This window comes from Lathyrus oleraceus, chromosome 6 (genome assembly GCF_024323335.1).
Source record: "Lathyrus oleraceus cultivar Zhongwan6 chromosome 6, CAAS_Psat_ZW6_1.0, whole genome shotgun sequence".
In the NCBI taxonomy this organism is placed as follows: Eukaryota; Viridiplantae; Streptophyta; class Magnoliopsida; order Fabales; family Fabaceae; genus Lathyrus; species Lathyrus oleraceus.
In genome coordinates this window covers 19469858-19541946 of record NC_066584.1, presented here as the reverse complement: position 1 = coordinate 19541946, position 72089 = coordinate 19469858, and the positions used below count along the sequence as shown (strand labels likewise).

The 72089-nt window shown below is 38.2% G+C and overlaps 2 protein-coding genes and 1 non-coding gene across 3 annotated transcripts; 2 read left to right on the top strand and 1 right to left on the bottom strand.

The window, feature by feature from the left end:
- Nucleotides 1-45833: 45833 nt before the first annotated feature.
- Nucleotides 45834-45905, bottom strand: TRNAM-CAU (transfer RNA methionine (anticodon CAU)). The gene has a single exon. It is a non-coding gene; the product is annotated as a tRNA-Met (tRNA).
- Nucleotides 45906-45981: 76 nt separating this feature from the next.
- Nucleotides 45982-49420, top strand: LOC127091172 (26S proteasome non-ATPase regulatory subunit 8 homolog A). Its single transcript, XM_051029730.1, has 6 exons — nucleotides 45982-46198; nucleotides 47496-47574; nucleotides 48132-48234; nucleotides 48449-48712; nucleotides 48834-48945; nucleotides 49140-49420. The coding sequence occupies exons 1-6, from the start codon at nucleotides 46094-46096 to the stop codon at nucleotides 49278-49280; spliced, it is 804 nt and encodes a 267-aa protein (XP_050885687.1). The 5' UTR covers nucleotides 45982-46093; the 3' UTR covers nucleotides 49281-49420.
- A 4158-nt stretch (nucleotides 49421-53578) lies between these two features.
- Nucleotides 53579-58877, top strand: LOC127091171 (uncharacterized). The gene is made up of 6 exons (XM_051029729.1): nucleotides 53579-53977; nucleotides 54107-54381; nucleotides 54492-54581; nucleotides 54657-54728; nucleotides 54930-55049; nucleotides 57428-58877. Exons 1-6 carry the CDS (start codon nucleotides 53716-53718, stop codon nucleotides 58517-58519), a joined length of 1911 nt encoding a protein of 636 aa, XP_050885686.1. The 5' UTR covers nucleotides 53579-53715; the 3' UTR covers nucleotides 58520-58877.
- The last annotated feature ends 13212 nt before the right edge of the window (nucleotides 58878-72089 follow it).

Here is a 72089-nt window from a genome sequence, read left to right as displayed (position 1 = left end):
TTGTATCATATTAAATGTGCAAAAACTTATTATTGAATGCATACGAATATTACCTGATACATTTTTATTAGGTGGTTAGTACGATATAGGAGATCCAATAATACAATATCAAGAATGTGAAGCAAATATGTGGTATCACGAAAGGACGAGAAATAACCAAAACGCGATAAATCCTAAATTTTACATGTGTTGTGGCGATGGTAGAGTTCAACTGCCCTTGTTAAAGCAACCACCCCAAGTTTTGCAACATCTTTTGTTTGACAATGAAAGTAACGAGTCAACAAAATTTCAATAAAAAGTTTGAATGTAGATCATGATGTTTGCGTTTACATCTCCCGTTGCCAAAATGGATAATCATTTAAACTACGGTAGAGGTCGTCCCAATTTTAGTATTCAAGGACAAACATATCACTGGATTTGTAGCATGTTACCAATGCCAGGACACAGTCTAAAGTTTAAGCAACTAGGGGTGTACGCAGGTTGGGTTGGACTGGGTTTGGCCTAATCCGTTACCCAACCCGTTCAAACATCAATGGGTTAGGTATGTCGTCCAACCCGCAATTTCATTGTCAAAACCGACTCGAACCGAACCGTTCATTAATGGGGTTAGGTTGGGTTGGGTTGGGTTCGCGAGTTGTGTTTTAAATAAAATATATATTTGTTATGATTTTTTTGTTGGTTTTAAAAAAACATAACTCAATACAATCGTACTCATTTATAACACTCAAATTCAATGAAACACATCATATAATATCTAATAGAGTTCATCAACGCGACATAACACTTTATAATATTATAAAATTCAACAAAATACATTATTTCCATAAAATACATAAGTTGAAAATGATACAAAAGAAAATAAGAAACAATATTTAATCTTAGAATTACGTAAACTAATTGGTCTAGTAGTATTATTGGTGGAGAATATTTTTTTCTGAAAAATTATGATTATTAGTGAGATATTAATTTTATATTTTTATTTAAAATAATAATAATAAAAATAATTACTAAAGCCACATCAATGGATTGGGTCAACAGGTCTGCGGGTTGCGAAACTCAAACCCGATACCCGAACCAAATCTATACGAGTTGTTATGGGTTGTGTTGGGTATACCCGTAAATGACTGGGTTCAAGTAAATTATGGGTTAGGTTGGTTTGGGTCAGTGGGTTCGTGGGTCGACCCACACCCATGAACACTCTTATGCGTAACTGTGTATATATGATACAGAGCATGAAATCGAAAATAGAATTGACGAAATCATGTATGTTTTAGGTGATTTCTTGTTGTTCTGTCCAATATATATATTTCTAATATATATTATTTATCCATGTTTTCCATAAATGTGGGACCAAAAATGGTGTCGACATTGAGATTGTAAGAAAATTATCTGAGATGTTGTATGAAAATAATGTTCATGCTCAGTCATTCAGAATGGCCAGGGATATATTGAAAGAAGACAATGTTTCTAATTTGAAATTTTGTCTTATTTCTGATCGTAGTATGGATGGAAGGATATATAACCAACCAACAATTTCAGAAGTAACTTCTCTGATTGTGGGGGATGTTGATACCGCAGAAAAAAGAGATATTATACTGCAAAGACGGTCTGGTCAAATTCGAAGGATAGATGAGTACCATACCAACTATTTAGGGTATCAGTATCCATTGCTTTTCCAATATGGCGAAGATGGATATAAACCAAATGTCAAGCATCGAGATAAATGTTCTAACCTTCATATTGATCCAGATGCCCAACATGAACAATTTCAGCATGAAGATGTTCCGTTGGAAGAAGCAATAGAGAGAAATCGCCTAACAACCAGGGAGTGTTTGGCATTTAGAATAAAATCTAGACATAATGAGCATGCTATAATATTGAGATTAAGAAGACTGTACCAACGATATTTGGTCGATGGTTTTACAATGATGGAGTCAAAAAGACTTATGTGGCTTAGAAACACCAATCAAAACTAAGAGTTTGAAAGTATCAGAATTTGAGTGAATCAATTTCTAACAGTGACACGAAAGGATCAAGTTTGGGAAATAGTGTTGTATTGCCTACGTCTTACGTTAGAAGTCACAAATATATGGAACAACTATATTTCGACAGAATGGAAATATGCATCCATGTTGGATTTCCAAATCTTTTCATTACATTCATATGTAATCCAAATTGGCTTGAGATTCAAAGGTTGTTTCAGTCATCTCATTTAAAGTCGTGTGAGAGGCCTGAGATTATTACCAGGGTGTTTAAAATAAAGTTTGACGAGTTGTTGTCTGATATGACAAAAAAAGGTGTCATGAGCAAGGTCCTTGCATGTAAGTCTGTTAATATTTGAAAAAAATACTTGATTTTATTCCTCATAGATTTGTTACATAATGAAATTGTATCACTTACTTCATCGACATATTGTTTTTCCCCTCACAAATTTATATACCATTGAATTTCAAAGAAGAGGTTTACCTCATGCCTATATTCTAATTTCCCTTCACCCATCATACAAGTATCCGACTCCAAATGATATTGATCGCATCATCTCAATCGAAATTCCCAATCAGGAGTCAGATCCAGAGTTGTATAATTTGGTAAAATCCCATATGATACACGACCCATGTGGAAGTGGTAACATATACAATTGTTGATCATAATGGTTTCCCCGTTTATAGAAGAAGAAACAATGGAAACAATGTTCTTAAGAATGAAATTCATCCAGATAATATGCATGTTGTTCCATGCAATCTCAAACCGTTGAAGAAGTTTCAAGCTCACATAAATATGGAGTGGTGTTGTGATACGGTGAACTGACTTTGTGTTTTTGCTTTGAAAAGCTATGTTGCGGATAGCAAGAGTCGCCACCGACTTTTCTTTTATCCAATAAGGAAAGGCGGAAAAGAACAGGAAATACCTTGATTAGATTTTGAGTTCGGGAGGTACATTATACAAAGGGAAGGTGTTAGCACCCTTTGTATCCATGGTTATCCACGGGCTCTTAATTGCTTAACTCACTTACGTTTTCCTTGTTTGAGAAAGTGTTTGAGAAATGTGGTGTGTTTAGAAAATATTTTGAAATGAGAGTTTAACTTTGTAATGATTCTTGTACGAATGTATACAAAGTGTTTATCTCGTTTGATTTTGAAAGATGTTTAGAAAAATATAACGCGACGATGATTCTGGTGCGAATGTATACCAAGTGGTGATTTTCTAAAAGATGTTTTGAAAAGTGTGAGGTGTGAAAAGTATTTTAAGCTGTGAGCGAGCATTTAAGAGTTATACCAAGGTCTTTATAGGTATTTCCTATCCTTAGGAGGGTAAAACTGTCCTTACTATTGAGAAGTAAGTAGTCTTATCCTTTGGATGTAAATGGACATCGTGGGGTCGTCGATTGGTCATTGAAGGCAACATTTGTAAGGATACCTTAGCATTCGAAGGGACGATCATCATTTAATCGTAGGCTACAACGAAGGGTCATCGAGGGACAAAGTCATATATTCGAAGGCAACGTTCGAGGGACAAGGTCTATCTCGTAGGGACATTGACCTTTTGATCGAAGGGACTATGACTTATCTATTTAGGGATGACGATGATTTAATCGAAAGGGTCTTTGCTAAGGGTATCCCCACATTCGCGGGACATGACCGTAATATCGTAAGGCAACAAAAGAGGGATAAGATCACGTATTCGAAGGCAACGTAATTAGCAAAATAATCAGAAGAAATCTCCACGATGATATCCACATATAAAGTGGAATGCCAAGCAAGTTATCTGTTCAGGAGTCACGGGAGCCCTTACAAAAAACTCAGCAAACATGTTAGAATAACGGGATGGGATGCAATCAAGAATTGCACCGAACAAAAGAATCATAGCAATAATAGTATCAGACAAACAGCGTGCAAATGCAATAGAAAACATGTCAAACAAATACAGAACAGATCAGAATGCAAACAGGAGAAATCAATTACTGTCATGTTCGCTACTGCCTCGCCTAGCGAGGGCCTGGCGAACCCTCGCTACATGTTCGCTTAGCGAGGTGCTAGCGAACGGCTGCGGGTTTTGGGTTCTTCTTTGATAACAGTACGATTTTCAGAAACCCCAAACCCTATGGCATCGATTACAGAAATTACGTGATTGAACATTCAAAGTATGGTTTTACACATTCATGCACATCTAAAACCACATGCAAAACCTAACGATATCCGCCTTTCCAAATTCAATCATAATGCCTCATACATTTAGCAATTTCAAATTGGGATCATATAGTAGTGGAAATATGGCAAACCTGATTGGAGGGATAAAATGAAATTGAGTTGTGTCGTTGGGTTTGCAGAGCAATCTTAGGGTTTATGCCTGATAGGGTTGGTGAAGGTAACCCTTGTGCAGATGAGTTCTCTTCAGGGTATGTGGAGGCTGCTCTGAATTAGCTTCTAGGGTTTTTCTCCGTTGTTTTTCTGATCCCTTGGGTTTTCTCCTCTGTTGGTTCGTTCCCCCTTTTTCAAACGAAGTCTTGGAATTTATAGCTGGTTTTGTGTCTTGGTGGGCTCAGACTTAAGGTGATTTAGGCCCAGAATTTTTTGTATATCCGCAAGCTTCGCTAGGCGAATGAGCTAGCGAAGGATTCGCTAGGCGAGCAGCTAGCGAAGGGTTCGCTGGGTGAACACTCAGCGAGTGCTCCAGCGAATACTCCCAGACTTGGATAAAAGTACAACTAGTATGGTATGTACGCCATTCGTGATCTGGAGGTGGAAGATTATTGAACACTTAGAATGCCCTGAAAATTTGCACTTGTTAGTTAAAAGATAGTCTTGATGGAGATGGGCTTAAAGATACCATCCAAAAAGTTTGATGATGAGGGTATCAGAGTGCGTCGTATATTAGACCATATCTGGAGACATGCACACTGAGTCGTACGCTAGATAGTATAATGAGTCATCCATTAGGTGATATTAGGGTGAGATGAACCTGATGAGATAAGGATCAAAATGGGTCATACGCTAGACCGTATCTGAGTAGCGGAGTGAGCCGTCTGTTAGGCTGTATTTGGAGAAATAAAGATCAGAATGGATCGTACGCAAGATCGTATCTGAGTAGCAGAATGAGCCATCCATTAGGCTGTATCTGACGATAAGAAGTAGTCGTATGCTAGACTACCTTTCAGAATGTACCGTACGCTAGGTAGTATCTGATGAGAAGAGCCAGACTGGGTCATACACTAGACCGTATTTGAGTTGCAGAATGAGTCGTCCATTAGGCTGGCGACTTCACTGGGGATGAAAGATCAGAATGGATCATACGCTAGATCGTATCTGAGTTGCAGAATGAGTCGTCCGTTAGGTTGTATCTGAGGATGAAAGGTCAGAATGGATCATACGTTAGATCGTATCTGAGTCGCAGAATGAGCCATCCGTTAGGCTGTATCTGAGGATGAAAGGTCAGAATGGATCATACGCTAGATCGTATCTGAATAGCAGAATGAGCCGTCCATTAGGCTGTATCTGAGATAAAAAAGTAGTCGTACGCTAGACTACATTTCAGAATGTACCGTACGCTACGTAGTATCTGAGTAGCAGAATGAGCCTTCCATTAGGCTGTATCTGAGATAACAAAGTAGTCGTACGCTAGACTATATTTCAGAATGTACCGTATGCTAGGTAGTATCTGAGTAGCAGAATGAGCCGTCCGTTAGGCTGTATCTGGAGCGATAAAGATCAGAATGGATCGTACGCTAGATCGTATCTGAATAGCAGAATGAGCCGTCCGTTAGGCTGTATCTGAGATAAAAGAGTAATTGTATGCTAGACTACGTTTCAGAATATACCGCACGCTAGGTAGTATCTGAGTAGTAAAATGAGCCGTCCATTAGGCTGTATCTGGAGAAATAAAGATCAGAGTGGATCGTACGCTAGATCGTATCTGAGTAGCAGAATTAGCCGTCTGTTAGGTTGTATCCGATGATAAAGGGGTAGTCATACGCTAGACTATATTTCAGAATGTATCGTACGCTAGGTAGTATCTGAGGGGATGAATATCCAAATGGGTCGTACGCTAGACCGTATTGGAACAGTTGAAGGAACCATACGTTAGGCTGAATCAGAATGAGCCGTACGTTAGGCTATATCTGATAATATTTGTATATGTTGTATTTGCAATAAATGTCTGGGATGGGCTTAAAGATGCCATCATTAGGAGGATATCAGGCTACTTGTCAGAATGAATATTCATATGCATTATATCTGAAAAATGTATCTGAATCTTGAATGTAATTGATAAAGATATCCGTCTGAATGAATCTTTATTTTGGCTGTATCAGGAGGATAATTAACCTGAAAAAAAAAAGTTAGCCTCATGTCATGTTATGATGCATGAGATGTTTTATGCTCTTGAAAATAAATGCGAACATTGCATGCATGCATATGCTGTGTGTCATACGGTGAACTGGACTTTTTGGATTTTTTAATCGCAATGTCGCGGTTAGCAAGAGTCGCCACCGACTTTTCTTTTATCCCATAAGGAAAGGTGGAAAAGAACAGGAAAGACCTTAATTCAGATTCTTAGGTTCGGGAGGTACGTTATACAAAGGGAAGGGGTTAGCACCCTTTGTATCCATGGTTATCCATGGGCTCTTAATTGCTCAATCATTTATGTTTTCCTAGTTTGAAAAGTGTTTGTGAAATGTGTGAAAGACGTTTTGAAAAGGGAGAATTTAACTTTGTAATGATTCTAGCATGAATGTATACAAAGTGGTTATCTCGTTTAATTTTGAAATAGTTTAGAAAAATATAACTCGGCAATGATCCTAGTGCGGATGTATGCTAAGTGGTGATTTTCTAAAAAAGGGATGTTTGGAAATGTGTGAGGTGTGAAAAGCGTTTTAGGTTATGAATGAGCAATTAAGGGTATACCTGTCCGAGGTCTTTCCGGGCATTTCCTATCCTTATGAGGGTAAAACTGTCCTTACTATTGTGAAGTAAGTAGTTTTATCCTGGGGATGTAGGAGGGTCATCGTAGGGTCATCGATAGGTCATTGAAGGCAACAGTTGTGAGGATACCTTAGCATTCGAAGGGACTATCATCATTTAACCGTAGGCTACACCGAAGGGTCATCGAGGGGCAAAATCGTATTTTTGAAGGCAACATCCGAGGGACTATGATGATTTAACCGAAGGGTCTTTGCTAAGGACATCCCCATATTCGCGGGACATGACCGTAATACCGTAATCGTGGGGTAACGAAGAGAGGTCCGATATCATTTATTTAAAGTCCATATTTTAATGTTTGATTAAATAGCCGTAATCAGTTAGGTAATTAGGTCCACAGTAAATCAATGAAATCAATACATTAAAAATCAAGCTTGGTGATTCAAGATGAATCTCCACATTAAACTTAGGTCATCCCAAAAGCCATCTTCTCAAGAATGTCCACACCTAAAGCGGCATGCCTAGCCGGCTATTCCTTTGGAGGTATGCTAGCCTTTACACCATGCAACACACGGATTAGAGCATTGAGGTAAAATACAATTGGAGATTGCACCATAAAATAAATATAACAGTCAGGAATTTAAGCCAAATAATGCAGAATCATGATTAGATAAACATAAAATGGACAGCAAAGAGACAAAGCAGCCACTGTCCCGTTCGCCTCTGCTTCGCCTAGCGAAGGCTCAGCGAAGGCTCGCTGCAGGCTCGCTTAGCGATGAGCTAGCGAGCGGCCACGGGTTTGGAATTTGGCAGCAGCACGACTTCCGAAAACCTGCACTCTTATTGCATTTGATCACAGGCATAGCATAGACAATTATATAGGATATTCATACTTGGATTCACATGCGAAATCAACTTGCATATCAAAACTTTAATCAGAATGTATCATGTATGTAAAGAAGATCAATTGGAACGTAAAACAGCGGTGATACGCAAACCTGTGTGCAATTGCGATAGTGAAAGGGATTGATTGCTTGGAGGCCGGATTGAGTTGGGCGGCGGTAGCTTCGGCGCGGATGGGCTGCCTTCAGGTTAGCAGGGTTTTTGCACCAGGGTTTCCGTCCTTCGTCCGTCTGTTTGTGTGTTTCTCCCTCTGGGTCTGTGTGTTTTTCCGTGGTTGAGGAGCTGGTATTTATAGTAGTAGTGGTGGTGACCTAATGGGCTTAAGATGAGGTCCAAAACTTCAGATTTTCGCAAGCTTCGCTAGGCGAAGGAATTGCTCGCCTAGCGAGCAAGCTAGTTCTGGGCTTTTTCTGGATCTGATGCTTCGCTGGGCGAGTGTCATGATGAAATGTTCGCTAGGCGAAGGGACTGCTCGCCTAGCGAGCAAGCTATTTTGGGCCGCCTTTGGATTGGGCCTGTTGTGAGCTGGGCTTTTGTCCATTTGATGTCAGTGCCTTGCAGAACAAGTCGGAATGCCTCGAAAGATGCCTTGTAATATCAACGGGCAAATTTTGGGGTATGACAGCTGCCCCTGTTCAATACTCTTGAACCGAGAGAGTAGAATGGTATGTGTCGTTCGTGGTCTGGAGGTGAAAGATTATTGAACACTAGAATGCCCCAACAATTTGCGCTTGTCAATTAGTCTTGACGGAGATGGGCTTAAAGATGCCATCCAGGAAGTTCGATGACGAGCTTCCGATTGTGTCGTACGTTAGACGATGTCTGAAGACATGGATGTCATACCGGGTCATACGCTAGACCTTATAGTGAATCGTCCATCATGCTGTTGACTTCGCTGGGGGAATCAGAGTATGCTATATACTGCTGGGGACAAGGGATCAGAATGGATCACGCTAGATCGTATCTGAGTACCAGAGTGAGCTGTTCGTTAGGTGGATGACTTTGATGGGGATGAAAGATCAGAATAGATCGTACGCTAGATCGTCTTTGAGTTGCAGAATGAGCCGTCCGTTAGGCTGAATCTGCTGAAAAGGGAGTAGTCGTGTACTAGACTACCATTCAGAAATGTACCTGTCCGAAGGTAGCATCTGAGTAACAGAATGAGCCGTCCGTTAGGCTGAATCTGCTTTAAAGGGAGTAGTCGTATACTAGACTACCATTCAGAAATGTACCTGTCCGAAGGTAGCATCTGAGTAACAGAATGAGCCGTCCGTTAGGCTGAATCTGCTTTAAAGGGAGTAGTCGTATACTAGACTACCATTCAGAAATGTACTTGTCCGAAGGTAGCATCTGAGTAACAGAATGAGCCGTCCGTTAGGCTGAATCTGCTTTAAAGGGAGTAGTCGTATACTAGACTACCCTTCAGAAATGTACATGTCCAAAGGTAGCATCTGATTAAGGGAGTAGCCGTATACTAGACTACCCTTCAGAAATGTACCTGTCCGAAGGTAGCATCTGAGTAAGGGAGTAGCCGTATACTAGACTACCATTCAGAAATGTACCTGTCCGAAGGTAGCATCTGAGTAAGGGAGTAGCCGTATACTAGACTACCATTCAGAAATGTACCTGTCCGAAGGTAGCATCTGAGTAAGGGAGTAGCCGTATACTAGACTACCATTCAGAAATGTACCTGTCCGAAGGTAGCATCTGAGTAAGGGAGTAGCCGTATACTAGACTACCATTCAGAAATGTACCTGTCCGAAGGTAGCATCTGAGTAAGGGAGTAGCCGTATACTAGACTACCATTCAGAAATGTACCTGTCCGAAGGTAGCATCTGAGTAAGGGAGTAGCCGTATACTAGACTACCATTCAGAAATGTACCTGTCCGAAGGTAGCATCTGAGTAAGGGAGTAGCCGTATACTAGACTACCATTCAGAAATGTACCTGTCCGAAGGTAGCATCTGAGGATTTGAAGGTCCAAATGGGTCGTACGTTAGACCGTATTGGAGTTGGTTGAAAGTCAGAATGGATCGTACGTTAGACCGCATCTGAGCTAAAAGAGTCATACGTTGGGCTGAATCAGAATGAACCGTACGTTAGGCTGTATCTGATAATATTTGTTGTATTTGCAGTGAATATCTGGGATGGGCTTATAGATGCCATCGTTGGGAGGATATCAGAATGAATGTTGACATGGAGTATATCTGAAAAGTGTAGTTGAATCCTGAATGTAATTGATACAGATGTCCGCCTGAATGGACCTTTGTGTTGATTGTATCAAGAGGATAATTAACCTGAAAAATAAAGTTAGCTTCATGCCATGTCATGATGCATGATATGCAAATGTTGTATGCATGCGTGTGCTGTGAAGTGATGTAATGAGTGAATTATGCGTCTGGAATGAATGCGAGCTTTATATGCATGTATATGTTATGAAATGATGTAATGTATATGATGCGGAATGAAAATTGTATGTAGGTACGTGATGTGAAATGATGTAATGAATGCATTAGGCGTCTGAAACATTCTTCCAGGGGACTATACTGGGGAATAAATCTCAGTCTTCTGGTCGGAGATATTTGTATTGATGACTCTTTCTTAGCTGAGGATACTTGATTTCTGTCTGATGGTGGAAATATCCAACAGAGCCTGGCTGGGGGTGGAAGAGATGACCCATTTGTCTAGTAATGCCAATTTCTTCTGGGGGAATAACTGGCGTTGCCAGGGAATCGAATTAGCAACGGATTCATTGGAAAGCATGGTTAGATCTTCTCCTTGGTCCTGAAGTCTCGTAGTAATTGCAATTTCCATTTTAGGCAGGTATTTTTGATAAACATTAGCCATATTCAAATGCATAAATCAATTCAAATTAAATCAATGGACGTTTACGCAAACAAAACAGAGGAAATAAAAGTGAAATAAAATTGCATTGATTTTTTGAAAGAGGGCCTATGAACAGGCAACTTGAATACAAGGAGACAGAAATCCTAGTAAGAGGAAATTGTCAAGAAAACAAAGAGAAAGCTATGCAGAAAAAGTCCTATTGATTTTAATTCCACTACTGTCATCATGTCTTCAAGCATCTCATCTCCTGCTGTCGGATAGAGGTGATTGGCTTGTTCAGTCCCTTGAACTTGGTTGAAGCTGACAGAAAACGGGACATAGTCATACGCTTTAATCCCTAATTTTTGCCTGGACCGCCTTTTTAGGTTTTCAGTCCACCGGGATACCCCTTTTTGCCCAAGCCGCCTTTTCAGGTTTTCGACTTGCCGGGTATACGTCTTTATATATTTATCCCTAATTTTTGCCCGAACCCTTTTGGTTCGCTGGGATGCCCTTACTTTTGCCTAGGTACATCGACCTAGCGGGTCTCTGTTATGCGTAGTATTTTTTAACTATGTCCTCGTTCACAGGATGCGGGAAGTCTTCGCCATCCATTGTAGCAAGTACCATGGCTCCACCGGAGAATACCTTCTTAACCACAAATGGCCCTTCGTATGTGGGAGTCCACTTGCCTCTGGGATCCCCTTGTGGTAGAATGATACGCTTGATCACCAAGTCGCCAATTTGATACACCTGTCTCTTGACTCTTTTGTTAAATGCTTGGGTCATGCGCTTCTGATATATCTGCCCGTAACAAACAGCCGCAAGTCTCTTCTCGTCAATCAAATTTATCTGATTGAGCCGAGTCTGAATCCATTTATCCTCGCCTAAACCCGCCTCTTTCATGATCCTTAGAGAGGGAATCTGAACTTCCACTGGTAAAACGGCTTCCGTTCCGTAGACTAGAGAGAAAGGAGTTGCCCCTGTCGAAGTGCGTACTGAAGTGCGATAGCCGTGGAGAGCAAACGGTAACATCTCATGCCAGTCTTTGTACGTTACTGTCATCTTTTGTATGATCTTCTTGATGTTCTTATTAGCAGCCTCTACGGCGCCATTCATCTTTGGCCGGTACGGAGAAGAGTTATGGTGTTTAATTTTGAACTGCGTGCAGAGTTCCGTAATTATCTTGTTGTTCAAATTAGTACCATTGTCAGTGATAATTCTTTCAGGGATGCCGTATCGACAAATAAGGCTATTCTTGATGAACCGTGCCACCACATTCTTGGTGACAGAAGCGAATGAGGCTGCCTCTACCCACTTCGTAAAGTAATCAATAGCGACGAGAATGAAGCGATGTCCATTAGAAGCCGTAGGTTTAATCTCTCCAATCATATCGATGCCCCACATTGCAAAGGGCCAAGGTGCTGTCAACACGTTTAATGGGGCAGGAGGCACATGTATTTTATCCGCATAGATCTGGCACTTGTGACAGGTTCTGGAGTGATGGTGGCAATCAGCTTCCATGGTAGACCAATAATACCCTGATCTCAGAATCTTCTTGGCCATTGTATGTCCACTAGAATGAGTCCCAAAAATACCGTCATGCATGTCTTCCATAATCCTTTCTGCTTCCTTTTTATCCACACGGCGAAGCAGAGTCGAATCATGATTACGTTTGTATAACACCCCATTACTCAGAAAGAATTTAGCGGAGAACTTCCTCAGGAATTTTTTGTCGTTGATGGATGCCCCTTCAGGGTATTCCTGAGCCTCTAAATATCTTTTTACGTCGTGGAACCAAGGTTTCTCCTGTACCCTTTCAGTGTTAAGTTCACAACAGTGTGCTGGTTCATCCAATCGTTCAATAGTGATCCTAGGGGCTTCACCGTCCCATCTGACTCTGAACATAGATGACATGGTAGCTAATGCGTCTGCCAACTGATTCTCTTCCCGTGGAATATGTTCAAATGTAATCTCTTCAAAGTATGGGATTAATGTCATTACCCGCTCCCGATAAGGGATGAGATTTGGATGTTTAGTGTCCCATTCTCCTTTGATCTGACTGATTACCAGGGTTGAATCTCCGTACACACTCAAAAACTTGATTCATCGATCTATAGCAGCTTTGAGTCCCAAAATACATGCTTCATACTCAGCCATATTATTGGTACAATGAAAACATAGTCTAGCAGTGAAAGGTGTATGGTAACCTCCGGGAGAAATGATTACAACACCAACACCATGGCCCAATGCATTAGAAGATCCATCAAAAACCATAGTCCATCGGGATCCCAGTTCGGGTCCTTCATCTGGTTCAGGTTTTTCATCATCAGTAACAAGCATGACATCCTCATCCGGGAACTCAAAATTCATAGATTGATAATCGTCCACCGCTTGATGAGCCAAATGATCAGCGAGCACGCTTCCTTTGATTGCTTTCCGGGTAGTATACTGGATATCGTACTCTGTTAAGATCATCTGCCATCTCGCTATTCTTCCGGAGAGGGCAGGCTTCTCGAACATGTATTTGATGGGATCCATCCTAGAAATCAACAAAGTGGTATGATTCAACATATACTGTCTTAGTCGGCGAGCAGCCCAGGCCAAAGCACAGCAAGTTCTCTCGAGCAGTGAGTATCTTGTTTCACAGTCGGTAAACTTTTTGCTCAGGTAGTATATGGCATGCTCTTTTCGACCAGACTCGTCATGTTGCCCCAATACGCACCCCATTGAATTTTCTAACACGGTCAAATACATGATTAGAGGTCTTCCTTCAACTGGTGGTATCAGAATCGGAGGTTCCTGGAGGTAGTTCTTGATTTTTTCAAAAGCTTCTTGGCATTCGTCATTCCATATCAGTTCTTGATTTTTCCTCAGTAATTTGAAGATGGGTTTGCAGGTAGCGGTCAAGTGGGAGATAAATCGAGCAATGTAGTTCAAGCGTCCCAAGAAACCTCTGACTTCTTTCTCCGTACGGGGAACTGGCATTTCTTGAATAGCTCTCACTTTAGCCGGGTCAACCTCAATTCCTTTACCACTGACAATAAAGCCCAAGAGTTTATCGGATCTTACTCCAAAAGTGCATTTGTTCGGATTCAATCTCAACCTGTACTTCTTCAATCTCTCGAACAGTTTGTATAAATGATCGAGATGTTCTTCTTCAGTATGAGATCTAGCTATCATGTCATCCACATATACTTCTATCTCATGATGAATCATATCATGGAACAAAACCACCATAGCACGCTGGTACGTTGCCCCGGCGTTCTTTAAACCGAATGGCATTACTTTGTAACAGAAAGTGCCCCATTGCGTCACAAACGTAGTTTTCTCCATGTCCTCAGGTGCCATCTTAATCTGATTATAACCAGAGAATCCATCCATGAATGAGAATACTTTGTGTTGAGCGGTGTTATCTACCAGAACATCAATGTGCGGGAGTGGAAAGTCATCTTTGGGACTCGCTTTATTCAAATCTCTGTAATCTACGCACATTCGCACCTTACCATCTTTCTTCGGTACCGGTACCACATTAGCAACCCATTGAGGATAAGAAGTAACGGCTAGAAAACCGGCATTGAACTGTTTCATAACCTCAGCTTTGATTTTCTCAGACATTTCAGGACGCATGCGGCGAACCTTCTGCTTAACAGGACGACAATCTTCCTTCATTGGCAGACGATGTACTACTATGTCAGTATCCAATCCCGGCATGTCTTCATAAGACCAAGCGAAAATCTCTACATAGTCGTGCAACATCTGAATCAATCTTTCTTTTACACTGTTTTCCAAATCTGCTCCTATTTTGACTTCCTTTCTGTCTACCTCAATACCCAGATTTACAATTTCGAGTGACTCTTCATGCGGCTGTATAGTCCTTTCCTCTTGCAGTAATAGTCTAGCAAGTTCTCCAGGGACTTCACAATCTTCCTCACTTCCATCTTCGGCTTGGTAAATTGGATTTTCAAAGTCATAATGAACAGTAGCGGAATTATTATCAATAGGATCCAGAGTGGATACGAATCTGCAATTTGTTACGTGAGTGTGTGTAAGAAAGCATAGCTTGTTTGAAAGACGACGGGAAAAATAAAGAGCGCAATATTTGAATGCGAAAAAGTCCATTGATTTATTGAATATGAATATGCTTATGAAATGACAAAACCCTTAACAAATTAGCTATTGTGCCCCGGGCATAGACACAATGCTTTAAGAAGTTCAGTTGAAAAATTAAAAATTTGCAATACTAAATGGACAATAACAATTACTCCTGCCTAAAGGAGATCGGGATAGTGTCTTCAGCCTTCCAATTATTGAGTCCGCCACCAATTGTTGGGTAGATCCAGCTATCCAGGTCGCAATCACTGTCAGCATCTTCTACAGCATTGATTTGATCTTTGACCATCTGTTCAGAGTTGAATCCCAGACCAGATTTATCAGACTTGTAGGGTATGCTGATCAGTTGACCCCAGCCAGTACAGCCACCATCTTCAACCAAAGCTTGAGCGTCCTTCAGGGAAACCATGGCAGGAGGAGCTCGAATAACCTCGGGCACAAGGGGAGTTGGCTTAAGGACAGGACTAGGCGGAGGAACCACTTCAAATGACTGGGACGGAGTCTCGAAGAATTCACCATCCATCTCAACGTATCTGAAGGTATGCACACTACTGACAATGTATTCTTCTTCCCCACACACAGTGACGATCTTACCCTCTATTGGATACCTCAGCTTTTGATGGAGAGACGAAGCTACAGCACCTGCCTCATGAATCCAAGGGCGTCCCAGTAAGCAGGAGTAGGCAGGACGAATGTTCATCACATAAAAGGTAGTGTTGAAGACTTGAGGTCCTATCTTGATAGGGAGAATAACTTCACCGTGGACAACACTCTTTGCACCATCGTAAGCACGCACCACAATGTCACTAGGCTTCAATTCAACGCTCTTGCAGTCAAGTTTATCGAGCACGGCTTTCGGTAACACATTCAAAGAAGAGCCATTATCGATCAACACGTGAGACAGGGTGATTCCCTTACACTCAATAGAAATATGCAGGGCCTTATTGTGATTCTTCCCCGCTGGTGTCAGGTCAGCATTGGAAAAACCTAGGCCACCGTCGACAGTCAGATTAGCAACATAGTTTTCGAACTGATCGACGGAGGTCTCCTGAGGTACATGGGCAGTCTTCAGGAATTTTATCAAGGCATTGGCATGAGATTCAGAGGATAGCAACAAGGATAACATCGAGATTTTGGAAGGGGTATGCCCCAACTGTTCTACCACGTCGAAATCACTTTTGCGAATGATTTTCAGCACTTCTTCCATTTCTCGTTTGGCAACGTCTTCAGTAGTAGCTTTGATCGGTATCTCTGACTGAGAAGGGTTGACTGGTTCCTTTCCTCGGCTTTCGGGAACTAGGGGTGAGATCTCTGGAGAGAAGATCCTTCCGCTTCGAGTAACTTTACTAGTCCCAACAATGTCATTAGGATTAGCAGAATCACCAACTTGCTTTACGCCATGGATGTAAACATCACCTCCATAATTCCACGGAATGGCCTTGCTCGAGGAATATGGTACTGGGCCAGGTGCAGTAATGATCAGGGGAGCTACCCTGGGCTCAGCAATAATCTTCACCGGTATTCTGGGAGCAGTAATCTTCACTGGAACCTTGGACCTTGCAATCACAGATACCTCTTCAATAGGGTTTTCCGCCTTAGCAACCCTTTCAAAGAGAATTGTGCGATCGTCCATCAGCCGTTGAATACCATTCTTCAATTTCAAACAGTCCTCGGGCCAGAGTATGCAGAGATTGCAATCTTCAGTACAACCTGGAAATAAACCAGCTTGCGATAAATTCCTCTTTATGATCGGGAGAGGAAATGTTAAGTTCGCTACAGTAGTGATGAGAGAACCGTCATCGAGGGCATTAACAGCCTTGTCATGATTAGGCATAGGAGCAGTGATGACATTAGGAGTCTCCGGAGGCTCGAACTCAATTTCCCCAGCGTCGATCATGTCCTGAATTTTATTCTTTAACAGCCAACAATCGTTTGTATCGTGCCCGGGGCTATCGGAGTGATATGCGCACCTGGCATTGGGATTATAACGAGGCAAAGCAGTGTTGACATTTGCGGGAGGACCTCTGAGAGTGATTAAGTTTACCTTCAGCATGCTTTGCAGGGCTTGTGCTAAAGTCATGTTGAGCTTGGTAAACTGCCTTCTTGGTCTGTCTTGTCTTTGCTGGAAGTTTTGAGCTGGCGGGGCTGCGATTGTCACTGCTCCAACGGCATGGTCACCATTTTTCTTGTTGTGATTCTTTTGACCGTACACAACATTCGATTCATTCTTCCCATGGTAGGACTTTTTACTGCTTGCAGAAGCAGCTGCCTGTAACTTTCCGCTTCGAATGCCGCTCTCCACCCGTTCACCTGTCAGTATAAGTTCAGTGAAACCTGATGAAGAACTCCCCAGTAGGTGGCTGTAGAATGGGCCAGTCAGGGTACCCATGAACAGGTCTACTAATTCTCGGTCGGTCATAGGGGGTTTGACCCTGCCGGCCAAATCTCTCCATTTCTGAGCATACTCTTTGAAACTTTCTTTAGATCCCATAGCCATATTCTGCAACTGTAGCCGAGTAGGCGCTAGCTCAGAATTATATTGGTACTGTTTATAGAAAGCTGTTGCTAAATCAGTCCAGGTGCGGATGTCAGAGCTCTCGAGCTGATAATACCATTCCAACTGAGTGCCAGACAGACTTTCTTGGAAGAAATGGATCCACAGTTTCTTATCAGTGGTATGCGGCTGAATCTTTCTCACATAAGCCCTTAAATGCATCTGAGGACAGGATGCACCATCGTACTTAGTGAAAGTGGGGATTTTGAATTTGCGGGGAATGGTCACATCGGAGACCAGACCCAGACTTTCGAAATCCAGACCAGGCGCCTTCTGACCCTCCATGGCTAGCATGCGTTCTTCCAGCAATTTGTACTTATCATCTCTTGGAGAGTACTGTTCATTTTCATAGTTCTCATCGTCATCCTCAGGGTTGGAGAAATCAGCATTCTCTTCCTCTGAGTCATTCTCCGCCCCCTCTTCCGGACCATTCGGGATTCCAAATTTGATTCCCGCAGCCTGTCCTTTACGCCTTCTTCCCGGGTTAATGAAACTCATAGCTTTCTTGTCTTTCTTCTTCTCGACCAAAAGAGCCTTCAGTTCCTCCTGCCCCTTGGATAGGCTTAGCATCATCTCCTTGAATTGAGCATTCTGAGTCTGGAGATCTTTGACAGTTTGCTCGAGATCCATTTTTCTGTTTCTGTGTAAGAGGCAGACCGTGAGAATATGGTCCTTTAGAATACCTGTTATGCAATGTTATGTTATGCGATGCAATGCATGAGATGTTTTCAAGGACTTTTGGAATTTAACTCTGCGTAAATCACCAACAAGAGAAAAATGTTTATTGCTAAATTTTTTTGATCAACGTTCATTACAAAAGGAATAATAGTAAAAGGCAATGAAAGCTCAAGTCTCCCAGGGGCGACTTCTTTTTGGGCGAAGATATGCATTGAGTCTTCGTTCCTCATTAAGCTGGCTGGCGAGCTCTAGTACTTTCTTCCTTTCTGTATTGAACCGAGCTTCGAAAGTATCCCTCTCCTCTCTCAACTGGGTCCAGGATCTCTTCAATTCCTCAACATTGGTAGGCATATCTGGATAAGAAATGATCTGGGAAGTACCTCCTTCGACACCTGATTCAACAATCAAAGGCCCGACTGCAAGATATGGCATGACAAGTTCACGAGCTCTGGCTCGCACCCATCTGAGATAAGGCTCCATAGGAATAGAATTCTTCTTTCCTAAATTGCTTCTTTTCACCATGCCCCAAGCTCGTACAAACCTTTGACGGAGACCTTGAGAGTCATTGTCATAGTCAAACATTGTACCTTGAATAATCATTTCATGTGGACCATCTCTTCGAGCATACCCAAACTGACGTAGGGCCAAGGCAGGATTATAAGTAATACCTCCCCTTATCCCCAGGAGTGGTACATTAGGGAATTCTCCACAACGGTCGATGAGGGTGACATTTTCTCTGAGGTTAGAACACCACCGGATGTCTGAATGGGAGAGTGCCATTATCCTTTGAGACCATCTCAGATTTTGATCATTCTTCAAGGCTGATTGAGGGAGGTGCGAAATAAACCACCTAGACAACAAAGGTACGCAGCACATGAGAGTCCCTTGCCTCTTCATAGTACGAGTGTGAAGGAAATGCAAGACATCTCCCAGCAAGGTAGGCACAAGGTTATGAGTGAGGAATATCTTAATAGCATTCATATCTATGAATTGGTCCGGATTAGGGAATAGCACCAAACCATAGATTAGCAATGCTAGAACATCTTCAAAAGCATGGACATTCATAAATTTTAGGAATTCTCGGGCCTTACTTATCAGAAATTTGGCAAGTAAACCTTTCGTTCCACTCCTTGTTACCCAATTGGTCTCAATGTCAGACTTTGTCGTGTGTAAAGCTGCGGCAACTTCTTCAGACTTCGGAATCTTTTCCATACCACTGAAAGGTATTTGATCAAGGATAGGCATCCCCAGCAGCTGGGAGAATTCCTCTAATGTGGGTACCAACTGATAGTCTGGGAAAGTGAAGCAGTGATGTTTAGGATCGAAGAAATAGAATAGGACTCTCATCATATCTTCTTTGAAACCAGTGGTAACTAGGTTGAGAAGATGACCATGTTTCTTGTTGAACTGAGCATGATCGGGGATTTCTGACACCAAATCCTTGAGTTGAGGAGAGATTGCTACAAGATTGATCCGGATAGTCTTCCTGGAAGCCATAACCTGTTTAACAGAGCAAAGCTAAATTCCTAAGTCCTTGAAATGGTTAGTATAATGCCATGATGTTATGATGTTATGATGTTATGATGTTATGCAAGCAGAGACATGTCACACAACAATCAATTCTAGGTTTTGAGGCTTGCATGAGTTCCATAGGTAAATACCCTCCCCACTGAAGTTTGGTTGGTTCAACCTGTCCTAGAATAGTAGCCGGGTTCTAGAAGGATCTCAGATCATCGACCTTTCTTTAGGTCCACTTCAGTGCAACACCAAGTGGTTGACCGAAGCTTCCCTAAAGTCCAATCTCAAAGAGTGTAGTATTGAGTATCAACCAACCTCAGTCGGAACCGAAGCCAGTTATCTCACTACTTTCTAATGGCTAGGATGAGTCAATTAGGGTTCTAAAGGTCTGGTTAACGCTTTGATGACACCACGCGAGTGCCAAATTTTTCCTCAAGTGAACATGAGGAACATCTGGACATCCAAAGCGTCACATTAACCGTAGCCATCATTTTAACCATTCCAGTATACGCCGGATAGTCGCGATGATCTATTGCTACTTACCTAAGGTACACTAGATCCGGGTGTAGGATCTTTCACTCAAACAATCCCTTAAACGAAGGAACAATCCAAAAACAGAAATGATTTTTTTTTTTTTAAGATGGACCTCTCTTTAAGTATCCCCAGCAGAGTCGCCAGTTCTGTCATACGGTGAACTGGACTTTTTGGATTTTTTAATCGCAATGTCGCGGTTAGCAAGAGTCGCCACCGACTTTTCTTTTATCCCATAAGGAAAGGTGGAAAAGAACAGGAAAGACCTTAATTCAGATTCTTAGGTTCGGGAGGTACGTTATACAAAGGGAAGGGGTTAGCACCCTTTGTATCCATGGTTATCCATGGGCTCTTAATTGCTCAATCATTTATGTTTTCCTAGTTTGAAAAGTGTTTGTGAAATGTGTGAAAGACGTTTTGAAAAGGGAGAATTTAACTTTGTAATGATTCTAGCATGAATGTATACAAAGTGGTTATCTCGTTTAATTTTGAAATAGTTTAGAAAAATATAACTCGGCAATGATCCTAGTGCGGATGTATGCTAAGTGGTGATTTTCTAAAAAAGGGATGTTTGGAAATGTGTGAGGTGTGAAAAGTGTTTTAGGTTATGAATGAGCAATTAAGGGTATACCTGTCCGAGGTCTTTCCGGGCATTTCCTATCCTTATGAGGGTAAAACTGTCCTTACTATTGTGAAGTAAGTAGTTTTATCCTGGGGATGTAGGAGGGTCATCGTAGGGTCATCGATAGGTCATTGAAGGCAACAGTTGTGAGGATACCTTAGCATTCGAAGGGACTATCATCATTTAACCGTAGGCTACACCGAAGGGTCATCGAGGGGCAAAATCGTATTTTTGAAGGCAACATCCGAGGGACTATGATGATTTAACCGAAGGGTCTTTGCTAAGGACATCCCCACATTCGCGGGACATGACCGTAATACCGTAATCGTGGGGTAACGAAGAGAGGTCCGATATCATTTATTTAAAGTCCATATTTTAATGTTTGATTAAATAGCCGTAATCAGTTAGGTAATTAGGTCCACAGTAAATCAATGAAATCAATACATTAAAAATCAAACTTGGTGATTCAAGATGAATCTCCACATTAAACTTAGGTCATCCCAAAAGCCATCTTCTCAAGAATGTCCACACCTAAAGCGGCATGCCTAGCCGGCTATTCCTTTGGAGGTATGCTAGCCTTTACACCATGCAACACACGGATTAGAGCATTGAGGTAAAATACAATTGGAGATTGCACCATAAAATAAATATAACAGTCAGGAATTTAAGCCAAATAATGCAGAATCATGATTAGATAAACATAAAATGGACAGCAAAGAGACAAAGCAGCCACTGTCCCGTTCGCCTCTGCTTCGCCTAGCGAAGGCTCAGCGAAGGCTCGCTGCAGGCTCGCTTAGCGATGAGCTAGCGAGCGGCCACGGGTTTGGAATTTGGCAGCAGCACGACTTCCGAAAACCTGCACTCTTATTGTATTTGATCACAGGCATAGCATAGACAATTATATAGGATATTCATACTTGGATTCACATGCGAAATCAACTTGCATATCAAAACTTTAATCAGAATGTATCATGTATGTAAAGAAGATCAATTGGAACGTAAAACAGCGGTGATACGCAAACCTGTGTGCAATTGCGATAGTGAAAAGGATTGATTGCTTTGAGGCCGGATTGAGTTGGGCGGCGGTAGCTTCGGCGCGGATGGGCTGCCTTCAGGTTAGCAGGGTTTTTGCACCAGGGTTTCCGTCCTTCGTCCGTCTGTTTGTGTGTTTCTCCCTCTGGGTCTGTGTGTTTTTCCGTGGCTGAGGAGCTGGTATTTATAGTAGTAGTGGTGGTGACCTAATGGGCTTAAGATGAGGTCCAAAACTTCAGATTTTCGCAAGCTTCGCTAGGCGAAGGAATTGCTCGCCTAGCGAGCAAGCTAGTTCTGGGCTTTTTCTGGATCTGATGCTTCGCTGGGCGAGTGTCATGATGAAATGTTCGCTAGGCGAAGGGACTGCTCGTCTAGCGAGCAAGCTATTTTGGGCCGCCTTTGGATTGGGCCTGTTGTGAGCTGGGATTTTGTCCATTTGATGTCAGTGCCTTGCAGAACAAGTCGGAATGCCTCGAAAGATGCCTTGTAATATCAACGGGCAAATTTTGGGGTATGACACTGTGAAATGATGTATGAATGAATTATGCGTCTGAAAATTTTTGTCATGGGAAAATAAATCCCGATATTCTGGTTGGAGATATTTGTATTGATGACCTTTTCTTAGCTGGGGATATTTGAGTTCTGTCTGATGGTAGAAATATTCAATAGAACCTGACTGGGGATAACAAAGATAACCAGTTTGTCTAATAGTGCCAATTTCTTCTGGGAATAACTGGTTTTGCTGCGGAGCAGGATTTGCAACCGGATTTGTTGGAAAGCATGGTTAGACCTTATCCTTGATCCTAAAGTCTTTTAGTAATTGCTATTTCTATTTTATGCATGTATTTTCGGTAAACATCAATCATATTCAAGTGCATATATTAATTCGATATAAATCAATGGACGTTTATGCAAACAAAACGGAGCAAGTAGAATTGTATTGATTTTGAAAGAGGGCCTATATACAGGAAATTTTAATACAAGGAGACAGAAATCCTAGTAAGAGGAAATCGTCAAGAAAGCAAAGAAAAAAACAGCTATGAGGAAAAAGTCCTATTGATTTAAATTCTACTATTGCTATTATGTCTTCAAGCATCTCATCCCTTGCTGTCGGATAGAAGTGATTGGCTTGCTCAGTCCCTTTGGCTTTGGTGAGGCTGATCGAGAACGGGACATAGTCATACGCTTTAATCCCTAATTTTTGCCTGGACCGCCTTTTCAGGTTTTCAGTCCACCAGGATACCCTTTTTTGCCCAAGCCGCCTTTTCAGGTTTTCGACTTGTCGGGTGTACATTTTTATATGTTTATCCCTAATTTTTGCCCGAACCCTTTTGGTTCGCCGGGATGCCCTTACTTTTGCCTAGATATGTCGACCTAGCGGGTCTCTTTTATGCGTAGTATTTTTTAACTATGTTCGCGTTCACGGGATGCAGGAAATCTTCGCCATCCATTGTAGCAAGCATCATGGCTCCACCAGAGAATACCTTCTTAACTACAAATGACCCTTCGTATGTGGGAGTCCATTTGCCTCTAGGATCACCTTGTGGTAGAATGATACGCTTTATCACCAAGTCCCCAATTTGATACATGTGTCTCTTGACTTTTTTATTAAATGCCTGGGTCATGCGCTTCTGATATATCTACCCATGACAAACAGCCGCAAGTCTCTTTTCATCAATCAAATTTATCTGATCGAGTCGAGTCTGAATCCATTCATCTTCATCTAAGCCTGCATCTTTCATAATTCTTAGAGAGGGAATATGAACTTCCAATGGTAAAACGGCTTCCATTCCGTAGACTAAAGAGAAAGGAGTTACCCCTGTCGAAGTGCGTACTGAAGTGCGATAACCATGAAGAGCAAATGGTAACATCTCATGCCAGTCTTTGTATGTTACTATCATCTTTTGTATAATCTTCTTAACATTCTTATTAGCAGCTTCTACGGCGCCATTCATCTTTGGCCGGTACTGAGAAGAGTTATGGTGTTTTATTTTGAACTGCGTGCAGAGCTCAGTAATCATCTTGTTGTTCAAATTAGTACCATTATCAGTGATAACTCTTTCAGGAGAGAGCAGGTTTCTCAAATATATCTTTGATAGGATCCATCTTAGAAATCAATAAAGTGGTATGATTCAACATATACTGCCTTAGTCGGCGAGCAGCCCAAGCCAAAACACAACAAGTTTTCTCGAGCAGTGAGTATCTTGTTTCACAGTCGGTAAACTTTTTGCTAAGGTAGTATATTGCATGCTCTTTTCGACCAGACTCGTCATGTTGCCCCAACACACACCCCATTGAATTTTCTAACACGGTCAAATACATGATTAGAGGTCTTCCTTCAACTGGTGGCATTAGAATTGGAGGTTCTTGGAGACACTTCTTGATTTTGTCAAAAACTCCTTGACATTCATCATTCCATATCATCTCTTGATTTTTCCTCAGTAATTTAAAGGTGGGTTTGCAAGTAGCAGTCAAATGGGAGATAAATCGGGCAATGTAATTCAAGCGTCCCAAGAAACCTCTGACTTCTTTCTTGTCTACTTCAGTACCCAGATTTACAATTTCGATTGATTCCTCATGCGGCTGTATGGTCTTTTCTTCTTGCAGTAACAGTTTGGCAAGCTCTCCAGGTACTTCGCAATCTTCCTCACTTCCATCCTCGGCTTGGTAGATCGGATTTTCAAAGCCATAATTAATAGTAGCAGAATTATTATCAACAGGATCCAAAGTGGATATGGATCTGCAATTGGTTATGTTAGTGTGTGTAAGAAAACATAGCTTATTTGAAAGATGACAGGAAAGACAAGGAGCGCAATATTTGAATGCAAAAGGTCCATTGATTTATTGAATATGAATATGCTTATGAAAATGACAAAACCCATGAAAAATGAGTTATTGTGCCCCGGGTATAGACACAATGCCTTAAAAAGATTACAAAATTTGAAACACTAAAATAGCAATAACAATTACTCCTGACTAAAGGAAATCGGGATAGTGTCTTCAGCCTTCCAATTATTGAGTCCGTCACCAATTGTTGGGAAAATCCAGCTATCCAAGTCGCAATCGCTATCAGCATCTTCTACAACATTAATTTTATCTTTGACTATCTTTTCAGAGCTAAACCCCAGACCAAATTTATCAGACTTGTACGGTACATCGATCAGTTGACCCCAGCCAGTACGACCACTATCTTCAACCACGGCTTGAGCATCTTTCAGAGAAATCATAACAGGAGGAGCACGAATAACCTTGAGCACACGGGCAGTTGGCTTAAGGACAGGACTGGTCGGAGGAACTACTTCAAATGACTGAGAAGGAGTCTCAAAGAATTCACCATCCATCTCGACGTATCTGAAGGTATGCACACTACTGACAATATACTCTTCTTCTCCACACACAGTGACGATCTTGCCCTCTATTGGATGTCTTGGCTTTTGATGGAGAGATGAAGCTACAGCACTTGCTCCATGGATCCAAGGGCGTCCCAACAAGCAAGAATAGGCAGGACGAATGTTCATTACGTAAAAGGTAGCGTTGAAGACTTGAGGTCCTATCTTGATAGGGAGAACCACTTCACCCTGGACAACACTCTTCGCACCACCGTAAGCACGCATCATAACGTCACTAGGTTTCAGTTCAATGCTTTTACAATCAAGCTTATCGAGCACAGCTTTCGGTAGCACATTCAAAGAAGAGCCATTGTCGATCAACACATGAGACAGGGTGATCCCCTTACACTCAATGGAGATATGCAGAGCTTTATTGTGATTCTTTCCTGCTGGTGTCAAGCCAGCATCAGAAAAGCCTATGCCATTATCAACAGCCAAGTTAGCAACATAATTTTCTAACTGATCGACAGATGTCTCCTGAGGTACATGAGCGGTCTTCAAAAATTTTATCAACGCATTGGCATGAGATTCAGAAGATAACAACAAGGATAACATCGAAATTTTAGACGGAGTATGCCCCAGTTGTTCTACCACATCAAAATCACTCTTACGGATGATTTTCAGCATTTCTTCCATTTCCTGCTTGGCAACATCTTCGGTAGTAACTTTGACTGGTGTCTTTGACTGAGAAGGATTGATTACTGGTCCCTTTCCTCGAGTTTCAGGGGCGGGAGGTGATATTTCTGGAGAGAAGATCCTTCCACTTCGAGTAATTTTACTAGTCCCAACAATGTCGACGTCATTAGGATTAGCAGAATTATCATCTTGCTTTATGCCGTGGATGTAAACAACACCTCCATAATTCCACGGAATGGCTTTGCTTGAGGAATACGGTATTGGGCCAGGTGCAGTAATAATTAGGGGAGCTACCTTGGGCTCAGCAGTAATCTTCACAGGCACTCTAGTAGCGGTAATCTTCATTGGAACTTTGGACCTAGCAATCACAGATATTTCTTCGATAGGGTTTTCCACCTTAGGAATCTTTTCAAAGAGAATTGTACGATCATCCATCAGACGTTGAATACCATTCCTCAACTTCAAGCAATCATTGGGTCGGAGCATACAGAGATCTCAATTTTCCGCACAACCTGGAAATAAACCAGCTTGCAATAACTTCTTCTTGATGATCAAGAGAGGAGATGCTAAGTCAGCTACATTAGTAATGTGAGAATTGTCATCCATAGCATTAACAGTCTTGTTATGATTAGGCATAGGAACAGTGATGACATTAGGAGTCTCCGGAGGATCAAATTCAATTTCTCCAGCGTCGATCATATCCTGAATCTTATTCTTCAACAACCAACAATCGTTTGTATCATGCCCGGGGCTATCAGAGTGATATACACACCTGGCATTGATATACACACATGTCTTGTCTGTGTTGGAAGTTTTTAGATGGCGGTACTGCAATCGTAACTGATCCAACAGTATGGTCACGATTTTTCTTGTTATGATGTTATGATGTTATGATGTTATGATGTCATGATGTCATGATGTTATGATGTTATGATGTTATGATGTTATGATGTTATGATGTTATGATGTTATGATGTCATGATGTTAATTAAGCAACAAACACAAACAAGTCACACCGCAATTATTCCTAGGTTTTAAGGCTTGTATGAGTTCCATAGGTAAGTACCCTCCCCACTGAAGTTTGGTTGGTTCAACCTGTCCTAGAATAGTAACCGGGTTCTAGAAGGATCTCAAATCATTGACCTTTCCTTAAGTCCACTTCAGTGCAACACCAAGCGGTTGACCAAAATTTCCCTAAAGTCCAATCTCAAAGAGTGTAGTATCGAGTATCAACCAACCCCAGTCGGAACCGAAGTCAGTTATCTCACTACTTTCTAATGGCTAGGATGAGTCAATTAGGGTTCTAAAGGTCTGGTTAATGCTTTGATGACACCACGCAGACGCCAAATTTTTCCTCAAGTAAACATGAGGAACATCAGGACATCCAAAGTGTCACATTAACCGTAGCCATCATTTTAACCATTCCAGTATACGCCGGACAGTCGCGATGATCTCTTGCTACTTACCTAAGGTACACTAGATCCGGGTGTAGGATCTTTCACTCAAGCATGGAATACCCAAACAATCCCTTAAAAGTAAATCAGACAAAGAAACAATTCGAACACATAAGCGATCTTATCTTTAAAGTAACCTCTCTTTTTAAGATTTCCCCAGCAGAGTCGCCAGTTCTGTGATACCGTGAACTGACTTTGTGTTTTTGCTTTGAAAAGCTATGTTGCGGATAGCAAGAGTCGCCATCGACTTTTCTTTTATCCAATAAGGAAAGGCGGAAAAGAACAGGAAAGACCTTGATTAGATTTTGAGTTCGGGAGGTACATTATACAAAGGGAAGGTGTTAGCACCCTTTGTATCCATGGTTATCCATGGGCTCTTAATTGCTTAACTCACTTATGTTTTCCTTGTTTGAGAAAGTGTTTGAGAAATGTGGTGTGTTTAGAAAATATTTTGAAAGGAGAGTTTAACTTTGTAATGATTCTTGTACGAATGTATACAAAGTGTTTATCTCGTTTGATTTTGAAAGATGTTTAGAAAAATATAACTCGACGATGATTCTGGTGCGAATGTATACCAAGTGGTTATTTTCTAAAAGATGTTTTGAAATGTGTGCGGTGTGAAAAGTATTTTAAGCTGTGAGCGAGCATTTAAGAGTTATACCAAGGTCTTTATAGGTATTTCCTATCCTTAGGAGGGTAAAACTGTCCTTACTATTGAGAAGTAAGTAGTCTTATCCTTTGGATGTAAAGGGACATCGTGGGATCATCGATTGGTCATTGAAGGCAACATTTGTATGGATACCTTAGCATTCGAAGGGACGATCATCATTTAATCGTAGGCTACAACGAAGGGTCATCGAGGGACAAAGTCATATATTCGAAGGCAACGTTCGAGGGACAAGGTCTATCTCGTAGGGACATTGACCTTTTGATCGAAGGGACTATGACTTATCTATTTAGGGACGATGATGATTTAATCGAAAGGGTCTTTGCTAAGGGTATCCCCACATTCGCGGGACATGACCGTAATATCGTAAGGCAACAAAAGAGGGATAAGATCACGTATTCGAAGGCAATGTAATTAGCAAAATAATCAGAAGAAATCTCCACGATGATATCCACATATAAAGTGGAATGCCAAGCAAGTTATCTGTTCAGGAGTCACGGGAGCCCTTACAAAAAACTCAGCAAACATGTTAGAATAACGGGATGGGGTGCAATCAAGAATTGCACCGAACAAAAGAATCATAGCAATAATAGTATCAGACAAATAGCGTGCAAATGCAATAGAAAACATGTCAAACAAATACCGAACAGATCAGAATGCAAACAGGAGAAATCAATTACTGTCATGTTCGCTACTGCCTCGCCTAGCGAGGGCCTGGCGAACCCTCGCTACATGTTCGCTTAGCGAGGTGCTAGCGAACGGCTGCGGGTTTTGGGTTCTTCTTTGATAACAGTAAACCCCAAACCCTATGGCATCGATTATAGAAATTACGTGATTGAACATTCAAAGTATGGTTTTACACATTCATGCACATCTAAACCCACATGCAAAACCTAACGATATCCGCCTTTCCAAATTCAATCATAATGCCTCATACATTTAGCAATTTCAAATTGGGATCATATAGTAGTGGAAATATGGCAAACCTGATTGGAGGGATAGAATGAAATTGAGTTGTGCCGTTGGGTTTGCAGAGCAATCTTAGGGTTTATGCCTGATAGGGTTGGTGAAGGTAACCCTTGTGCAGATGAGTTCTCTTCAGGGTATGTGGAGGCTGCTCTGAATTAGCTTCTAGGGTTTTTCTCCGTTGTTTTTCTGATCCCTAGGGTTTTCTCCTCTGTTGGTTTGTTCCCCCTTTTTCAAATGAAGTCTTGGAATTTATAGCTGGTTTTGTGTCTTGGTGGGCTCAGACTGAAGGCGATTTAGGCCCAGAATTTTTTGTATATCCGCAAGCTTCGTTAGGCGAATGAGCTAGCGAAGGATTCGCTAGGCGAGCAGCTAGCGAAGGGTTCGCTGGGTGAACACTCAGCGAGTGCTCCAGCGAATACTCCCAGACTTGGATAAAAGTACAACTAGTACTTACTCGCTAGGTGAGCAGCTAGCGAGCATTCCAGTAGCAAAATCAATAAGGTTCGCTGGCGCGAAGGAGGAAACGTGGGCTTCGCCTAACGAAGGTTTTGCTCGCCTAGCGAGCATGACCGTTCAGGTCATCTTCTGGATTTGGTGGCCTGTGCGCTGGATCTTCGTTCCTTTGAGATTAATGTTTTGAAAAATGACTAGACCCCATTTGAATCTGTTGAAAGTATGATAAAAATTAACAGGCAAATTTTGGGGTATGACAGCTGCCCCTGTTCAATATTCTTAAACCGAGAGGATTAGAATGGTATGTACGCCATTAGTGATCTGGAGGTGGAAGATTATTGAACACTTAGAATGCCCCGAAAATTTGCACTTGTTAGTTAAAAGATAGTCTTGATGGAGATGGGCTTAAAGATACCATCCAGAAAGTTTGATGATGAGGGTATCAGAGTGCGTCGTATATTAGACCATATCTGGAGACATGCATACTGAGTCGTACGCTAGATAGTATAATGAGTCATCCATTAGGTGATATTAGGGTGAGATGAACCTGATGAGATAAGGATCAAAATGGGTCATACGCTAGACTGTATCTGAGTAGCGGAGTGAGCCGTCTGTTAGGCTGTATTTGGAGAAATAAAGATCAGAATGGATCGTACGCAAGATCGTATATGAGTAGCAGAATGAGCCATCCATTAGGCTGTATCTGACGATAAGAAGTAGTCGTATGCTAGACTACCTTTCAGAATGTACCGTATGCTAGGTAGTATCTGATGAGAAGAGCCAGACTGGGTCATACACTAGACCGTATTTGAGTTGCAGAATGAGTCGTCCATTAGGCTGGCGACTTCACTGGGGATGAAAGATCAGAATGGATCATACGCTAGATCGTATCTGAGTTGCAGAATGAGTCGTCCGTTAGGTTGTATCTGAGGATGAAAGATCAGAATGGATCATACGTTAGATCGTATCTGAGTCGCAGAATGAGCCATCCGTTAGGCTGTATCTGAGGATGAAAGGTCAGAATGGATCATACGCTAGATCGTATCTGAATAGCAGAATGAGCCGTCCATTAGGCTGTATCTGAGATAAAAAAGTAGTCATACGCTAGACTACATTTCAGAATGTACCGTACGCTAGGTAGTATCTGAGTAGCAGAATGAGTCTTCCATTAGGCTGTATCTGAGATAACAAAGTAGCCGTACGCTAGACTACATTTCAGAATGTACCGTATGCTAGGTAGTATCTGAGTAGCAGAATGAGCCGTCCGTTAGGCTGTATCTGGAGCGATAAAGATCAGAATGGATCGTACGCTAGATCGTATCTGAATAGCAGAATGAGCCGTCCGTTAGGCTGCATCTGAGATAAAAGAGTAATCGTATGCTAGACTACGTTTCAGAATATACCGCACGCTAGGTAGTATCTGAGTAGCAAAATGAGCTGTCCATTAGGCTGTATCTGGAGAAATAAAGATCAGAGTGGATCATACGCTAGATCGTATCTGAGTAGCAGAATTAGCCGTCTGTTAGGTTGTATCCGATGATAAAGGGGTAGTCATACGCTAGACTATATTTCAGAATGTATCGTACGCTAGGTAGTATCTGAGGGGATGAATATCCAAATGGGTCGTACGCTAGACCGTATTGGAACAGTTGAAGGAACCATACGTTAGGCTGAATCAGAATGAGCCGTACGCTAGTCTATATCTGATAATATTTGTATATGTTGTATTTGCAATAAATGTCTGGGATGGGCTTAAAGATGCCATCATTAGGAGGATATCAGGCTACTTGTCAGAATGAATATTCATATGCATTATATCTGAAAAATGTATCTGAATCTTGAATGTAATTGATAAAGATATCCGTCTGAATGAATCTTTTTTTTGGCTGTATCAGGAGGATAATTAACCTGGAAAAAAAAGTTAGCCTCATGCCATGTTATGATGCATGAGATGTTTTATGCTCTTGAAAATAAATGCGAACATTGCATGCATGCATATGCTGTGAAATGATGTATGAATGAATTATGCGTCTGAAAATTTTTGTCATGGGAAAATAAATCCCGATATTCTGGTTGGAGATATTTGTATTGATGACCTTTTCTTAGCTGGGGATATTTGATTTCTGTCTGATGGTAGAAATATTCAACAGAACCTGACTGGGGATAACAAAGATAACCAGTCTGTCTAATAGTGCCAATTTCTTCTGGGAATAACTGGTTTTGCTGCGGAGCAGGATTTGCTACCGGATTTGTTGGAAAGCATGGTTAGACCTTATCCTTGATCCTAAAGTCTTTTAGTAATTGCTATTTATATTTTATGCATGTACTTTCGGTAAACATCAATCATATTCAAGTGCATATATTAATTCGAATTAAATCAATGGACGTTTATGCAAACAAAACGGAGCAAGTAGAATTGTATTGATTTTGAAAGAGGGCCTATATACAGGCAATTTTAATACAAGGAGACAGAAATCCTAGTAAGAGGAAATCGTCAAGAAAGCAAAGAAAAAAACAGCTATGAGGAAAAAGTCCTATTGATTTAAATTCTACTATTGCTATTATGTCTTCAAGCATCTCATCCCTTGCTGTCGGATAGAAGTGATTGGTTTGCTCAGTCCCTTTGGCTTTGGTGAGGCTGATCGAGAACGGGACATAGTCATACGCTTTAATCCCTAATTTTTGCCTGGACCGCCTTTTCAGGTTTCCAGTCCACCAGGATACCCTTTTTTGCCCAAGCCGCCTTTTCAGGTTTTCGACTTGCCGGGTGTACATTTTTATATGTTTATCCCTAATTTTTGCCCGAACCCTTTTGGTTCGCCGGGATGCCCTTACTTTTGCCTAGATATGTCGACCTAGCGGGTCTCTTTTATGCGTAGTATTTTTTAACTATGTTCGCGTTCACGGGATGCGGGAAATCTTCGCCATCCATTGTAGCAAGCATCATGGCTCCACCAGAGAATACCTTCTTAACTACAAATGACCCTTCGTATGTGGGAGTCCATTTGCCTCTAGGATCACCTTGTGGTAGAATGATACGCTTTATCACCAAGTCCCCAATTTGATACACGTGTCTCTTGACTTTTTTATTAAATGCCTGGGTCATGCGCTTCTGATATATCTACCCATGACAAACAGCCGCAAGTCTCTTTTCATCAATCAAATTTATCTGATCGAGTCGAGTCTGAATCCATTCATCTTCATCTAAGCCTGCATCTTTCATAATTCTTAGAGAGGGAATATGAACTTCCACTGGTAAAACGGCTTCCATTCCGTAGACTAAAGAGAAAGGAGTTACCCCTGTCGAAGTGCGTACTGAAGTGCGATAACCATGAAGAGCAAATGGTAACATCTCATGCCAGTCTTTGTATGTTACTGTCATCTTTTGTATAATCTTCTTAATATTCTTATTAGCAGCTTCTACAGCGCCATTCATCTTTGGCCGGTACTAAGAAGAGTTATGGTGTTTTATTTTGAACTGCGTGCATAGCTCAGTAATCATCTTGTTGTTCAAATTAGTACCATTATCAGTGATAACTCTTTCAGGAGAGAGCAGGTTTCTCAAATATATCTTTGATAGGATCCATCTTAGAAATCAATAAAGTGGTATGATTCAACATATACTGCCTTAGTCGGCGAGCAGCCCAAGCCAAAACACAGCAAGTTTTCTCGAGCAGTGAGTATCTTGTTTCACAGTCGGTAAACTTTTTGCTAAGGTAGTATATTGCATGCTCTTTTCGACCAAACTCGTCATGTTGCCCCAACACACACCCCATTGAATTTTCTAACACGGTCAAATACATGATTAGAGGTCTTCCTTCAACTGGTGGCATTAGAATTGGAGGTTCTTGGAGACACTTCTTGATTTTGTCAAAAGCTCCTTGACATTCATCATTCCATATCATCTCTTGATTTTTCCTCAGTAATTTAAAGGTGGGTTTGCAAGTAGCAGTCAAATGGGAGATAAATCGGGCAATGTAATTCAAGCGTCCCAAGAAACCTCTGACTTCTTTCTTGTCTACTTCAGTACCCAGATTTACAATTTCGATTGATTCCTCATGCGGCTGTATGGTCTTTTCTTCTTGCAGTAACAGTTTGGCAAGCTCTCCAGGTACTTCGCAATCTTCCTCACTTCCATCCTCGGCTTGGTAGATCGGATTTTCAAAGCCATAATTAATAGTAGCAGAATTATTATCAACAGGATCCAGAGTGGATATGGATCTGCAATTGGTTATGTTAGTGTGTGTAAGAAAACATAGCTTATTTGAAAGATGACAGGAAAGACAAGGAGCGCAATATTTGAATGCAAAAGGTCCATTGATTTATTGAATATGAATATGCTTATGAAAATGACAAAACCCATGAAAAATGAGTTATTGTGCCCCGGGTATAGACACAATGCCTTAAAAAGATTACAAAATTTGAAACACTAAAATAGCAATAACAATTACTCCTGACTAAAGGAAATCGGGATAGTGTCTTCAGCCTTCCAATTATTGAGTCCGTCACCAATTGTTGGGAAAATCCAGCTATCCAAGTCGCAATCGCTATCAGCATCTTCTACAACATTAATTTTATCTTTGACTATCTTTTCAGAGCTAAACCCCAGACCAAATTTATCAGACTTGTACGGTACATCGATCAGTTGACCCCAGCCAGTACGACCACTATCTTCAACCACGGCTTGAGCATCTTTCAGAGAAATCATAACAGAAGGAGCACGAATAACCTTGAGCACACGGGCAGTTGGCTTAAGGACAGGACTGGTCGGAGGAACTACTTCAAATGACTGAGAAGGAGTCTCAAAGAATTCACCATCCATCTCGACGTATCTGAAGGTATGCACACTATTGACAATATACTCTTCTTCTCCACACACAGTGACGATCTTGCCCTCTATTGGATGTCTTGGCTTTTGATGGAGAGATGAAGCTACAGCACTTGCTCCATGGATCCAAGGGCGTCCCAACAAGCAAGAATAGGCAGGACGAATGTTCATTACGTAAAAGGTAGCGTTGAAGACTTGAGGTCCTATCTTGATAGGGAGAACCACTTCACCCTGGACAACACTCTTCGCACCACCGTAAGCACGCATCATAACGTCACTAGGTTTCAGTTCAATGCTTTTACAATCAAGCTTATCGAGCACAGCTTTCGGTAGCACATTCAAAGAAGAGCCATTGTCGATCAACACATGAGACAGGGTGATCCCCTTACACTCAATGGAGATATGCAGAGCTTTATTGTGATTCTTTCCTGCTGGTGTCAAGCCAGCATCAGAAAAGCCTATGCCATTATCAACAGCCAAGTTAGCAACATAATTTTCTAACTGATCGACAGATGTCTCCTGAGGTACATGAGCGGTCTTCAAAAATTTTATCAACGCATTGGCATGAGATTCAGAAGATAACAACAAGGATAACATCGAAATTTTAGACGGAGTATGCCCCAGTTGTTCTACCACATCAAAATCACTCTTACGGATGATTTTCAGCATTTCTTCCATTTCCTGCTTGGCAACATCTTCGGTAGTAACTTTGACTGGTGTCTTTGACTGAGAAGGATTGATTACTGGTCCCTTTCCTCGAGTTTCAGGGGCGGGAGGTGATATTTCTGGAGAGAAGATCCTTCCACTTCGAGTAATTTTACTAGTCCCAACAATGTCGACGTCATTAGGATTAGCAGAATTATCATCTTGCTTTATGCCGTGGATGTAAACAACACCTCCATAATTCCACGGAATGGCTTTGCTTGAGGAATACGGTATTGGGCCAGGTGCAGTAATAATTAGGGGAGCTACCTTGGGCTCAGCAGTAATCTTCACAGGCACTCTAGTAGCGGTAATCTTCATTGGAACTTTGGACCTAGCAATCACAGATATTTCTTCGATAGGGTTTTCCACCTTAGGAATCTTTTCAAAGAGAATTGTACGATCATCCATCAGTCGTTGAATACCATTCCTCAACTTCAAGCAATCATTGGGTCGGAGCATACAGAGATCTCAATTTTCCGCACAACCTGGAAATAAACCAGCTTGCAATAACTTCTTCTTGATGATCAGGAGAGGAGATGCTAAGTCAGCTACATTAGTAATGTGAGAATTGTCATCCATAGCATTAACAGTCTTGTCATGATTAGGCATAGGAACAGTGATGACATTAGGAGTCTCCGGAGGATCAAATTCAATTTCTCCAGCGTCGATCATATCCTGAATCTTATTCTTCAACAACCAACAATCGTTTGTATCATGCCCGGGGCTATCAGAGTGATATACACACCTGGCATTGATATACACACATGTCTTGTCTGTGTTGGAAGTTTTTAGATGGCGGTACTGCAATCGTAACTGATCCAACAGTATGGTCACGATTTTTCTTGTTATGATGTTATGATGTTATGATGTTATGATGTCATGATGTTATGATGTTATGATGTTATGATGTTATGATGTTATGATGTTATGATGTTATGATGTCAATTAAGCAACAAACACAAATAAGTCACACCACAATTATTCCTAGGTTTTAAGGCTTGTATGAGTTCCATAGGTAAGTACCCTCCCCACTGAAGTTTGGTTGGTTCAACCTGTCCTAGAATAGTAACCGGGTTCTAGAAGGATCTCAAATCATTGACCTTTCCTTAAGTCCACTTCAGTGCAACACCAAGCGGTTGACCAAAATTTCCCTAAAGTCCAATCTCAAAGAGTGTAGTATCGAGTATCAACCAACCCCAGTCGGAACCGAAGTCAGTTATCTCACTACTTTCTAATGGCTAGGATGAGTCAATTAGGGTTCTAAAGGTCTGGTTAATGCTTTGATGACACCACGCAGACGCCAAATTTTTCCTCAAGTAAACATGAGGAACATCAGGACATCCAAAGTGTCACATTAACCGTAGCCATCATTTTAACCATTCCAGTATACGCCGGACAGTCGCGATGATCTCTTGCTACTTACCTAAGGTACACTAGATCCGGGTGTAGGATCTTTCACTCAAGCATGGAATACCCAAACAATCCCTTAAAAGTAAATCAGACAAAGAAACAATTCGAACACATAAGCGATCTTATCTTTAAAGTAACCTCTCTTTTTAAGATTTCCCCAGCAGAGTCGCCAGTTCTGTGATACCGTGAACTGACTTTGTGTTTTTGCTTTGAAAAGCTATGTTGCGGATAGCAAGAGTCGCCATCGACTTTTCTTTTATCCAATAAGGAAAGGCGGAAAAGAACAGGAAAGACCTTGATTAGATTTTGAGTTCGGGAGGTACATTATACAAAGGGAAGGTGTTAGCACCCTTTGTATCCATGGTTATCCATGGGCTCTTAATTGCTTAACTCACTTATGTTTTCCTTGTTTGAGAAAGTGTTTGAGAAATGTGGTGTGTTTAGAAAATATTTTGAAAGGAGAGTTTAACTTTGTAATGATTCTTGTACGAATGTATACAAAGTGTTTATCTCGTTTGATTTTGAAAGATGTTTAGAAAAATATAACTCGACGATGATTCTGGTGCGAATGTATACCAAGTGGTGATTTTCTAAAAGATGTTTTGAAATGTGTGCGGTGTGAAAAGTATTTTAAGCTGTGAGCGAGCATTTAAGAGTTATACCAAGGTCTTTATAGGTATTTCCTATCCTTAGGAGGGTAAAACTGTCCTTACTATTGAGAAGTAAGTAGTATTATCCTTTGGATGTAAAGGGACATCGTGGGATCGTCGATTGGTCATTGAAGGCAACATTTGTATGGATACCTTAGCATTCGAAGGGACGATCATCATTTAATCGTAGGCTACAACGAAGGGTCATCGAGGGACAAAGTCATATATTCGAAGGCAACGTTCGAGGGACAAGGTCTATCTCGTAGGGACATTGACCTTTTGATCGAAGGGACTATGACTTATCTATTTAGGGACGATGATGATTTAATCGAAAGGGTCGTTGCCAAGGGTATCCCCACATTCGCGGGACATGACCGTAATATCGTAAGGCAACAAAAGAGGGATAAGATCACGTATTCGAAGGCAATGTAATTAGCAAAATAATCAGAAGAAATCTCCACGATGATATCCACAAATAAAGTGGAATGCCAAGCAAGTTATCTGTTCAGGAGTCACGGGAGCCCTTACAAAAAACTCAGCAAACATGTTAGAATAACGGGATGGGGTGCAATCAAGAATTACACCGAACAAAAGAATCATAACAATAATAGTATCAGACAAACAGCGTACAAATGCAATAGAAAACATGTCAAACAAATATAGAACAGATCAAAATACAAACAGGAGAAATCAATTACTGTCATGTTCGCTACTTCCTCGCCTAGCGAGGGCCTGGCGAACCCTCGCTACATGTTCGCTTAGCGAGGTGCTAGCGAACGGCTGCGGGTTCTGGGTTCTTCTTTGATAACAGTACGATTTTCAGAAACCCCAAACCCTATGGCATCGATTATAGAAATTACGTGATTGAACATTCAAAGTATGGTTTTACACATTCATGCACATCTAAACCCACATGCAAAACCTAACGATATCCGCCTTTCCAAATTCAATCATAATGCCTCATACATTTAGCAATTTCAAATTGGGCTCATATAGTAGTGGGAATATGGCAAACCTGATTGGAGGGATAGAATGAAATTGAGTTGTGCCGTTGGGTTTGCAGAGCAATCTTAGGGTTTATACCTGATAGGGTTGGTGAAGGTAACCCTTGTGCAGATGAGTTCTCTTCAGGGTATGTGGAGGCTACTCTGAATTAGTTTCTAGGGTTTTTCTCCGTTGTTTTTCTGATCCCCAGGGTTTTCTCTTCTGTTGGTTCGTTCCCCCTTTTTCAAATGAAGTCTTGGAATTTATAGCTGGTTTTGTGTCTTGGTGGGCTCAAACTGAAGGCGATTCAGGCCCAGAATTTTTTGTATATCCGCAAGCTTCGCTAAGCGAATGAGCTAGCGAAGGATTCGCTAGGCGAGCAGCTAGCGAAGGGTTCGCTGGGTGAACACTCAGCGAGTGCTCCAGCGAATACTCCCAGACTTGGATAAAAGTACAGCTAGTACTTACTCGCTAGGTGAGCAGCTAGCGAGCATTCCAGTAGCAAAATCAATAAGGTTCGCTGGCGCGAAGAAGGAAGCGTGGGCTTCGCCTAACGAAGGTTTTGCTCGCCTAGCGAGCATGACCGTTCAGGTCATCTTCTGGATTTGGTGGCCTGTGCGCTGGATCTTTGTTCCTTTGAGATTAATGTTTTGAAAAATGACTAGACCCCATTTGAATATGTTGAAAGTATCATAAAAATTAACAGGCAAATTTTGGGGTATGACAGGTGCAATCAAAGTACATCCATCAAATACTTATTCGAATAAATTAACAAAGGCTATGATAGAATTACTGCTACCATTGTTCCAAGTGAAGATGGAAATCCTGCTGGAGAACAACATATTGATGAAATCAAGCAATGCATTGATTGTAGATATGTATCTCCAAGTGAAGTATCTTGGAGAATTTTCTCATTTCCTAGACATGGAAGGAAACCATCTGTTGAAAGGTTATATTTTCATTGTGAGGGCGAGCTTTTGGTATATTATACTGAAAATGATCGTATTAATATTGTTCTGGAGAAGCCAAGTGTAACGAAATCGATGTTTACAACATAGTTTGTAGCAAACAACAAATATCCAGAGACCAGAGAATTAACACACAACAAATTTGTTTCGAAGTTTGTATATGTAAAGAAAAAAAGAGAATGGAAGCCCCGAAAAAAAGGTCACATGATTGGTAGGCTAATTAGGGTTGCTCTAGTCACCAATGAATTGTATTATCTTCTAATGATGATAACCCATGTCAGAGGTCTGCGCGGTTATGACAATATCAAAACTGTTGACAACGTCAAATATGATACATTTCGTGAAACGTGATTTTCTATGGGGTTTATAAGATATGATAAAGAATTCATTGCAGAAATTACAGAGGCAATCTATTGGGGATCATGTCATTTACCGAGAGTACTTTTTGTCCACAAGTTATTGTCGAGTAGCATGAATATGCCAACATATGTTTGGAAGAAAACATGACGTTTATTGTCTGACGGTATACTCTACGCTCAACAACCACTTGTAAAGAACAAAGGTATGAATGAATGAGTTTAACAGTCTAATTATGCTATTGTGTGTAGACATATTATGAAAATTGTAATCATAGCACAATGTGAAATATTTTACAGGATTGAGTTTATCTCATGAAGAAATTACCAATTTAACATTGATTGAAATTGAAAAACTTCTTCAAAAGAATCATATAAGTTTATCTGACTATCCCGAATTACCTAAACCATTAGGATATGTGCTTGAATAGTTGGGGACCAAGCTGATATATGAGCAACATAACTACGATCCAGCCGAGTAACGCTCTAAGTTCAATCATCTATACCAACATCTCACATGTATTACAAGTTTGACATATGCCTTTAATAATTTCTACTTGTTATTTTTGTTGAGTTTTTATCCAATATTTCAATTTATATTTTTGTATTAATTAAAATAAAAAATATTATATAATACATTGTTATAATAGTATTAAAATAACATTTTCAAAAATATAGATGAACAAAGATATGTGTTAAGATCAATCATCAATGTTGTGGAGAATCAAAGATGTGGTTTTTTTTATATGGATATGGAGGGACCGGAAAGACATATATGTGGCGGACTTTAGCTTCTTACATAAGTTCGTAAAAGCATATTTGCCTGACAGTTGCTTCGTCCAAAATATCATCGATATTACTTCCAGGAGGTCGAATAACACATTCAATGTTCAAAATTCCGATACCAACGCTAGAATCATCTACATGTGGTATAGAACAAAAAAGTGATTATGTCAAGCTTATGAAAATTTCCAAGTTAATCATTTAGGAAGAAGCTCCAATGGCTCATAAATATTTTTTGAAGCATTGGATAAAACACTCAAAGACATTATGACTGGGTCAAAATCTTCAAGCAGAATATCTGGAGGAAAGGTTGTTGTCTCCGGTGGTGATTTATGGAAAATTCTTCCAGTTGTACCACAGAGTGGTCGTTTTGATATAATTTATGTCATTCTAAACTCGTCTTACATATGGTATCATTGCAAGGTTCTAAGGCTTACAAAGAACACGAGACTTTGACAATCCAGTATGAAATCAAGTGATTATGAACTGGAACAATTTTCAAATTGGATATTAAAAGTTGGAGATGGAAAATTGATTGAACCTAATGATGAATATGTAGATATTTCCATACCCACATATTTCTTCATAACTTATTTTGACGACCCGATCCAATCCATAGTTCAACACACATACCCTAACTTTAAACAAAACTACCATAATGAAGATTTCTTGCAGTGTAGAGCAATTTTAGTAGGAACTATTGACACAGTCAATGTTATCAACCAATATGTTTCAGATTGGGTATTGATATCTTTACATGCTTCATACTTTTATATGTATGTACTTATTGTTTACATGTTATATAGTTGTATTAACATTTGTTATTCCACAATGTAGGAGAATAAAAAGAGTATCTCAGCTCGGATACAGTGGACAATTATGACGTAGATGGAAATGAAGCTTTCGACGTTTTACCACAAAGTTATTCAACACACTTATAACCTCAGGTCTTCCTAATCACCGAATTAAATTGAAAATTAGCACATTGATAATGCTTTTCAGAAATATTAATCAGTTAAAGGGACTTTACAATGAAACAAGACTTATTGTTTCAAGATTGGCAAACCATGTCATATAGGAAAAGATTATATCTGGAAAGAATATTGGGGGTTTAATTTATATCCAAAAATGGACATTTCTCCGACACAGTCTCCATGGCCGTTTAAGCTAACCAGAAGACAGATTCCCATTACTGTATTATATGCCATGACAATTAACAAAGCCTATGGTCAATCTTTGGACTATGTTGGATAATATTTGTCACATAATGTTTTTAGCCATGGTCGATTGTATGTTGCAATATCCAGAGTAAAAAGAAAAAAAGGTCTCAAAATACTAATCCACAATAGAGAAAATCAAGCATTGCAGTCCACAACCAGTGTTATTTTGGAAGAAGTTTTTAAAAACGTATAAAGTGTAAGTCACAAAATGCATTTGACCGTGTTAATACATTATTTCACTGTTTATAACGAACATTGTGGTGTGAGTCTTTTACTGTTTAATTTGTATTTATTAACGATTAACATTATTAATTTGGGTGAAAGCATTAAATCATGTTTGTGTTTTATGTTCTTATAGGTCATTCAAGTGGATTTATTTGATTGTGGAACGAAGAAACTCCTACAAATTACATTGGGTTCATTATGAACACATATTCAACCGGATATTTTTCTGAATGGAATTGGAAATTAGCTACAAACTTTGATAAGTTAATAATAATTCAGTCTATTTTAATTTTCATAGTTTGTAATTGGTAGTCTTTTAAAATCAGTGCAGTTTCCTTATTACACAGATCAAACAATCAATTGTTCTTTGGTTGGTAACTCAATGTCGTTTTGTTTAATTATTCTGAATGAGAAATCAAGTTGCAACACCATATATTAATATTTTTATACATATAACAACAACTACTAATAAATAAGTTAATGGCTATTTGCAATGAAATGGACTGAATTATCAATAACTTGATTTAAAAAGGAAGATATCATACAACAGTCTTTCATTCATGATACTTATATTACATAATCGGGAAAGCCAAACATTAACTTAAAGTTGTACTTAAAACGACACAAACCCAACCACAATACACAATTTTCCAAAAACTACTAACATAAACTTTTAGAGTGAAACTAACACAACCATATGACACCATATTCCAAAAAGTACTAACCTAAAATTTTGTATTTATCCAAAAACACAGACAATTTAGTTTAAGCCATCATTCATTTCATCAAAAGTTCGTCCTTTAAGAGTGTCTGACAATCCTCACGTACAACATTTATGGACAGGATCAGTAGTGAAACTGCAGGACATCACCAACCTTAATTTTTTTTGATGTAGCATACTCATACCAACCAGAGGCAAAGTATTTCTCCATATTAGGTTTGTTCTCCATGTTTGGCATGTTGGCCTTCAAAATGTCATAGTCCCAGAATCTCGTGGTTTCTAAGTCCACCAGGTTGAGTTCAGTCTGGTCCACACACAGTTCCCTCCTAACAATGTCAGCTTAAAATGCTACATAATTACAAGATTTTGTCAATTTATAATATGAAGGCCAATAAATCACAAAAAATTAACTATATGTCAAGAGGAAATTATATGAAAGATACTTTGGATTTAGAAATCCCCATGACATTTTTTCCATCCTTTTCTCCCAGTACAAGTTCGATGCTAATTCTGCCACATTCACGCTCTGCTGGACTGGGTTATCATGTACTACATTTACCTGTTGAGCAATGATTTCTACATCGTTATGATGATGTCCTTTCCCAACTACTGCATTCTCTTCGATCCTATTCATTTTAGAAAACATATCAGCAACATCAGATGCATTTGGAGGTTGTGGCTGATTCACCTCCGTGTTTGTCCCACTACTTATTTCCCTGATTTCCTCCATCCTTTTTGAAGATACACTATAAATAGAGGAAGATTGTCATTTCATTGAATCATAGTAGTAAATTTTATGTTAAACAAAAAACAATTGTTCGATATGTGAGTTTTGATCTGTAAAACCTGATAGAGGAAGAAGCCACCGACAGTTTGATTTTCAATGGGGCTTAGGTTGTTGCTTTCACTAACATAATGAGTATACGTTAAGCCTCACTTTTGTATATATGGTGGTTAATTTGATGTGTGTTATGATAGACTCCCCGTGCAGACGAAATGAAAAGGCAAACATTGGAATATGTACCATGTCATTTTGCTTGAGAATATTGAGAAAAAATTAAGCAACTATAGAGAAGATTTATTTTGATACCTGTTATGTTGTACCAAATAGTAAATACTTGGGGAGTCATTCAATTGTAACTCTTTTCCAACATATCATTATATCAAATAAACTCTTTCATTAATCACATCATTTCATAGAAATATGTTTTGTATAATAATCATGACGTGCATTAATCCAATCTTATCGGTGACAAATGCATGCATTAATAAGTTAATGCCATATCCGATTTGCTTCTAATATTTAGATTCTCAATGCAAATATTTATTTCATTTGCCAGAATTTGATGAATCATTTTATTCTTCAATGCATGTTCTTATAGTGTAATATATTAAGCACATCAATTTTTAATCAATTGGATGTATTAAACACTTCAATTTTATATCACTGATATAAATTAACAGTCTCAATTTTTTCACACAGGCTTATTAGAAAATATACACTAGCAAATTCAACCTTATTAGTGAATTTATATCAGCAAAATCAAACTTATACTAATCATTCCATACTGCATAATTTTAATATTATCACAACTGCATAATGTTTTAAACTTTGCATTCTACCTACTGCATTGTCCAGATGACTTAAACTTTGCCAACTGCATAAGGTTACCAAATTATCATACTGCATACTATTTCACTTTTTATATTATGAATATACCACATCTTTGAATTATGAATATATTACTGCATATCTAACTGGGGTAATTGAATATATAAACTCAATAATATATAATATGATATTAAATTTTCTATAATGCATAACAAGAATAATAGCCAAACGCATAACTGAATTACATGCATAAATACTAACTAATACAAATTGTCATACATAAAGTTATACTTTAAGAAAAAAAAGCACCCAAATCATCTGCAAAATAAATTGAAGTACATATCCATAAACGTTTCTATTCACTTGTCTATTGAAAACACACAAAAATAGCAGATCCCAACATGTCAAAAACTACATCCTTTAAAAAACACCAAACCCATCAAGCCCTCTTCAACACATCTTCATCGCATAATTTTTTTCCTGACATCATATTCTTACCATCCTTGCGCCATATACTTCTCATGTTAGACTTATTTTTACGCGTGATCGTGTGAACAATACACTTGAAGGTCTTACCAACTTCAACATCAACTAGTTTTATCTCCTTCTGATTTCGTCAAAGGAATTTCTTAGCTATCATCCTATGAAAGTGCTGTAAAATACGAAAATTGCACAGATCCAAATATTACTAAAATATCAATTTTAACAAAGATAAATAATTTGTACATATACACTTACCAGTACGTTTTTTGCCTTGCTTTTTGCATTGAATATGATGATCTCCCAGACAAAAACAAAGTTACCCATTTCACTTTATTGATGAACTTTAATTGGAACATCATTATTAAGAACTGTTTATCTACTCTTTTTGATACCCAGTACATTACCTCAAACCGATTTGTTACGTGCAACACATGCATTCTTTGTAACCGCTTTTCTTTCCGACCTTTCTTCTTTATATTTTTTGAAACATTGTTAACGAGATTGATGTCATCCTCTAACTTAATATGATTCATAACAATCTTTCCTTTTTTAATGTTCGATTTTTCAAACTCAGTGTTTCTGTCAGCCCCTGCGATTTTGGCAATCGGTTTCATATCATCCTTTCCCTTTTCCATATTTGAAGCTGCAATCTCCACATTTTTTTTGCAGCCACTATGGTGTTGCCAGTCGTTGCAAGCCTTGAATTAACATTTCTATTTTTCTTAACATATTTTTTTGTTGCAAAAGGTTTAACAACTTCCATCACCATGCACTTAATAATTTTCTTAGTTGTTTCCCCACTAAAAAATCGATAATAGTATTATGAAGAATCAATATACCAGATTTACTTGTATATACACAATATATTACAAAAATTTGAAACTAAAAAAACGTTCAAATACTCAAATAGTTGCACGAAGTTATTTGTCACAAGTATAATAAAATTTTACAAACATATTGCGCATTCAATCTATCCATGTTTCATTGCGACATAGACAACGGATACAAAATACAATCTCAAACAATTTACACTTTAACTCATTTCAAGTAAGAAATTTTTACCTCATATCTGACAAACAATCCTCTAATATGTATTCATGAATTGACTTGCTCTGGCCATTTCACTCCCCTGTAAATGATTTATACGGTTGTTGCAAGATAGTAGAAAATATCTCAATGCTTGGAGTAGAAAAGCATAATTTCATGAATTACACATTAATTGTTATAATTTTGAACTTTTAGGATACATATCAAATGGACCGGTGGACCATTCTATATTGAAAAATAATTATATACCATTCATTTCAATTAATAATTTCTTTATAGATAATTTTCATTAATTTAAAACAAATAATGTATTTGATTTTATATTATTTTAATCAATATATTTCAAAATATTTATTTAAATATAAGTAAATATTTATTTACTTACACAACAATCACTATTTTAAACATATTTTTTATTTTAAATTTATTAAACAATTATATAATTTTTATTTATATAATATTTTTGCACTGGTCTTACTAATTAGGAGAATATAGAAGAAGAAGGGTATATGGATAAACATATGTACAGGTGCATTCGCAGTATTTTCAATACTCTAAAAAAAAAAAACCAAAATCATTTTTATATCAGAGCCTGGTTTCGATCCAGGGACCTGTGGGTTATGGGCCCACCACGCTTCCGCTGCGCCACTCTGATGTATTGATGAATGTTTCTAGAATATCATATTTAATAACAAAACGATTATCAGTGAATTGAATTTGGATCCATTTCATTTATGGGTTATAGTACTCGACCCGTTTATTGTCGTTCATAGGGGAAGGTTGTCGTTGGAAGCACTCAACACATTCAACTTTTCAAAACCGCATTTGCAAGAAATCAAAGATATGGATCCAAAATTAACAGAAGTTTCTCAGCTCTTCGATCGATTCAAGGCCGCGTTTCTCCGAAACGACTTCGATTCCAGCTCCAATCTTCTCTCACAGCTTAAGGTAATTCTAACCCTACAAAACCCTAATTTATTTCTTACTCTAATTACAATGCTCCTTCAACATCAATTCACTCGCTTTTTTATAATAGTAATTGTGCGTTTTTGGGTCAGATTTGTTCATGTAGTGTTGTTGTTGGTTTACATAGTTAATTTTTAACCCTAGTGAAAAAATGTATGATGGGTTTTCAGAAACTAGGGTTTACTTTTGAGTGATAGTTATTTGGTTGATATGAATACTTCAATTCATAGTTCTGATTTATATTGACCCAGTTTGGATTTAGATTTAGCTTCTGATTTATTTGGTGCTTAATAATACTTCTAAGCAGCTTGAATTAGGGGTGTTGTTCAGGCAAATCAGAACCAAACCGGAATCCAAACCAAACTATGGTGTTTGGGTTGGACATTTTTTAGTTCGGCAAAAACCGAACCAAACCAATGAAACCCGATGTTAATTGGTGTTGGGCGACAAATTTCCAAAATTCTACCCGCAAGCCCGTCTACCTAAAATAACCATATTAATTCATATAATTTATATCACCATTATCATGAAAACTATTATAAGATATTCAATTTCAAGAAGAAAAAAATGAAATGTAATTTGTGACATTCCCAACCAATATGGAGAAACGAACAAATAATTTTTTTTATATTTTTATGGAAAATTAGTTGATGTAAAATAGATATATATATTTTTAAATATTTTTGCAAATTTGTTTCTAGCGTATCTGATCAATCCAACCCAAACCAACCAGTTGTTTCTTGGTTTGGGTTGGGTTTTGTCAATTTTTTTTTGCATATTCAATCCAAACCAATCCATTTATTTTTGATCGGTTTGGGTATCGGATTTTCTCAAAACCGAACCAAACCGGCCCCGCAAACACCCCCAGCTTGAATTCATAGTTTGATTTAGAGTTTAATGGACATGTACTAAGAGTCGTCTAATAAAAAACCATCAGTTTGCCATGTCATCAAAGTAATTTTAAAATATATGCTTGGTTTGTTGGAATTTACGTCATTGATTGGTTGTCTGAGTAAAATTATAAAATTATTTTACAGTTACGGCACATATCCTATTTCCTCTTGATTTATATTTGTATGTGGAAAAGGTGGTATTGTACTGTAAATGAGAGTTTTTGAAAAAAAATGTGATGCAGAAGTTAATTACAACTTATATGAGAAATTGTTGTTTTAAATTTGACATTTCTTTTTCCAAAACTATTTGTTCAGAATTTTGTCCATTCGGGCTCATAGTCTTTAGTTTAGTACCATAACTTTTGAGCGACATTTTTCACTTGCAGGTTTTACTAACAGGGTTCAGAAGCCTCCCACCCTTGTTTGCAGATACTCCAAATGCAGTTCAGGAGTTAACTATAGCAAGTAATGGTTTTCATTCCAATCAGTTGCTATGTTCTTTTTATTCCCTTTTTCTTTGTTCGTGCTCCTGCATTCTTTTCTAACCCATACTTTTGTAATTTATAAAAGAAGATCCTATTAATCTAATATCATATGAGTGAATCTTAAATTAGTTTGATATTGTAAATCAATTTTAAATAGATTAGCTTGTCTTTGAGTTCTTTGTGATATAAAATGGAATTACTCTTCCATGTTAACTGTCTTGGTTGGAAGTGGATCTTGTTTTGCTCTTCAAACCATGAAGTAATAAGATAGATAACTTTTCTATCTGGCTGTGGTGGACTTACAAGTTTTTATTTCTAAAATTGGAAACTGTTTGTATTTTAAAAACATGATAAGTCATTTTCCATATCCATTATGCAACATAAAATACTAAAACTTTTCTCCCCATGACCGAGTCATATTTATTAGAATGAATAAAGATGATAACTTCTTATAAAATGATAAGGAAACAATTCCTAGCTATGAAATTTTAGTCTCAAATGTGTGTATTTTTTCATGTTTGTTGTTGGAATTTTCAGGGGATATATATGAGCATGCTGTTGTTCTTAGTGTAAAAATCGAGGATCAAGATGCCTTTGAAAGGGATTTCTTCCAGTTGAAACCTTATTATACAGATGCCCGGTAACTGATTCTTTCCCCTTTATTTACAAATGCATAATATAAGTTTCTAATCTCATCAAAACAATAGACATTTCCTGATCTCTTAACATTTACGTTTGAGTATATGCCAAGAAACGTAGGAGTAGTATTGATATCAGAGTGTGGATTCTATTTCCAACTCATCTGCTTTCTTGTTGAACTATTATAACTTATGGAGGTTTTTCATGTATTGCAGTAATCGTCTTCCACAATCTCCTCAGGAGTACCCAATACTTGGTCTCAACCTGTTGAGACTACTTGTGCAAAATAGGATTGCTGAATTCCATACTGAGTTGGAATTACTTTCATCCACTGCTCTAGAGAATCCTTGTATTAAGCATGCTGTGGAGTTGGAGCAATCTTTTATGGAAGGGGCTTACAACCGTGTCTTGAGTGCTAGGCAGACAGTGCCACATGAAACATATGTGTATTTCATGGATCTTCTGGCAAAGACCATCAGGTAAAAGTTGTTATCATTATATCTTACTGGCTACACACCTTGGCTATATGTTATTTTTCATTTTTTTTGCATATCTAGATCAATTTTCTGATCGGTCTGTATTGTTATATATAACATCCAGAGATGAGATAGCAGGATGCAGTGAGAAGGCATATGATTATCTTTCAATTAATGATGCTAAGCAAATGTTGCTGTTTTCCAAAGACCAGGAACTCTTGGAGTATATCAATGAGGTGAGAATTGTCATGGTCCTTAGCATATTTAGTGAGAGCATGAATGGGAAGAGACATTAATCTCGACTAAGCACTGCACAATCTTATCTTATATGTTTCACATTTTCAATATTCATTGCTCTTGTGCTTTTCTTTGATGCACATAAATCTCGTCTAATGATATTGGTTATAAAATTATTATCCACTCATTGCAGGAGCACCCTGAGTGGGAAATTAAGAACGGTTCTGTCTTCTTTCAAAAGGCAAAAGAATCTGCACCTTGCAAAGAAATACCATCTCTGCAACTCATCAACCAAACACTTAGTTATGCTAGGGAGTTGGAGAGGATTGTCTGAAAAGAATTCATGCAAATGGACCTGAGTTTTAAAGTTGTTTACTTCTGATTCATTGTGAAACTAAAAACTTATTTTATCTCTGTATTGTTTCTTGGTGTACCTTTTCCTTTCCTGTGCTAATATTATAAACGTGACTATAACTTCCATTGTTCGGCAAACTTAAATAATTACAATGAACCAACAAAAGTGTATCAGGGAAAATGATAATAAAAAATTCTGCAATTGATGCAACACAACCAATGATAATAGAAGTTTCTACAAATGATAAACGACAATAAAAATTTCTGCAAATGTGACTAATTGTAACATAATATTAATTGTATAAATTTAAATATGATATGGGCTGGTTGAAGGTCCATTAAGAAGAGGCTCATTAATGTTCCAAAGGAGGCCCAACAACCTGTTCTATTTAAGGGTAAATACTCTTGCACGTGTGGTATCCTAAGTATTCATACTTTTCACAATCACTCTACTTCAATTTTGATTTATATCACTAATTTGAGCGTTAGAGTGTTTAATCTTGATGATCCATCTCCCATGATATACTTTGTTAGAAGCTTACAACATCATATTAGGAGTCTAACCTTCTAGTTCAATTATAATTCATGTTTCGATCTGGAACGATGGCATCTTCTGTAAGAATATGCATTTGATTATTACGAATTTTCATGATCAAGCCTCCAGTTCGCTATGACGTGCGAATTCCTTTGTGTCTTTCGCTTTGACGTCCCTCCCAATTCTTGGCGTCGATGAAGCCAAGAGGAATTGTCACGCAAAAAGAAGTTTATGCAGTCAAACTTATGTCGATATGCGCAAATGAGACAAGAAATCGGATCAGGGATTGTGGGGCCACAAGGGGACCAACAAAACCCTTAATAAGAAATCATCAAAATCGTGACTTTGGCGACGATGGAGATCTTAACAATTTGATACACCTGGGGATCGTCGGACACACAAGAACGCATCGTATAAAGTAGGTCAAATGAAGGATTCAAGATAAATACTTTAAGAAAGGCACTTGGATTCAGAAACATCTTTATATCCCTCTGATATAACTAATGTTGTGATATACCAAAATGCTACGAGTTATCATATTTCTTTAGAAAAACAAGGTCGAAGAAATAAGTGTTTGTGTCGAAGCTGATGCACCATCCTTAGGAGCTAGCCACTCCAAGGGCGTAGGCGGTGGAGCCAAGAGACGTCTACCTCGAGCTAGGCTCAAACTTGGAAGTAGGGAAGTGGGTTCCATTATTGGTCAGGGATGGTTTTCAGTGAAGTTAGAGAATTACACCAATTCCCGACTAAAAGGATGGATAAAACTAATGCCAACTCCTGATTAACAGGACATGTGAGAACTACGTCAGCTCCCAACTAAATGGATGGGTAATACAAACTTCCGAAAAACAGGCGAGTGAGAATTACGCCAACTCTTGATAGTTGAGACGATTAATGATAATGTGCCTAAAGTTCACGCTAACTTCTAACAAAATAGAGAGGAAACACAAAACAAATCTAGCTTATACAACGTTAAGCTCGAGGGCGAACAATTTTGTAAATGAAGAAAGCAAATTCTAGGAAGCCAGGTCATTTAAAGCAACCTTGTAGTGGGTAAGAAGTTTAAATAATACAAAGAGAGAAATTCTTACAAGATTCGAAAAGGTAACAACAACACGTATGTTGGATCAACATGAAATGTTACGAAACAATAACCTTTTTGGGATCCTCACCATCCACTACAATGGCCCTACCGTGAACCATTTTCTCCAGATCCAACTCCGACCGAGGAACCAGATATCCGGACTCAACACTTCCACATGATTGACAACATCCTTAGAAGTGCCAAAGACGACTTAAAACCCCTCATCCATTACCTTGTTGGCCCTCTCTTGCATTATATTCAATATCTCGACATGAATCCACCGCTCCTTAGCATGAAAATCCTTGTCTTTCCTCAAAGCCCTTTTCAGCTGCAACTAGATAAGAAGCCAACACCGTCGAAGTAACCTTTGCTTCCTCAATGGTTTTGTCTTTGGCCTCCATAGATGTCTGCAACTAAGACCTCTGGACAACCATGACAGAGGTTGTGCCATGGGTGGCCACTTCCTTCTGTATACCAGACATCTTATCCACTTCTTTTTGAAGCTCAAAGATCTTCTCCTGCAACTGCGATCGGTCGTGGACATCTATGTCATACTTACCTTTCTAGAGGTCTTTCTTCTTAGAGGGATTACCTAGAGTAAGTACATCACCTCAACTCGCAACCTCCATAGGCATGAAAGAAACACTTCAAAACATGTGGAAGGCAACCTCCAAAGTCAACTCCATTTTTCGGCGTTAGCGAGATTCTTAAGGAACGTGAGATATCCCTCAAGCACACAAACTCACGCCTCTTATAAGGTGCGGGGTATTGGAGGCTAGAAGACGCCAAGAAACTTGAAATGAGTAGGTGGAACCATAACAACAACAATTTCGGCGAAACATTAGAAGGCTTGAACCTTTTACTATAACCCTCCGAGAACATTCAAATTGCGCCATCTTTTATCATTATCAGTCAGAATTTGGCCTTCCAATCCTTTGTCCGGCTCTATAGAAGAAGTTAGACTTTGACCAAGAGGGATCGAGGAAAAATGGGTGACAGATAGATCATAAACATCGCCCAAAAATCTCTCAAATTGTTCCTTTACAAAACTAGTAGTGGAAGAAGCAAAAGGGGGAGGTAGCCACTCCGACCCTCTACCGCACTTTCTATCGATTAAAGAGATTTCTCACCGCAACCATACCTCCAAAAGCCATCGTATATGCAAAACAGAAAACCAAGAAGCCAACATAAATTAATTAGAGGATTCCAGAAATAAAACAGAGCCATGTCAATTTATCTCCTCGCCAAAAAGTTATATTCTCTTGTTAACGTTAACAACACCTAATATAACTAAAGTACCAATGAACCACTTCTTTTGCATTAAAGGGCGACATTTGAAGGACCCACCCCTTATTCGTAGCCAAAATTTTTCCAGGAAGCTTGAAAATTATCCCTCATTAATATCTCTTTCATGGTCAAAGTTTTTATGAAAAACAACATAAGTACTAGGCCCTCAGTAGAAGTGAGGCCAAGCCCAATTTTTTCAAATTTGGTCACCACATGTAGCTTTTTTCTCCTTGGAGAAATCAAACATCTCAAACTCATTTTCACAGACCCTACAGAAAACGGGTGAACCTTGGGGTCCGGGGACATACTAGAAAAAATCGATCCTTGAAATTCCTCTAGTTTTTAGAAAATCAGCAAATTGCCTAACCTTTCTTGCTGTAATAAAATAAACCTCGAATTTTGCGATTTGATATCAATTGTTATTTGGAAAAAGGTGCTATGATGATGGATATACGTTGGGTGTCGTTGCGTTGCAGATCTCATTGATGGCGGTCAATCGAGGTGGAACAGAATCGAAAGATCTAATAAAGCTCTTAATTGCGGTGTTGAAGGGATTATCTCATACTCTCGATGGTTATGGTATATATCTGGCTTTGGATCGAGGACAATGTGTGAATGAAATTTTGCGGGAATTATGAGACAATTCCTACAGACGACGCCATTGTTCCTTACTGGAATTAGAATTAATATTGATTGGTGATTGATGACCCTAAATTGGTGGCGCTGATCTCCAGTGCGGTGGTGCGGGGTGGACTTGCAAGGTTAACACTCCAACGTTCAAGTCAATTGATAGTCAATGATGAGTATAATATAAAATGGAGATAAAAAAAATGTACATTAAATCTCACGTCTACTGATCATACATATTGAATAATTTCGATTGAGTCTATTTCTGATTAGAGGTCTGCTTTCAACCTTTGGCTGACACATAACATTTTCTTTCCTTATAAATAGAATAAAAATAAAATAATAATAACTATGATCCGTTTGTTTCAGTTTTTTTAAATAATTTTTATAATGATACATTTTTGTTTAAAAAATTAACATTTTAAAAAAATTAAATAGAGAATTGTTTAAATAGATAATTTAAGTATCTTATATTTTACTATAATTTTTTTAAAAAAAAATAGCTTAAATTCGAAGTTGTTTTAAAAAAAAATCATAAATATATATTTTTTGAAAAAAAATATAATTTTAAATATATTTCAAAATTCAATAATGTTTATTAATTTATAAAAAAAAATCATTTTTTTTAAATATTAAACTTTTTTTTATAAAAATCATTTTTTAAAATAAAAAAACTTTTTTTTAAAAAGTAAACAGAATTTATCAATAAAGAAGAACGAGATATTTTGGTGAGGCTCATGCCACCAAAACATAGACTATTCTGACTCGGTATAAAATGAAGCAAGACACGTGACACAGACGCATCTTATCGAACCTACTTCATCTCTAGCTAGGGTTTCTTCTTCTCCTCCTTTTCGCTCTTCTTTCTTCAATCCAATTCCAATGGCCGACGAATCCCAATACGACACCACTCCACCCTCCCTCAAACGCAAGTACGATGAACAACCTCCTCACTCTAGACCCACCGGTTTCTCCGACGGACCTCCTCCTCCTTCCTACAACAACGTCCCTCCCCCCGCCACCACCGAGGTCGAACTCATGAAACAACGCGCCCAAGAAGTTGCCGCTCGTCTCCTCAGCGGCTCCGATATCGCTAAGCGTACCAAATTCGATGTCGTTACTCCCACCCCTTACGAATCCACCGGTTAGGGTTTCACCAATTTCTCAATCAATTCTTTCAATTTTTAACATTATTTTGGTTTAATTAAGTTATTTAATTATATTTAATTATATACAGTTAATTAAGTTGTTTATGTGTTTTTCTTCGATTCAGATTTTAAGAATCAATATTCAGCTCCTTCGAGTATTCCTTCGTATACACATCAAGGTTCAAGCAAGAAGATTGAAATCCCTAATGGGAGGGTTGGTGTCATCATTGGAAAAGGTGGAGAAACCATCAAGTACCTTCAATTACAATCTGGTGCAAAAATCCAAGTCACTCGTGATATGGATGCTGACCCTAATTCTCCAAATAGATTGGTGGAGCTTACGGGAACTTCTGATGCTATTGCTACTGCTGAGAAACTAATCAATGAAGTTCTTGCTGAGGTGCTATTTTCTTTCCACACACTTTTGGTAATTTGATAAGACATAATTTGGTGTGTGAAAGTTCTTTAATGTGATGAAGTTTCTTTTGGGAATTGTGGTGTTTTTAACAGGCTGAATCTGGAGGTAATGGCCTTGTTACTCGGAGAATGACTGGACAAGGAGGCGCTGATGAATTTTCGATGAAGATCCCTAATAACAAGGTAGGTTTATGTTGAGTCGCTTTGGACTTAACTTTGTTCAATTTTGGCTGGAGCTTAATTTTACCGCATCTGCAGGTTGGCCTTATCATTGGTAAAGGTGGAGAAACAATAAAGAGTATGCAAGCTACAACTGGAGCTAGAATTCAGGTTTTCCCTCTTAAGCCATGTTTTCGGTTTGTTGTGCTTCATGTACTGCACACTTATTTATGATCATTGTTGCAGTTATTATTACGATTATTGGTGTTGAGTTTTTTATAACTTCACGATTACTTTTAATATTTGAAGATGTACTGGAATTCCTTTATGTCATTGTTGTTCACAATGTGTTGCATTTGTATGTTCTTTCAGGTGATTCCTCTTCATCTTCCCCCAGGTGACACCTCCACTGAAAGAACATTAAAAATTGAAGGGACCTCTGAACAAATTGATTCTGCAAAACAATTGGTCGATTCAATCCTCAGTGGCGAGGTATGATTTGTACCCTTTGCTATTGTTGGATTTGGCCTTGGTTATAGCTTGTTTAGCTTGCCACATGCCATGTCTAATTTTGCTCTGAAGTTTAATTCTCATGTGCACCGTGTGGTTATTTTATGTGTATAATCAATATGTTAGATGGTTGAATTAGATAAACTAGATATATTTCTGTTTAGAATAATGTCACTTCTTATTGATGCTATAGATGGATGCTATTCTCTTGAGATTGCTGGATGCTAATAAATAAATGTTACTAAAACTCAACTATTTCTGTCTTTCTTGCTATAATTATAATTGTAGGTCTATTATTTTTGTGGTATTTGTTGTTGTTCATGCACTACAGGTGTAATAAAATCACAAATTTTTCTTTAGTAGAGAAAAGTAGAATATGATTTTGACATATCTTGACCTATAATATGTCAATGTAATGTCTATTAAAATTGAGTTTATATTTATGATTTGTAATAGGTTCAGATAACTATGTACTCACATATCCTTTGTTGCTTTATCTAAATCTGATTTAGGGAAACAAGTATCTGTTATATTTAACTATTGATATTGTATTTTGACTTGGTCTTAATTTTATCAAAATTGCTTTGAGTCTCCATTCTTGCTAATGCTCTTCTGTGTCTGTAGTCTCCTATGATGTATGTAATTACATCTGTATACTTCAGTCATTTTCTGTATTCATCAGATTGTTTGGGGGAGGATATTGACTTCTATTTCAGAAATGGGTTAATCTATTTTGTTGTCTAGTGATACCAATCTTTTGAACAGGCTTTTTTTTACTGTTGAAATGCTTTGCCCTGGCCTTGTGCTGAACTTTAAATTTTTAGGGATGCCTAGGTTTCCCATATTATTTTGGCCGATGAGGATACTTGTTGGAATTATAGCCTGTCAAACGTGGTCTTATTAACTGTTGTATCTATTACTGATTTTTTATTGAGACAATTGTAGGGTTAGTTTGTATTGGACCATTAGTGACACCAACATGGAATCCCTTTGTTGGTGTTTCTTCCACATGCGATGGTATGGTTCTAAATTTTGTTTCGATATTTATATGAGTAGAAAATTATTGATGTCAATATAATACTGTGCTAGGAGAATGAACTGTATATTTATTAATAATATATATTAATGTCTATACATGGTGTCATTTTTCATGTCATTTTTCAAATAGTAGTGTTTTTCCTAGTGTCTTATACCCGACTTGCATTTGGCATAATAGCCTTAACCTTGTCTATTGTGTAATTCTTATCTATTGTGTAATTCTTAACTTTTCCTCCCACATATTATTAGTGTTCTTTTTTCAGTCATGATTGTTTCAACTAACAATTACATATTTGTATTACTTTACACACTGCTTATTGTGCTGATTAGTTCATTGCTGGAATGATCTTTAATATAAACTTCAATAATATTTTGTCCTTGTGTCATATACTACGTTTGGCACCACAACCTGAAACTTCCGTGTTGAATCTCTTATTTTTATCCTATCATTATATCCATTTTTTTTTTCAGTTTGTAGCTGTTAAACTACTACTATTTGTTTGGGTTCTGCTTTTAAATTGTTGGCTACTGTTTTAGTAGTTCAGCATTTTCATATGCACAATATTATTTTGCGATTGGATGTACCACTTCACTCCCGCCCTCGTCTTTATGGTGCTCTGTTATATCTTTCATAGCCTCTTCGCTTAATCTGACTGTCGCTATCTCTAATATTTGTTGAGCTTCTTAAATCCGCACTCTAATTTATTCTTCTCCAACTGTCTTTATCCTTTGATATCCCCCCTTAGCTCATATTGTTGTTGGTTATTCTGGCTTCCGTCTGATGGTTCCAGTAAAGGTTTGTTCTATTAGATTGACCCAAGTTTGGGAGAGGAACATTTTCTATTAACTTGTAGCAAAGATTTGTGAAGTTAATTATCTTGACATTTTATATTTTGGAGTCATGATATATATGTAAGTCCCTAAATATAGATTGTTGAGTTAATGAGAATGATTATAATATCGTTGTTGAGATACAATATAGTGGTTTGCCTTGAGGCAATGAATATCATATGCTTGTCTACTTCTGTGGTTTGTGCTTTCCTTTTGTACCCATTCATTTCGAATAGGGAAAGGGTGTGCTTCTGCTGGAGTAACTCAGTTGTGTCTCGAACTGGTACGGTATGTTGGCCTTTATACCCCCTTTCTAATCCAATATGGTATCTGATAATGTAGCATACCCTTCATATTTTATTTATATGATGATTTATAAGTGATGTATGTTTTGATTGTCTTATGTTTGTGCATCCATTGTTGTATTTTAATACCATATCTTGGGTGAGTGCACTTGTTTTTATTTGCGGTTACAATTTTTACTTTTGCAGAATCGACTTAGAAATCCATCAATGTCTGGTGGTTACTCTCAGCAAGGTTACCAAGCTCGGCCGCCCTCTAGCTGGGCTCCACCAGCTGCACCTATGCAACAATCTGGTTATGGCTATGGGCAACCTGGAGCATACTCTGGTCCATCACCTCAGTACAATATGCCTCAGCAGCCATATGCTGGTTATCCCCATTCATCTGGTGGATATTCTACCAACTGGGACCAGTCCACTGCAACTACCCAGCAGCCGTCTCATGCTGGGTATGATTATTATAATCAACAGTCTCAGCAACAGCAGAATCCTGGGGGTCCTGCAGCTCCAGCTGATGGAACTGCTTACAATTACAGTCAACCACCTTCCTCGGGTTATAACCAACCTGGACAGGGCTATGCTCAGGATGGTTATGGTGCATATCAACAACCACCACAATCAGGGTATGGTCAGCCACCATATGATCAGCAGCAAGGTTATGGCTCAGCCCCAAGCTATGGTTCAGCACAAGAAGGCCAAACTGCCAATTATGGCTCTCAAGGAGATTCATCACAAGTTCCTCCTGTCCAACCTTCCCAGCAAGGTTATGGTAGCAACCAACAGCCTAGCCCAAATGCTGCAAACTATGGACAACAAGGTACTGCTCAGCCAGGTTATGGGGTGCCACCAACCTCCCAAGCAGCTTATGGCAATCAACCTCAAGCGCAGTCTGGTTATGGACCCCCTCAACCTCAGAAGCCAAGTAGCACTCCGCCTGCATATGGACAATCACAGTCACCTAACGCAGCTGGAGGTTATGGTCAACCAGGTTACCCCCCTTCACAGCCTCCACCTGCATATTCCCAACCAGAAACAGGCTCTCAAAGAGCACCATCATCTGGTTATGGCGGTGCTGTTCAGTCAGGGTATGGTCCTCCATCATATGGTGCTCCAGCAGGCAGTCAAACCGGTTATGGTCAGGCCTATGGTGCTGGTTATCCTCAGGCCCCAGCATATTCTGCTGATGCTAATGCTGGTGGGAATGCTCGTGGGGGTAGCTATGATGGAGCACCTGCACAGGCAGCTCAGCAGACTAGTGTTGCCAAGTCACCTAAGAGCTGATATCGTAGTTTGTTTATTATGGATTACTGTATTTTCTTCTGTTTTTATTGTATGTCTACCTAGCTTTGCATCCATGACATTGAAGCATTTCTATGGTTTAAAGTAGTTATATTTTTCTTTTTATTGAGTTTTCATGTACACACTTCTGAAGTGTTGGAGCTACTTCAAAAGCAAAATTGGAGAACTGTGATAGTGCCAAGGAGCTTTTCTTCTATTGGTTTTATGTGAACAGTTGGTATTTCGGAACCTGACACTCGAACTGTATTTCTGGGCAACTGAGAGATCAATATGATCCTGTTTTGATGTATTAAGCTAAGCAAAATGTAATTTCAATTTGAATTATAAATGACTTGGTAAATCGCATTGAGTATTTTTATTATAAATGACTAATTTAAATTTCAAAATAGAAATAGTCCTAACTTCAACTGACTGGATGGAAGACCGTTTACTGATTAGGAAGTACGTGAATAAGAAAAGGTGACAACACGCTAGGGTGAAATGGTCAAGTTATGTAAGAAAATATTTACATTGATTTTTTTTTGTTTAGATCATATTTGGTTTTATAAAATTTAGTTCGGCCTATCCTCCTTTCCAAAAATTGAAAATTTGATTCCAATTTAAGAAACATCAATCATTTTGAGTGCCAACAAAGTCATTACAACAAAATCATTCTACTGTGTGATAAGTTGGGACACAAGCCAGTTACCCTTGAGTTAAAAAAAATATATAAAAAATTTGTTTGAACAATTTGTTTCTCAAAATTATTTCTAAAAACATTTTTAAAATTAAGTGTTAGAAAATCTAAAAAATTGAAACTATCAAAATATCTTTTGATTTTTAATTTTCAGTTTTATTTTTCAATTGTCAAATGAGATAAGCTTAAAAAAATACGGTTTTATTAATCGTATTATAGTAATTACTTGTAATATTTCTCAATATATTATTAGTCTTCATCTATTGTGAATTATATTACCTTTTGATTATCAATGGTTAGGGGCTGCAAAACATTGAAGAAATATTCAAATATTAAGACAAGTAGACAAAAAGATTCAAGTCTTAAAGGCGGGTTAAATCCAAATTGGATGGACAGATTTATTTCGACCACGTCCGAGTTAAACCCAAATTTGATGAGTGAATTCATTGGACAAATGGATTATCTACCATCAAATTTAGAACAATCATATTAGGTTTGAAAACATGATAAATTTGTTGAGAGAATCATAACTCGTCCAACGAATTCACGGAAGTTCAAAAAAGATTTTAATGGTTGATTTTGTTTTAAAAAACCTAGAAGATCAGTTCATTGGGCGAATCAAAACTCTCCCAACTAATGTAGATAAGTTCACAAATCTATACGTATGGGCCTTGAAATTGTATTGGGATATATAGTTTTAATTTAATTTTTATATTTCTGTTAAACTCTAAGTGAAAAAGATATAAAGTGTTTGCACATCGAAAGCATGTCGAAGTAGAGCAGTTGAGGACTGAGAAATCTTCCTAATGTGGTATTACTTCTACACAATCCATTTTGCTATCATTGTCATGTGTAGTTAAATTTTCTTTTTTGGAACATTAAGTTGGTTATGTGTATTTGATATGATTATGACATTATGATCCGTTTAGTCAATCAAACATATTTGATATTTACACTTTTGTCAAATGCTTGTTATAATTGTACTATGTCTCTGAAAATATTTGATTCCGAGAGATGCTCTTAGGTTTAGACTAAGAATAAGAATAGTGTTTTATGCATAAAATAACTTAATCATTTATAACACCATTTGAGGATTTATTCATATACTATTGCAATGTAATATCGTCGAATTATTTATTAGGCTGAGAGATCGTCAAACAAATAATACAATTGATATTATTATATTATTTCAGACATGAGTAATATTATTGAGAAACTAGTGATAATATGGATTGATGACTAAAAATATGTATAATTGATCATAGATGTGCATGTAATCAAAATATTTGCAACTTAACTCTAGAACCTCTCTATCAGTATTATTTATGTTATTTTACTTTTTCTTTATTATTTCAAGATCAAAATCAATTTTCAAACAAAATCTTTTTTTCTTAAAATAGTAATATATATATATATATATATATATATATATATATATATATATATATATATATATATATATATATATATATATTTTTTTTTTTTTTTTTTTTTTTTTTTTGTCACAGTCACTACACTTTTATGGTAGTCTCACCATTCTTTGTAAGTACAATAGATAAATTTTAATTTTTGTTGTCACAGTCACTACACTTTTATTATTGCATATACATGTTTCAAAAAAGTGTCATCTATGTTAATCTATTGTTCTAAAGGCGCAAACCCTCTTCCCAGCATAGACAAGCTAATGGACAACTTTGATGGTTACTTAAGATCGTTCACTATACGACTATATGGAGTATTATAAAGAGTTATAGAATCCTAATAGACTAAATAATAAGTACATTTATCGTATCTGTATCTAAGGCTATGTGAAAGCTTTGTTTGTGCGAAACATGGAAAATAATAAATTTATTTCAATATTAAAATTAGAGATCGAAACAATGATTTTCATCTATCAACTTGGCTCATACGAATCACAACACCTAATCATAACGAGAATTATATTTTTGTAGAAAATACTAAATTAGTATAAACATCCACTTTCTTCGGTGTGCTACCGGACTTTAAACCCGCAAACTATCAACTTTTAGTCTAGATACACTTTCGTAATATATAAATCAACTGTTTGAATTCCTAAGTCGGATACCATTTACACCCCTTCAGCGCATAAACGTTATCTCGGTGCTCAAACTTTCATATTGAACCTTAATTTCTTCTTTTAAAAACAGAAATATTAAGACATAAACTTATGCATTCTCTCGATCAATTTTGACCGCTTTCGCATGTTCCTCAGAACCCACCGTTCAAATTCCTACGTCGGATACCATTTTCACCCTTTCGCGGCGTAAACAATATATTTGTGTTTCTACTTTCGTAGCAAACATCTTTTCTTTTGAAAATAAAAATTACCAAACAAAAGCTTCATTCTCTTTATAATTGATATTTACACTATTTGTATAGGGTCTGTCGGTAGGACGGTTCTCATGTTCCATATTTTAAATAAACTACTCAGACAATATAAATAGAAAAACAACACAAACATATAATAATTTCATAATAAAGAGTACAATAAAAAATTGAACTTGAAAATAATGGAAATTGATTTCTAAAATTAAATGTGTTCCGAAGGGAGACTTTTATCCAAACATGCAACAATAGAAACAACTACAAATAATTAAAAAACTCGAAGAAGACTAAATTGCATAAAGCTCAAATTCTGAATTTTAAAGTAAATATAGTGCAAATGTACTTGAATGCGTTTACAATGGATTACATGCCTATTTATAGTGAAATTCGCACTATAAATATCCCAAAAATCGTGTGGAATCGTGGAGAAAATGGGGTTGAGCTGCAACTGAAAATGCAAAATAATCTGGATTGGACTTCATAACGGGCGTCATGGGACATGACGACCTTCTCGTCATGACGTGTAAAGTTGGTATTTTGGGGACAAGATCCATGACGGGCGTTAGGGTGGCTGGCAGTCTGCCCGTCATGGTCTTGAAATCTTTATCTTCTTACTTTGCGTCAGGGTCATGGCAGTCTGCTCCTTTTGGGCCATGAAGGTCTTCATGGTGTCCAACACAAACTCCATTTTCTTATTTTTATTTCCCCCCTTTGTTTCCTTTCGCAACCAGTGTCGATCATTTAATGCATGTAATGCAAATTAAAAATTCAGCTTATGGAAATAAAAGGAACATAAAGTGACACTAAAACTAATAAAATTGAGTGAATTAATACGGTAAAAACGCTTGTCATCAATTTCAAGCTTTGATCCTTCATGAACATGTATTTTGGGTACAACTAAATCCTAATGTACGAGAAAGACTGGAACAAGACAACACTCATGATAAAGCATGCTAACTACAAGTATAATGGCATGCCTTTTGGTTTGAAAATGAAAATGCAACCTACAAGAGAACGATAAATAAGATCTTCAAATAAGAAACTGGGGACATGTTATAGCTACGTATGGAATACATGATAGTAAAACCGAGGGAATTCGATCTACACATAAATCACCTAACGATTGTGTTTAACCATCTACGATACTTCAACATGAGATTGAGCCCCCGAGAAATGCATACTCAAGATCAGTGTCGACAATTTCTTCAAATTCTACCTGAGTGAAAAAGACACTTATGGTTTATTTGAAAGTTGATTTTTGGAGGGTTTTGGAGGAGGAGAAGACTTTCAAGGATTGCGTCTATGTTTTGATATGCTTTGTTGTTTAAAAAACTAAAAAGCAATATGATTTTATATGCTAATGTATTATATTGATTTTTAAAGTTTTTAAAAATATCACACATTTCAAAATATAGACACAATCCTCCAAAGCTTTCCCCTTCAAAGCCCTCCAAAAAATAACATCCTAATAGATCATTAAGAAAATCTCGATGAGTGCATCACTGTCATCAAGATCGAAACTCCCTCCACCAATAGGTTTATCTCCATGTTTTCCTAACACACCTTTCCATTATACAAACATTTAAGGAACAAGGCAAAATTTGAAATGGACACCAGGATGCAGAGAAACCTTCACACAACTAGAGCACACTCTCTATAAGCACTTGTTCTTCTCAAGGCCCATGATCGCGGATGCTATATTCACATACTTGTAAGTTTTAGTAGAGGTGGTTAACACCATCTTTGTGAGAGAGGCATATATGAACTAAAGTGAAATCTACTCCATATCCAAAGCCTCAACATGAACAAAAAATACTATTATAAGATTAAGAAGATTTCCATAGCCTTGATGGTGGCTTAAAGCAAGTTGTGTTGTTACTTCTTAGTCCACTCAATAATGATATGCATTAACCAACTTTGAAACAAGTTCTTCTCAAGTCGGACCTAGCAAGACAAATAATGAAGTGATCCATCAAGATCTTACAATTTGACCTATATTTTGAAGGGATAAAAGCACAAAAGTGTAGATATTTGTTGATTTATTGCGAAGCTCACTCGGGCGACAACTGAACCTAGTACAAAGTGGACCATTTAGCATATGATACTTATAATTTTATCATTAACAACAATAGTGTTGGGACATTTCATCATTTTAAGAAAATCTTTTGTTGATCTTTCAAGCGTCGCATCCAACTTAATTCGATCCTTAGTCTTATAACAATCATGTTGGTTTTACATCATCATTGGACTTTAGCTTAAACTTACAAAACCTTATTTTGTCATGAATATCAATAAATGGAGATATATATTCAATCTCAACCACCCTTCGATTATCTTCGCAATGTAATACATTTTTTATTATGGACTTCATATCCAGTAAAGTGGTACTCCCAGTAACCCTAAAATAAAATGAATGATGCATACCATTAAAGAAAACAAATGAAAGAATTTAATATATTTTTTTTGATATGAATTACCAATAACAATTTAATTATATCCATAAAACATTCAAATCATTGTATACCATACCAAGATGACGTTGAAATCTAAACCATGCCAAGGTGTCGTCACAACCTGGACCATACCAAAGTGTCGTTGCAATCACAACCATAAAAAGCACCAGTGTAATCTTAACCATACTAAAATGTCAATCATCATAAAGTTTAATTATTGGTTTTTATGGATCTACATGTGACCTTGCATGTGTGTGTACTTTAAGTGTCTCCAATGCCTTATACGACATGCAATGGTGTTTCTCATTCTCTTGCATATTCTCTACAACTTTATTTCCAACGATTGAGGGTTGGATGCAAGGAGCAATCAAGTCCCAACTTCAACAAAAACCATCGACAATTGACAAAGGAAACTACAATAAGCTTACCTTGATCTTCACTTATATACGGTGACAAATTAAGTGGGAAGAATGAGGTGTTCAAATTCTCGGACAATGTCATCGATATAACACTATACCTAGATGCAATTGGATAACTCATATATGAAATGTCCATCCATTTCTATAAAACTTGGAATAAGAAGAAATCCTTAAAAAACTCCTAACCTTTGAAACAATATCATAAAACAACTTGGAACAGACATCGCTATTAGTAAATACTTCACTATCTAAATGCTTTTTGATCAAATGACCAAGATCACTCACTCCGCCCGAGCAAATCTCCAACAAAACAAAAACCATAATTTCCATCTTCCACCATATCAAATATATATTTAGTGTCATCATGAAAAAATATAGGAAAGTGTGATAAGTATGTGTGTCTTGCAGACCTAATAGAAGATTACCTTGAGGGTTCTTGAGAAGGTTTCCCTAACAGATCTTTGTGACAATTATCTTGATAATCCTTGTGAAACATAAACATATCCCAATAAGAAGATCACAATGTACATCACCCAATCTCAATCTATTAATCATTATGACATCTCATTTGAATTTGAAATTCACAAGTGATAAGTACATTAAATTTGTACATGGATATATAAGTTTACATACCTTTTTCTTCACCATCCTTTGAGCAATAATATCTAAGATGTTAATGAATTTCACTAAATCTTCACATTCCTCATTTAAGTTCAATTGTGTCCCAAATAATTCTTCAAGAAATTCATGCTCTTAAACATTTATTTTTCGTCAAAATGTATGAATGACATTCAATAGAACATGATTATACTGTACTTGAAAATGTGCAAGTTCACATGCATAAGAGATGCCATGAGTTATTCTAATGTAGCATCCACATGCAACCTTATCAAAACATACTTGTTGTTGGAAATCCCCTAAACCCTATGGATAATTTCAATCAATCTGAACAAGATTGTTATCATCCACATAATAACAATGAAAAGAGAAGAACAATGGAGAAAGAAAGTAAAGAACGGTGAAGAAGAAGAAGAATTAAATTCTACAGAGTTTCTCTCTGCCCACAAACTGTGGAAAACTTCTTATTCACTTTACAACTACAGAATACTGTGAATATAATGTTATGAATACTCTATTCACTTCATTACAAGAATAAGGGTTACTCCCTCTATTTATAGATTTAGGTTAACTTGGACCCCAAGCCAAAGCCCGAAATAGCTAACACTACTAAAATAGGCATAAGTCAAAATCCAGTGTAAAGTAACATGCTTCGACACTTCAACACACTAACACAACACAACACAACATACTAGGTGGTTCGACACTTCCTTGTTCTGTTGAGCAACATGCTTCGACACAAGGAATTACAATTCAACACACCACCTAATACATTGTATCTAAGTTATCTACATTCATTATAGCTCTTAGTCTTCTGAACACTTCTGCCTGCACTCCCTTCGTCATGATGTATGAAATCTGATTCTCAGTTCTGCAGTGTTCCACATTCATCTTCCCATCTGCTACCTGCTCTCAAAGATAACAGAACCTCATCTCGATGTGCTTGCTTCGACCATGTGCTATCGGATTCTTCGCCAGATTGATAGTTGATATGCTGCTGATCTTCATGGTAATTACTCCATAATTCTTCGTTATTATATCTTCAACCAGATTCACCATCCACGTTACTTGACATGCACAAATAAAAGCAATTATGTATTCTACTTCACACGATGATAATGCCACTACTGGCTCTTTTCTCGAACTCCAAGGAACTGGTGCACCACCTAACATAAACACATAACCAACTATGGATTTTCGATCCTCAACATCACTACACCAACTTGAGTCGGTGTATTACACTAATTTGATTTCTTTTCCTTCATCAACTGCAGGAAACAAAATTCCATAATCGAGAGTTCCTTTCAGGTACCTTAGTATCCTCTTCGCCGCTGCTAGATGTGATACCTTTGGCTTCTGCACGAATCTACTCACCATACCTACACTATATGCTAAGTCAGGCCTTGTGTGACAAAGGTATCTAAGTGACCCCATAAGTCTTCTGTATTGGGTTGGGTCGACATCATCTTCATCTGAATCTTTTGATAGTTATAATATGGGCTCAGATGGAGTCGAAGTTTGGTTGTAATCTTGCATCTCAAATATCTTGAGAATTTTGCCTGCATACCTTCTTTCATGCATCATCAAACCTCTACTACTCCTATAGGATTAGATGCCAAGGAAATATGAAATGTCACCCAGATCTGACATTTCGAACTCCTTGTTGAGATCACCTTTGAAGTCTTCGATCTCCTTTTGCCAGATACATGTTATCAACAAGTCATCGACATAGAGACATAGTATAAGAATTCACTATTACTTCTTACATATACTCCATGTCCAGGTTTGCACTTCACAAATTCCTTCTCCCTTAGAAAGCCATTTATCTTCTTGTTCCAAGCTCTTGGAGATTGTTTAAGTCCGTACAGGGCTTTATGCAACATGTACACCTTTCTTTCTTCGCCATGTCTCACAAACCCAGTTGAATGTGCAACATAAACTTATTTTTTAAGGGGCCACTCAGGAATGCACATTTCAAATCCATCTGGCACATCTGCAAGTTGTTTATGTTTGCTAGACCAACAATCAACCTGATTGTTTCGATCCTAGCAACAGATGCAAAAACTTCATCGAAGTCGATTCCTTTTTTTTGAAGAAATTCTTTTGCCACAAGTCTCGCCTTGTGTCACTTCTCCTATGGGATTCAACTTCACCTTGTATACCCACTTCACATCAATTTCCTTCTTGTCTTGGGGCAATTCCATAAGTGACCAAGTGTTGTTGACTTCGACTAACTTCAGCTCTTCGTCCATTGCTTTCATCCACTTCGAATCTTTCAATGCCTCGACTGCATTGACGGGTTCTACATGTGCATAGAAAGCATAACGTATCGGCTCACCTTCTTCAATGACCACATCATATGATGTAATCACACATTCTTGCAACCTTGTAGGCATGTGTCTTATTCTTTGAGGACTGCTTGGGCCTGCTTCACCTCTGACTTCTTCCTGTCGAACTTCTCTTTCGACTTCACTAGCTGGTTCATCATAAAAGATTCTCATTAAAAATCTTTCTTGACATTCTCAGTCCAATCCCACTCCTTAAGCTCATCTATGACCACATCCTTACTGATCACCACTTGCTTATTCACTGGGTCGAATAACTTGTATCCTTCAGTCGAATGATATCCTAGTACCAGGATCATCTGATTCAACTTGTCATCAAGTTTTCTTCTCAACTGATCTGGCACATGTCTACGTGCTATAGATCCAAACACCTTCAGATGACTCGAAATAGGCTTGACACTAGACCAACATTCTTCTGGCGTGATTCCTTTTAGCTTCTTTGTCGGGCATCTGTTCAGGATATATGTCTCAGTCGACACAATTTCGCCCCATAATTCTTTGGGTAAATGCTTGCCTTTTAACATACTTCTAACCTTATTCATAATGGTTCTATTCTTCCTTTCTGCGGCTCCATTCTGCTGTGAAGTGTAGGGTGGCACCACCTCATGCACAATCCATTCTTTCACACATAATGCACCAAAGTCTTTCGACACATATTATCCACCTGTTGGTGTAAGCCCTAGAGGCCAATATTTTTGGTACTTGTATCGAATTATTTATTAATAATAAAAGGCATTTTCTTTTTTATGGTTGATTAATAAAGTCCCTGGAATAGATAGTCCGTTTAATGTATTAAGTGTGACTTAATCATGAGAACACATTGAACATAAGGACACTATTCTTAAAGTATCCGTAGTCGAGCTTTAGTGTGAAGTGGGATAACATTAAAGCATTAAGACTATTATGTTTGTAGACTGATGATCACATCTCATGGATCATGGATAAAGAGTTATCAAGTCTTAAACATAGGTATGAATATTAGGAGTAATATTTATACCGGATTGACCCGCTATGAGAATACTATATAGAAAGTTATGCAAAGTGTCATAAGTTATTCTCATGGTGATAATAGTGTATACCACTCTTCGACCTGAAACCACTATGGATCCTAGATGTAGAGTCGAGTGCTTTATTGCTGATCCAACGTTGTCCGTAACTGGATAACCATAAAGACAGTTGATGGGTACTCCACAAAGCATGCTGAGGGACATGAGTGTCCTAGATGGAATTTGCCAATCCTGCGTAACAGGATAAATGTCTATGGGCCCAATATTGAACTGCACAAGGGTGACACGGTTTATACCTTGTGTTCAATATAGACATAAGGGCAAAAGGGTAATTATACATATAATTATTATCACAGGAGGTTTTGTCAGATCACATGACATTTTCGTGACTTGGGTAGCAGTGATGTGTTGCTAGATACCGCTCACTGTTTATTATGTTAAATGTGTGATTTAATATAATTGTCAACGTCGCGAAAACCTATAGGGTCACACACAAAGGACGGATTGATGAGAGATAGAATAATTAAGGAACATCGTAAGGTACGGTGTACTTAAGTAGAATACGAAATATGGTAAGGTACCAAATACTTAAGTGATTTTGGCATATTATGAGATATGGGCCAAAATGCACATAAGTGGGCTTTTTTGGCTTGAAGCCCACACAAGTGGTTCTATAAATAGAACCCCTTGGGTAGAAGCACAGTAACTCACTGAGACAGAAAACACAACTGAAGAGTTGGAATTTCGTATCTCTCTCTCACTCAAAGCCTTCATTCATAATAGCTAGCACTGTGATTGAAGGAATCCGTTCGTGTGGACTGAGTAAAGACGTTGTCATCGTTCAACGTTCGTGATCGCCTCGTGGATCTGTATCAAAGGTTTTGATCATTATCAGAGATCTGCACCAAAGGTTTGAATCGCCACAAGAGGTAATGATTCTATCACTGATCATGCCCATTCGTAAGGATCACTAAATGGAGAAAATTTTAAATTCCGCTGTGCCTTGGATGGAAATTCTCCTTCACCACCACCATCAGTCCTTAAAATCTTGATCTTTCGACTGTTCTGTCTTTAGACCATAGATTTAAACTTGGCAAATACCTCGATTACTTCACTTTTATTCTTGATCAAGTAAGACCATAGTTTTTGAGTAAAATCATCTATGAATGTAACAAAGTATTTGCTACCTCCAATCAAAACCACCTGGAGAGGACCATATACATCAGAGTATATGACTTCAAGAATTTCCTTCGACCTACTTCCTGCATCCTTACTGAAGTTGTTCTTATGCTGCTTCGCATGTACACATTCTTCACACATTTTATTTGGAATGTCAATTTCTAGTAATCGTGAAACCATATTTCTTCTCTTCAAATCTCTGATGTCTTTGAAATTGAGATGACCAAGTCTATAATGCCATATCCATTCATTTGTGTTGGCTGCTGTTGCAAGGCACTTATACTCCTTCATATTTGGTTCAATCTTGAAGGTTCTATAATGCCATATCCATTCATTTGTGTTGTCTTTGATCGAAACCTTATAGTTATTTTCGACTAAATGCCCTATGCTGAGTAAATTACTCTTCATGCTTGGTATGTACAACACATTTAAAATTACTGACCTCTTGCCATATTTCCTCATAATCAGAACATCACCAACACCTTCAGCTACTAGGGTGTTGTCATTTGCAAATTTCATCATGTTCTACATTAAGAGCTTTATGTTGACAAACCAATTTTTCCTTCCAGACATGTGTGATGAGCATCATGAGTCCAAGTTCCACTGGTCCTTGAATCTCTCTTCATCTCTTATTGTAACCATCAACAACATCTCTTATTCTTCATGTTTCGCTAACTTTGCATAAGTTTCTTGATTCTTCTGCTTTTCTGGACAATCACTAGAATAGTGACCATACTTCTGACAATTGTAACACTGAATGTGACTCTTGTATGACTTTTGACAACTACGTATTTGGTTGCCTTGGTTCCAAGGTTTTCTCTAATTCGAACAGTTTCCTTCTTGCTGATTCCGACCAGTCAAATTATTGTAGCCTCCTCTGCCTTTGTTTTCATTCCAGCTTCCTTTGCCTTTTCTTTCTTTTGTTGATTGAGCCTGCAAAGCCATATCACTCTTCGACTTTCCTGCAGCTCTTTCAGCCATTCTTTGTTCATGAGAGTTAAGCGTCCCTTGAAGCTTTTTCTTTGTTAGTTTTGACAAATCCTTTGACTCTTCTATGACTACTACCACGTGGTCGAACTTTGGTGCCAACGACCTCAAGATTTTTCCAACAACATATCTTGATGTCAACACTTCTCCACATACCTTCATTTGATTAACTAATTTTGTAACCTTGGTGAAAAAATCAATTATGCTTTCATTGTATTCCATCTGAAGCAATTCATACATTCTTTTGTGAGTTTGTAACCTCACCTCTTTCGCCTTCTCCGCGTCTCCAAACAATTTCTATAGAAATTCCCATGCTTCTTTCGTTGACTCTGCATCACTAACCTTTTCAAAGTTATTTGCATCAACACATTGATGGATTATAAAGAGAGCTTTATAATCTTTCTTCTCCAATTCTTTATGTGCATCCTTTTCTTAATTTGTCGCGTCTTCGACATGCGTTGCTACTCCTTCCTTCACAAGATCCCAAAGGTCTTGATAACATAACATAACTTTTATCTGCTTGCACCAATTCTCATAATTGTTGTTCTTGAGAATCAAAAGATTTGCTGGAAAATTTTCGTTTGGATGATTCATTGCCATGGTGATTTTCTTCCCACGAACCGTTTAAATCAGAGCTCTTAATACCAGATGTTGGAAATCCCTAAAACCTATGGAAAATTTCAATCAATCTTGATGAATAAGATTGTTATCACCCACATAATAACAATGAAAAGAGAAGAACAATGGATAAAGAAAGAAAGTAAAGAACGGCGAAGGAGAAGAAAAATTAAATTCTAGAGAGTCTCTCTCTGTCCATAAACAGTGGAAAACTTCTTATTCACTTTGCAACTGCAAAATACTGTGAATACAATATTATGAATACTCTATTCACTTCATTACAAGAATAAGGGTTACTCCCTCTATTTATAGATTTAAGTTAACTTGGACCTCAAGCCAAAACCCAAAACTATTAAAAGTCCAAACTATAAAAGCCCAAAATAGCTAACACTACTAAAATATGCATAAGTGGAAATCCTGTGTGAAGAAATATGCTTCGACACTTTGACACACTAACACAATTCAACATACTAGGTAGTTCGACACTTCCTTATTCTGTCGAGCAACATACTTCGACACAAGAAATTACAATTCAACACTTGCTTCACTATTGCAAACTCTTTTTCAATGTGGTGTTTGCATCCTTTTCACACGAAACCATGTAATCTAGCATAAAAATGAGTATTATGTTATGATAAAGTATCATGATAGCTTTTCTATTTTTTTTTCTCTAAGACTTTTTAATTTTTAAAAACATGCTTTTCATTTATGTTAGAATTATAGTCTTTAATCCATGTTGGCAAACTATTCAACTTCTAATCAACAAACAAATTTTTAAAAAAATGGCAATGTCACATGCCACATTTTCGAGATTTACCATATCATTTTCAAAATTAAATTTGACATTCTTACATATTTCTAAATTGTCCATGGACAAATTTGAGTAAAAAATACGAACAAAATT

Excerpts from the sequence above, each read along its gene's own strand:
- LOC127091172 (XM_051029730.1), top strand. The coding sequence starts at position 46,094 with ATGGATCCAAAATTAACAGAAGTTTCTCAGCTCTTCGATCGATTCAAG. Across the intron at positions 47,575-48,131 it reads TCAGGAGTTAACTATAGCAA|GGGATATATATGAGCATGCT; the intron begins GTAATGGTTTTC and ends TGGAATTTTCAG. Across the intron at positions 48,713-48,833 it reads CTTCTGGCAAAGACCATCAG|AGATGAGATAGCAGGATGCA; the intron begins GTAAAAGTTGTT and ends TATAACATCCAG.
- LOC127091171 (XM_051029729.1), top strand. The coding sequence starts at position 53,716 with ATGGCCGACGAATCCCAATACGACACCACTCCACCCTCCCTCAAACGC. Across the intron at positions 53,978-54,106 it reads CACCCCTTACGAATCCACCG|ATTTTAAGAATCAATATTCA; the intron begins GTTAGGGTTTCA and ends TCTTCGATTCAG. Across the intron at positions 54,582-54,656 it reads TGAAGATCCCTAATAACAAG|GTTGGCCTTATCATTGGTAA; the intron begins GTAGGTTTATGT and ends CCGCATCTGCAG.